The 72,089-nt window shown below is 45.6% G+C and overlaps 1 long non-coding RNA gene across 1 annotated transcript; it reads left to right on the top strand.

The window, feature by feature from the left end:
• The first annotated feature begins 3,361 nt into the window (after nt 1–3,361).
• Nucleotides 3,362–25,655, top strand: LOC144806340 (uncharacterized). The gene is made up of 3 exons (XR_013605771.1): nt 3,362–3,525; nt 10,462–10,579; nt 24,734–25,655. It is a non-coding gene; the product is annotated as an uncharacterized LOC144806340 (long non-coding RNA).
• Nucleotides 25,656–72,089: the final 46,434 nt, after the last annotated feature.

Here is a 72,089-nt window from a genome sequence, read left to right on the forward strand (position 1 = left end):
CTTGATGGATCCATGGTGATTGACGCACCTAAGGGACGCGGACTATACTTTCACCTCCTGCGTCCATTGTAAACGTTTACGCCTTGATCCTCCCAAACAGTACCTCTGATCATGATCTTCTGCAACTCGATCATAATCTTCGACTGTTGAAAACCCCTCAGGCCCGTTGGCGTATGTATACAGCATGGTATAAAGCCCCTAAAAACAAACACAGACGGTTCCAATATCTGAGCCAGTAATTGGAGGAGAACGCTGGGTCCATCTCCTCTGCACAGGTGCTATGAGAGGGCAGGAAGGCCGATGAACGATTTGGCTGCCTATAAGTGCCACTGTGAGGCACAACAGCGTTGGTTGACTGACCTTGAGTTTCACCTGGCTCAGACGTATAACGCATTGCTGACCCCTGCTCTTCTCAAGGAGCTGCTTGGGGGCAAGTATGATCTGAAATCCCATTACACAGTGGAGGGCCAGAGGGATACGCTCTGTTGAAGATATAGTAGGGGACGTTGAGTTGGCCCCCTTTGCTACTCTCATGCGTGATTATGGGCTGCCACAATCGCATCACTGACAGTATCGACAGCCTATGCATAGCCTGCGACACATGCTGGGTGCTCCCCCTTATGATCTTAACTCTGCCCCAATGTTGAGTTATACTCTGATGTGGAAAGGTTTAAAGGATAATATGGGCCCGATTCTGATACGGTGTGGAATGCTTCCCGACCAAATGGTTTTGGGAATGGTTTCCAGCTAAATCGGATCGGGAGAGTCCAACCAACCGATTATGATGCGTCGGGATGCTTCCAGATATGATTTGGTTGGACTCCCATTGACGTCAATGGGAGCCTATGTTGCTAACCTCATCTTAATCGGGCCCGAGGTGGGAATGCTTTCCTAATCGCATCGTAATAGGGCCCTCAATTGGTAACACACGTTCCCGATCCGATTTAGACATAGCAAATGCCGTTAGGAGGCCTTCCTAACCACATCAGAATCAGCCCCTAAGGAGGGATTGTATGTTACAGCTGCGGACAGCCTTTTTTAAAGCACTGCTGCCTACAATCTATGCTGTTTGCTGGAGCAGAGGCTGGGCCTCTCACTCTCTGAGCAGAACTCCCATGACCTTTGGAAAGATCATGGCAGTATACCTCAGGAGGTCAGGTTGAAATCAGTTATTTCAAGTTCCTACACCACTGGCACTGACACCGGAGTGGATCTATAAAGCACATATGGCAGACGATTCCAAGTGCTGGAGGTGCTGATGGTGTAGCGCACTCGCCTGTGACATTTTCCATTTCCTGTGGACTGTACAGTACTTTGTGCTACTGGGCTCCGTTTGGGATACCTTGACCAACCAAGGGGGGCACCGCAATTCATGGCCCCTCAGACCTTGCTTCACAAAATGGCAATATTCCATGATTTAACTCCCCATGGTAAGAGTAAGCTGGCTATGGCCTTTGTAGTGGGAGTTAGTTTTTTGGGGGGCGACCATGGGGCCTGGCACCCTGACTTTTCTCTCCTGTTTCCATGTCCCTTCCCCTCCTGTTTCCCCTGGTCCTCCTTCCTTTATCTTCTGTGGGATCTTCTAGGACACATCACCTCTATCTGGAGATGTTATTTTATTTATCGTTTTTCCTGTTATCAATGTCGTCTCACCAGTTCTAGTTTACACTGTATCTTGGACTCTGCTGAATTGATAAACTTCAATCCCTGTTAAATGCTCATTGTGTATGAAAAGTCAATAAAAAAATTAGATATTTAAAAAAGACACAGGGAGTGGTGTCACTTAACATTTGTCTTTTTGTAAATTCCAAAGGAAGAGACATTACTGAATTTATAGACATGATCAGAAGAAATGTAAAGTTATAAAATTAACAACCAAGTCTCACTAAAATTTACATTCAATTTAACATTCCACTGAACTGTGTGCAATACTCATGATGAAATATAAGTTTTGCCACTAAAATGTGGGACAGAGGGTCTGCTCTGTGCCGCCGAATAGTCACGTGTGAAGTTCTAGTTAATCCCCATGTTTTGGAAAAATGAACCAGGTTTGAGTGACACTTCAGACCGACCTCCAAATGTGTGAGTGTCACTCATGATGGGTGAGGTTTGAGAGCTCTGATGTATGCACGTCCGAACTAATGTTGCTGTCGAGACATTCAAGACTGCTTGCATGACAATGCTACAAAGAGTTGACGCACTCACTAATCAATGGTGTATTGATGACGAGCGTACGATGATATAGGGGCCTATGTGAAGGAGTAGAATATTTTCCAGTAGTCAAATGCCCCTCCCCAGTTCTTCAGACCTGTAACACCCACTCATTTTTATAATACAATGCAAACTGTGTGAGAAATTTCTGGTTCATACTTGATATCTCTATCTTAGGAATGAGTTGTTTCAAAGATATATTGCTTTAATTTTTTGTCAGTGAATCTTTGTTGAGAGAGGATGGTGGTTACTGTAAACAAAACAACAAAGCCTGGAAGAGGCCGGTGTCTTAATATTTTAGGTTGTGCTCTTAAACCAGAAACTCAAAACCTAATTAGAACCTACAATTCAATCTTGTTCGAGGATATAAAACCGTATTAAATATAAGGAAAAAGTCACAGACACAGGAAAATTAGAAATAAGCTCCTTCAATTGTCGCTTTGACACATGACCTATGCCTCATTGTCACTGATCTGGTGTCTTAAACTCCATGGTATTTATCTCTGTTTACTTTGCTATCCAGCACGTTGTGGATTTGAAAAACTGCAAATAAATTATTTAAAAGAATAAATAAGCTGTCCAGTTTAATTGCAAAACTGACCTAGATACTCATATATTCATTAAAATACCGATATATTCATTGAAATACAGATATATTCATTGAAGTACAGACTGCCACTTCCAGTTGTCACCTTTCTGTAAACACTCTCAAGTCCTTTACATCAGTGTTTGGAAGATGCTCTCCTGAAGTGAAGCTATAAATACTTTTCTACAGCAGCAGCCAAGTGTGAGGCCCTGTACTTGACCTATCTGACCCTTAAAACCATTCCCGTCTGTGACATCTGAAATCCCAGGTCTTTGCAGGTATATATGCTTGTTTGTGTGAAATGTATTCACTGCTGGAGCCTGGAGGCGGCGGTTCCGTCAGCGGCCACCAGAGGGCGCTCCTCGCCTGCTGATGAACTCCACTGAGCTGCACTTTGTATGAAAGGGAGAAGGGTTTCCTCTTCCGGGTCAGCGGCGGCAGAGACAGCACAAGCAGCGGTGGTGACATCACTTCCGGCCTCTCCTGGTGTGTCCAGCCTGCTGCAGAGGAGGAAGGAGCCCTGTCTGGTGGGCAGTTACCTCCATCTGCAGACCCTCACAGACCCCTCCCAGCCCCCCCAGGGGGAAGAGAGAACCTGGAAAGGTTTCTGATCAGGTAGGAGAGGCCTGTCCAGGGGTGCAGAGGAGAGGCCTGTCCAGGGGTGCAGAGGAGGTGACGCCTGTCCAGGGGTGCAGAGGAGGTGAGGCCTGTCCTGGGGTGCAGAGGAGGTGAGGCCTGTCCAGGGGTGCAGAGGAGGTGGGGCCTGTCCAGGGGTGCAGACATGGTGAGGCCTGTCCAGGGGTGCAGCGGAGAGGCCTGTCCAGGGGTGAAAGGGGTGAGGCCTGTCCAGGGACAGAGGAGGTGAGGCCTGTCCAGGGGGGCAGAGGAGGAGAGTCCTGGGAGGCCTGTCCAGGGGTGCTGAGGAGGTGAGGCCTGTCCAGGGGTACAGAGGAAGTGAGGTCTGTCCAGGGGTGCAGAGCAGGTGAGGCCTGTCCATGGTTGCAGAGGAGGTGAGGCCTGTCCAGGGGTGCAGAGTAGGTGAGGCCTGTCCAGGGATGCAGAGGAGGGGAGGCCTGTCCAGGGATGCAGAGGAGGTGAGGTCTGTCCTGGGGTGCAGAGGAGGTGAGGCCTGCCCTCGGGTGGAGAGGAGGTGAGGCCTGTCCAGGGGTACAGAGGAAGTGAGGTCTGTCCAGGGGTGCAGAGCAGGTGAGGCCTGTCCATGGTTGCAGAGGAGGTGAGGCCTTTCCAGGGGTGCAGAGGAGGTGAGACCTGTCCAGGGGGGCAGAGGAGGTGAGGCCTGTCCAGGGGTGCAGAGGAGGAGAGGCCTGTCCAGGGGGGCAGAAGAGGTGAGGCCTGTCCAGGGGTGCCGAGGAGGTGAGGCCTGCCCACGGGTGTAGAGGAGGTGAGGCCTGTCCAGGGGTGCAGAGGAGGTGAGACCTGTCCAGGGGGACAGAGGAGGTGAGGCCTGCCCACGGGTGCAGAGGAGGTGAGGCCTGTCCAGGGGTGCAGAGCAGGTGAGGCCTGCCCAGGGGTGAAGACGAGCTGAGGCCTGTCCAGGGTGCAGTAGGTGAGGCCTGTCCAGGGGTGCAGAGGAAGTGACGCTTGTATAGGGGTGCAGAGAAGGTGAGGCCTGTCCAGGGATGCAGAGGAGGTGAGGCCTGTCCAGGGGGGTAGAGGAGGAGAGGCCTGTCCAGGGGTGCAGAGGAGGTGAGGCCTGTCCAGGGGTGCAGAGGAGGTGAGGCCTGTCTAGGGGTGCAGAGGAGGCGAGGGGGAGCAGAGGAGATGAGGCCTGTCCAGAGGGTGTAGAGTAGGTGAGACCTCTCCAGGGGTGCCGAAGAGGTGAGGCCTGCCCAGGGGGGCAGAAGAGGTGAGGCCTGTCCAGGGGGGGCAGAAGAGGTGAGGCCTGTCAAGGGGTGCAGAGGAGGAGAGGTCTGTCCAGGGGTGCAGCAGAATGGAAGCCTGTCCAGGGGTGCAGAGGAGGTAAGACCTGTCCAGGGGTGCAGAGGAGGTGAGGCCTGTCCAGGGGTGCAGAGGAGGTGAGGTCTGTCCAGGAGTGCAGAGGAGGTGAGGCCTGTCCAGGGGTGCAGAGGAGGTGAGGCATTCCCAGGGGTGCAGACGAGCTGAGGCCTGTCCAGGGTGCAGTAGGTGAGGCCTGTCCAGGGGTGCAGAGGAGGTGACGCCTGTCCAGGGGTGCAGAGGAGGTGAGGCCTGTCCAGGGGTGCAAGGGGATGAGGCCTGTCCAGGGACAGAGGAGGTGAGGCCTGTCCAGGGGTGCAGAGGAGCTGAGGCCTGTCCAGGGGTGCAGAGGAGATGAGGCCTGTCCAGGGGTGCAGAGGAGGTGAGCTCTGTCCAGGGGTACAGAGGAGGAGAGGCCTGTCCAGGGGGAGCAGAGGAGATGAGGCCTGTCCAGGGGTGCAGAGGAGGTGAGCTCTGTCCAGGGGTGCAGAGGAGGAGAGGCCTGTCCAGGGGGAGCAGAGGAGGTGAGGCCTGTCCAGAGGGTGTAGAGGAGATTAGGCATGTCCAGGGGTGCAGAGGAGGTGAGGCCTGTCCAGGGGTGCAGATGAGGTGAGGTCTGTCCAGGGGTGCAGAGGAGGTGAGGCCTTTCTAGTAGTGCAGAGGAGGAGAGGCCTGTCTAGGGGTGCAGAGGAAGTGAGGCCTTTCTAGCGGTGCAGAGGAGGAGAGACCTGTCCAGGGGTGCAGAGGAAGAGAGGCCTGTCCAGGGGAGCAGAGGAGGTGAGGCCTGGGGTGCAGAGGAGATGAAGCCTGTCAAGGGGTGCAGAGGAGGTGAGGCATGTCCAGGGGTGCAGAGGAGGTGAGGCCTGTCCAGGGGTCAGAGGAGGTGAGGCCTGTCCAGGGGTGCAGAGGAGGTGAGGCCTGTGTCCAGGAGTGCAGGGGGGGAGAGGCCTGTCAAGGGGTGCAGATGAGGTGAGGCCTGTCCAGGAGTGCAGAGGAGGTAAGGCCTGTCCATGGGTGCAGAGGAGGTGAGGCCTGTCTAGCGGTGCAGAGGAAGAGAGGCCTGTCCAGGGGTGCAGAGGAGGAGAGACCTGTCCAGGGGTGCAGAGGAGGAGAGGCCTGTCAAGGGGTGAAGAGGAGGTGAGGCCTGTCCAGGGGTCAGAGGAGGTGAGGCCTTTCCAGGGGTGCAGAGGAGGTGAGGCCTGTCCATGGGTGCAGAGGAGGTGAGGCTTGTCCATGGGTGCAGAGGGGGAGAGGCCTGGCCAGGGGTGCAGATGAGGTGAGGCCTGTCCTGTGTTTGGGTGGTTCAAAGGAGGTGGGGCCTCTCCAGGAGGGATGCAGTGGAGATGAGGCCTGTTCGACCAATAGTGTCGGGTTGCGGCTCTCTTTTGGAACCACTGTGTAGGTACATTGATTTCTTTCTGAAGCCCTTAGCAGAAGCAACTACAACTTACCTGCGAGATACCACACAGGTCATTAATCTGATTGACGGACGTCCATATAACTCACATGAAGAAATCTTGGTAACCTGTGACATCGTGTCACTGTATACCAGCATACCCCAAGATGAGGCCCTGCAAGCTATGACTATTGCACTTGACAAACGGGAGGCACCAACCCGTGTGCCTACATCCTTTATCATCTTGCTATTAAAAATTGCAATGATGAGGAATTTCTTCATTTTTTGCAATTCTTTTTACCTTCAGACCAGGGGCGTGGCGATGGGGGCGGCATTTGCTCCTGATCTGGCCATTATCTTCATGTCCATGTATGAAGAGGTATTCATACTCAATGATGCCAATCCCTTCAGACCTAAAATAAACATGTGGATGAGATACATAGATGATATCATCTGTATTTGGACTGGGAATGAACAGGATATCGAAACGTTTTTCATTTGGTTAAATGGGCGTACTTCGGACATTCAGTTCACTATTCAATATGATAAGAAATCTATAGACTTTCTGGATTTAACCATCTTTGTGGAGAATGAGACCTTGCAAACCACCCTTTTTAGGAAACCTGCGGAGAGGAACTCCCTGCTTCTGTACTCGAGCCATCACCCACGGGGACTCCGTGACAATCTGCCCTTCGGGCAATTTTTACGGATTCGCCGTAACTGCAGCAAAAAGGATGACTATGATGAACAAGCAGCCATTCTGATGGAACGGCTGTTTGAACGTGGGTACCCGAGGCGTTTGGTCAAAAAAGCCAAAAAGAGAGCTTGGCATAACCCAAGGGAAATTCTACTGCAGCCGGGACCCCAACGGGACAACGATGATCAACGCATCGTATGTGTGACCACCTTCTCCACAAAAAGTAATGTGATAAAGAAAACTATAAATAAGTACTGGCATTTGATCGCCGAGGACCTCAACTGTAGCCACCCACCACTTCACGCTTTCAAAAAAGCGAAGAATATTCGAGATCACGTGGTGTGCTCTTTCTTGAATACCGCAAAGGAGCAATCCCTAACATCAATGTGGAGCCTACCTCCCATCGTGGGTCATTACCGCTGTGGCTCTTGTAAAGCCTGCCCAGGCACAATCCAGACCAAAGTTTTTGCCCATGGACAACATCAAGTGACATTAAAGTCACATACTAACTGTAACTCGTCCAATGTAGTTTACTGCATAGTGTGCCCCTGTAATTTAATATACATTGGCCAGACTCAGCAACGAGCAAAAGTACGTTTCTTGCAACACTGTAGCCGTGTAAGGTGTAAGGTTGAGGGAGCACCTTTGGTAGACCACTGCAAAAACCTTGCTCACCCCCCGGAAAGTCTTAAGTGGACCATTCTGGAACAAGTGAGACTGGGCCCCAGGGGTGGCAATCTTGAGCCAATTCTCAACATTAGAGAGATAAAATGGATCAGGTTTTTTGATTCAGTACGCATGGGCCTGAATGAATCAGAAAGCAGTTTTTCTCAGATGGCCACTCTTTAAATCAATCGTGCGTCTTAACCACCATGAGGTAGGTTCACGCACAGTACTGAGAATCATGTCTATATTGAACTGCGCCCCACTATGCGATATCTCTATTGATCATTGTGCCCTATTGAACATATCAATGTATTGAGTAACTGTGCCTTTGACCACCTTGCAAGGTAGGTCCGACAACAAAATGTCTTGAACCACTATGTATGTCTCTGCCTGTGGAATACGTGTGTAAATACCTGGTTTGGCAAAAGCTGTTTTGACGCGGGTCTAGTCCACTGTTTTGAGATGTGTTTACCAATTCTATGATCTGTGTGAATATTGTGATCACTACCCTTTTAGTGCTTCAATGTTGCGCCTTGACTACCGTGTTAATGGCAGGTCCGCGCATTATCCATGTAAAGCATTGTGTTGTCGTTATAAATAAAGAAAGGCTTCCCACCGTAATAGCTAAGTGCCCCATCAACAATATCAATAACATAATCCTTCGTTTAAGTCCTTTGTTCCTCGGTTACGTTCCTTCTAATTTAATGGACGCTCGTCTTGACGCTTGCTGGCGTCCTGGGTTACCCTGGTAACACCAGTCTCGCTCTTTGCGAGGTTACAAATTGGCCTCCGTTTCCAAGGCAGCACTTCCTGATTTTTCCAGGCATGGACTAGACGCTGCCTCGTACGCGCGCCTACAGAAAATACTTCGGGTGAGTCCAGCTTTGCGCGGCGTCTGTTTTAAATCGAGCTGCGTCTTATGACTGCTTCATCTCTCGCGGTAGTGTAACGCTTTCACTAAATCTGGTTTATATTAATCCACAGATCAAATGGTGGAGCATGGACCCATTTAACGTTTATATTAAAAAACCATCCGACCGCAATGACAGCGTGCTGAAGGATTCCTACCTAAGCAGAGGTACGATATCGGGCTTAATGTCCTTTGATGTACAAACGGTATGTCTAGCGCGCATATCCACTGATTGCCGCTTCCATTATTTGGTCCTTAGATACTGCACCTCTACACCTCTTTATCAGCACTTTGTGACTGTGCCTCGACCGTGACAGACGCCGGCACGCTGTTTATCATTAAATTTCATCCCGGGTGAGTTGATAATTAAGTGTCATTTGTGTTTAGACGCCTGTCGTACAAGCAACAGAATAGTAATAAGAACCCGTTTTTCCAGACTTGCTATGACGCTAATACTAACCTGGCTCCCCAAAAAACCCCACAGATTCACTGATGAACTTTGACGCGTATGGACCTAATTTACCAACCGCATTGACACCCTTTGCATGATCCTACACAGCACCGCTGTAGAGGTAGGAGTATTGGTTAAGTGTTTCCATATTTTTAATACAAACGTGTGTGGCGAGCACATTCATTGATTGGCCTTTTCACTAATTGACCCTTAGGTACAGCTAATTCTACTATTCCGCTCGGCTACAGCCAGAACTATGTGTTACCAGGCCTTTATCTGACTCCTGAGCAGGTAACATGGGTTACATACCTCCTTGTCAATCACTACTTCTATGAATTTTCTGTCTTTATACATTTTTTTCTGTTTTGACTTATCGTGTAGGGACTCCGTTCGGAGACCTTTTTAAAGTCTCTTCTCATTGTTTTACCTTTAGGAACAGCCCCACATTCCTTCCCTTCCCTCACGTCCTGACGAAGACCCGCGTAGTAAGGATATACTGTCCTACATTCTATGGGTCGAAACGTAGACTTTCTCTACTAATTTGAACTCCTACAGAACAGTTTAATGTATATAGCTAAATAGGAGATTCAGTACAAAAATATGATGTTGATTTTCACACACTGCTGTTGACCCCACGCCTGGGGATCTGTGTAATTTTCTCCTGTGATTCTCAAATATGGTCACACGCAATTGAAATGTTTGAATAGTGATGTTGAACTATCAAGAAATGCATATTTCTCTCCCCTGCACTTTCCCCTCCCCCCTTTGGGCTTATTGAAATTGTGTTTAATATGTGTATATTCATGTCTTGAGTAATGAGCTAATGAATGTTTAGCACAGGTGTGGTGAAAATTAAAACACTTTGCACCTTGATTCGATCTTTTGTGAAATAATCCAACGCATCAAACTTTGAATTGTGTAATTTGTTGTGTATTGTCTGGGACCCCTTCTTTCTATACTAAGTGTGCCATGAGGCTGGCAGTTCAGTACATCCCTGAGAAGTGAGCTTTGATTCAATGTAGTGTTCCTCTTATACCACGTGCAATTCACCCTCTCCAATGCCTCAAGAATTCCTGGGTGTGAAGGGCGACTGATTCTGATTGGGTGCTTGATAGTTTTCCAGAAACTCATGTTCTTGATTGTTCATGTTTGTCAGTAGTTAATTAAACACGCCCAGGGGTTTTATCTCTTCAGTGACACAAGCTGCAATAAAAGTTTATTAGTCGTTGAAAAAAAATATGAACGGCTGAAAAGCCTCTGTAGGTCAAAGAATTGAAGGGCTGGGGAACTGTCAGTAATCTACTGCTAAGCAGAGCCATGTCATGCTTTATCCTCCATCAGGCCTCTGATTTTGACCAACATTGCTTAGAACACTGGGACTTTAGAGCCCATCCTTTTAATGAGAAAAACAAAACTACAAGTCCCATAAGCAATAGTGGCGTAAGGTATCACGCATGACCTGGGGCAATATCCGATTCAGCACATCCAGTTCAATTTTTAAGTATTTGACACAATATTGAATGTATAACCTTTGTTTTTTATGGTCATGAGTCACCAGAATACTAAAAATGTGTTTTTTATTTTCAAGGTCAATTAAGTAATGGTCACCAGCTTGGAAGCTCTGTTAATTCTTCAGTATTTGTCATTGATCTCCACGTGTGGCTGGTTTGGGTCTGCCCCTGCATCGTTCCCGATAACTCGCACAGGTAAGGAGCTTGTGACAGCAACATGATAACCCCATACTCGTCTGTAAGAAGTGCGCTCCGAGGCAGGTATCCGATCATTTTTGTTAAACAAGCAAGCGCCAATATCTGCTATGTACATTTGTTAAAATAAAACAGTCAAATCACAGTATACTCTTCCGGAGGTTCAGTCCCAGAGACATCTGTAACTGAACGCAGACACCCTAGGAAGCAGGTGCTTTTAAGACAAGTTGCGTTCTCTCACCTGAAGGTGACATGCTTCATCATTGGGCAATACTCCTCACCAGGCCGGCGCTATAATGCCTGGCGGGCACCACCAGAGGGCACTTTGTCGGAGATCTTTTATTAAGTATGCCGGATGAGCATAGTAGGACAGAGGATGTTGTGTCATAATATGTGAGATTGGTGAAAGCATGAATATAAGATCAACTATCGACCAGTTGCCGCAATATAGTTAATGTGATCATCCTGATCCATGTTGAGATTAAAAACAGTGGCAGAGAAATTGAGGAACTAATGGCCCCTATCACTGTGTGAAAGTATTGATCACCTATGGACCTGCTGGTAAGCTGGGGTCTATACTTCAGGTCAACCTTTTTCATGCCTTGTGTAGTCATGGGGCAACCTGTTGGCATTTCATCAGGACCAAATATGGGAAAATGGGTAAATGTGACCTAATCTTCTCCACAGCGTGAGGAGCTCTGTAACTCAAAGCCCTGCACCGTGCATAGGTGATAAGGTGCCTATTAACATCTTACTGCCACAGGTGAGCACTGCCTAACAGGGTGCACTAGATACGGTAACCCTCCTAAAATTCAGGACATACTGACTTATCCAATAACGAGGACGGACGCCGCATCAGAGGGCAACTGGTTTGAAAAGCACATGCTTCCTAGGGTGCCTGCGTTCAGTTAGAGATAATGTCTGTAGGACTGAACCTCCAGAACTGTATACTGTGAGTTGATTTAAATGAAGAATGTGTATACTCGACTGTCATTTTCCTCGTCATTTTTTATGATATGTAAAATAAAATACAACACACCTGGAGGCCAACAAATCTATCGTATATTTAATGCAAAAATAGCAAAAGGCCAAGCAAAATAACAAGTGACAATTGTCTTTGCAATGGACGAAAGCATCCACCCTAAAGCAAGTTGGAGTATATAATGCTAATGCTACACAATGTATTTTTATACACTTTGCTCCTAATACAAGTCAATGACACATGAACATGTGATAGAAACAGTTACTGAAACGACACTAATGAGTAGGAGGCAGGATCTTCTCTCGAGAGGAATGTGAGGAGTCCGTGAGGTGCAGAGTCCGTGAAGTGCAGATAAAAGATACACAGACAAGCTGCAGAATTCACTGTTTCTGGAAATAACACTTCCGTTTGTCAATATTCAATTTACTACAAGATACAGGAAAGTGTGCAGATGGACTTCACTAAATAAAATGGTTCTGGGCCCCAATAGAATCATGTAACTTTGCAGGCATATTAAGGCGAACATACACAATCAAATTAATATAAGAATATTGTAAATTGGTAATGTAATATATCAATGCAGGTTGTGGCATTGATGTGTAAACAATTATCGGTATTAAGGAAACCAGTATATCCAGTTATGCTTTCTCAATTCCTTCTTCCCAGAGGCCACCACTGCTGCTATCCAGCTGTATTCAGCAGTGCCTCCTATGACCTATAATCCTGCATTTAATCAATACCAAAGGTTGTCAATGCTTCTAGCCAACTACGGTCACTGGTGCCACTCGCACCCCACCACCCTAGGGCCTGTTATTCTTTTAGCCAGCTCCAGTCAATAGTGGCGCCTTGGGCCTGTATGTAAGCCTACTAGCCAGCTCCTGTTAGTACTGGCCCCTGGGACTTGTTATCATTCTAGCCAACTTGAGTCATTAGTAGCACCTTGGGACTAGTGATCATACTAACCAGCTTCAGTCAGTATTGGCTCCCTGAGACCTATTATCCTGCTAAGTAACTCCAGTCAGTAGTGACCCTTGTACCTTAAATCCTGCAAATATTCAAAGCCAGAGGTCAACTCTACTGCCAACCAGTTCCAGTCAATATTGACATGTATTTTTACCCTGCCTGTAATGAATACCAGAGGCTAGCGTTGTTGCTAGCCAGCTCCAGTCACCAGTGGCCCGTCACATATTATCCTCAATAGGATCAATGCCCAAGGCCTGTGCAGCTGCTAACCTGCCCTAGTCAGTAGTGACCTCCCAGACTTGTTATTCTGCATATAATCAGCAAGGCTTCGGCCCTAATAACACTCACCCCACATCCTTATGGTATATTATCAATGTAATTTATTTACATCATACGATAGTTACCGCACTATATCACACGATCCCAAAAACAAAGAAAATCAAAATTTGTCTATCCATTCAGCACTCCACCTTGTCAAAAATGACCAAATCACACCAAGCACTATAGCCTGCCACATCACATGGCACACTCAGCCACAACATGACAAGATACCACGGCAGGGATTTGAGGCCATTAATCCTCTGTTCGAGGCATGTGTGCTGTAGATGCACATGCTTTGCATACTCCTGCCATCTTGTGTTGGGTCTGGATGTTTGCAAGTTGTTTTTCTATGAAGAAGTATTTCCAATCACGAGGAAAGGTGACTCTACCTTTCGGTGATAGTGCGCATGGACATCGACTCCATTGTTAGATTGTTTTTACCCCAAATGGGTTCGGATGTGTATTGCTGCGCTCCGAAACCGCTCTTTGGGTTTCCCGCAGTCCACTCTACCCTCAACGGTATTGTTTCAGTACCCGTTTCCCTGTTCGCAGTGTTTCAAATAGATCAACAAACTCTCCATGTTCGATAGAAAACCTCATGGGCAACCGTCGGGCCTTGCTGCGTAGGGCCAGTCAACTGCAAATGGAACGGACTCCATTCCATTTCTGTCCTGGGTGCCACGCCAAGTACCCTCGCAAAACATACATCAAGTTTGTAACTTGTGCCTCTCTCCAGCGCACATGGAGAAAGACTGCGACGCTTGTAATTCGTTTCGGTCCAAGAGGACTCTACCCGATGATCAGGCTCGACGGCGAGAGAGTCAGCATCAGAGCATTCAACACACTCTGGATATCTTCTGGGAAGAATCTGACCAAGACGAGATAGAAGCGTCTGCCGTAGAAGAAGATGCCCATCTCTATGCCAGTATGGTACAAAAGGGGGTGGTGATGGACGGAGCATCGGAATCAATCAAACACTCACCCCCAGTCAACAGATCTGCGTTTAATCCACCACCGTTCTTTAGCCCACTCTGCCACCCCAGTTCAGACATGGCCATATGCAAATTAGTCTGACCCTGTGCCTCATGGGAGCAGTCCAGCCCGAACTGCCAAGCCATGCCTTCCCTGGACCGGAAACAAGCTTCCGAGGACCAGTTTCTGGCATTACAGCCGTCGTCAGCCCGGCTTGCTTGAATCCAGTGGCAAAGTGAGCAAGGGACTCACGTCTGAGCATACCCTGCCACACTTATGGCGAACAAAATGGTACAAAAGGGGGTGGTGATGGACGGAGCATCTGAACCAATCAAACACTCACACCCAGTTAACAGATCTGGGTTTAATCCATCACCGTTCTTTAGCCCACTCTGCCACCCCAGTTCAGACATGGCCATATGCAAATCAGTCTGACCCTGTGCCTCATGGGAGCAGTCCAGCCCGAACTGCCAAGCCATGCCTTCCCTGGACCGGAAACAAGCTTCCGAGGACCGGTTTCTGGCATTACAGCCGTCTTCAGCCCGGCTTGCTTGAATCCAGTGGCAAAGTGAGCAATGGACTCACGTCTGAGCATACCCTGCCACACTTATGGCAAACGAAATGGTACAAAAGGGGGTGGTGATGGACGGAGCATCTGAACCAATCCACTCATACCCAGTCAACAGATCTGTGTTTAATCCATCACCGTTCTTTAGCCCACTGTGCCACCCCAGTTCAGACATGGCCATATGCAAATCAGTCTGACCCTGTGCTCAGTACCTCTACCTTTTCCCTTCAGAAACTCTTCAGAATATCTTCACTGCTTTGTCTACTAGAAAGAGGTCACTCATCAGACACTGTGAGTCTTGTGGGAAATTCTGGCTTCATTCCGAAGACCCCCACAAAAAGTGTATCTACTGCCTCCACCCTGAACATCAGGTGAGAGATTGTAAAATCTGCAGGACTTTTCCTCAAAAGACTTTAAGAGACAGAGAGGAAGGTCAACTTCTGTGGTTACAGAAACTCAAGACTAAGGATATCGGATGTTGAGAGTGATTCCTCTCTCAGGACTGTCATCTCTAAGAAGAGGGCTTGTGAGGCGGAGATGGTATCTGCTAAGGCTAAGGTGCTCAAGAAAGACCACACCTCTACTCATGAAGGCCAGACTTCTTCCTCAAAAAGGGCTCCTGTTCCTTCTAAGTGACTACTTATGCCCTCTACTCCTCTGAGATCTGCCTCTAAGTCTCAGACGTCTAAGTCTCTTCCGGAGACAAATTTGCCTAAAAAATGGGTTCCTCGTCGACGATGATTTCCGTCGCCACTGCTACAACGACGACTTTCACCTTCTCTTCTCCTCAACCTACAATGATTATGTTGTCAGCGTCCTCTCCGTCGACGTTTGTCATGGTGTCGGTGAAGCCTCGCTCGTCTGCCACTCCCTCACTTCGTCGTGGACAAAAAAGAGGTCTGTCTCCGGTCAGTCGTCGACGGATGCCTTCTCGCCGACGAGACGGTCGATGGCTCTCAAGGCTCCACCTGCTTCGTCGACGGTTGCCTCATCGACGGTTGCCTCGTCGACAGCACAGAAGCTTTTCCTTACGGAACTTCAACCCCTCTCTTCGTCGTCGACCGCTGAGTCGGTGGCGGCATCCTTGGTGCCACCTTCAGCTTTGATGTCTCTAGTCCCCTTGAAATCTTCAGCAACACTTTTGCCGCCTTCAGGAACGTCGGATGTTTCCTTACTTCAACGTAGGAACTCTTCTTTGGATCTATTGCCGATTCAACCATCTCCAAATCTTTCTGTGGAGCTTTTTGACTATGGGGCTAATGAGGAGGTTTCGGAAGAGGATGGCCGGTTCCGTGCTGCTTGTACTCCTTCTGAGCTTCTCATCAAATGACAAGATATTGATGATGCTTTTATATAATTCTATGGGAAGCTCATTAGGCCCCGTCGCTTGCCCTGTTTGCAAGGTTCTTATTGTCTTATTTATTTAGTCTACTGTCAGGTCTTGGTCTAGTGCGTCTCGGTCCTCATTCGTTAGCATTGGCAGGGTCAGGTCTTTCAGGCAGACTCTCCCAGTATTTCCGTCCCCTTGTTGTCCGTGTCCTCAAGGATCACTGACTTGAATTCATCCTATAGCACGCAAGCTGATTCAACAGGCCGCTCGTTCTCCTTAATATAGAAGTCTGCTCCATCTCTCATACGAGCTTTGACCGTCTTGTCTTTTAAATATCACGGATCAACCCTTGGGGGTAGCATGAAGTCCATAACCGGATCATCGAGTTGCACCTCCATCAGCGAATGGTCTGAGATTCCCCCTTCTATGTGCGTAGCGGCCCTAAAATCATCTTTATGGACAGTCTGGCTGAAAAGATAGTGCAGGCATGCCAGACTACCATGTGCTGCAGACAGGTGCGTCCGGTTCTGATACCCTCTTCCCCTCTAGGGGCATTTAGGAGTATCATGAATATAGTATAGGGTCAGTTCTGTCACTCCAGTCACCCCAATGCGTGTATGCTCAGTCGTAAGTGTCTTACCCTTTCACAGGATGAGTCAGTCTTGTCTGGGTCTCTTTCCTGTTTCCCAACACTTGAATGGCACGCCCAAACACTCGAGAGAGCAGTCACCCACCAGCAGGCTTTTGTGGAGCGCTTTTGTCCTGGATGTAGGGCTGCATTCAGTAGGGCACCCACTCTGTCTTTTCATTGCAGTTGCCTGAAGATCAGCAGTCCCAAGGTAGCAGTCACACCTGGCCTGTCTGTAAGTGCAGCCCCTCTGGAGGCCAAACCATCAGCAATTGAGCCCACACTGTGGCCGGTTGGACCACAGGCGTAAGCTCAGACAGGGTGTTCGACACTGGAGTAGTTGTAGTCCCTCATGGGCCTCTGACACACAGTAGTAAGAAATTCAGCAGCTAAAAGCCCAACACAGGCTCTCCAGGAAGTCAGTAGATTCAGACCCTGTTGTGTTAGGAATTTGGCAAATGCAACCTTGAATGGGCCTATTGGCAGCAGACAATCGTCCTACTGGACCTCAACAATCATGTTGTCGTTAAGTTTTATTTTCTGCCTTGAACTGTTGGGAGAGTCTTGGCATCCCTCAGACTAGCTGGTCCTGCTGGATGGCTTTGCGGCCCGCCCTACAGAGAACGAGGATGTGTCGGACCTTGCTTCTTCCAGGACAGACTTGTCTTCCTGCTGGATAGTCAAACTCCCTTCCCTTTCTTACCAGACAGGCAGGCTTCTAGGCAGACTTCTAGGCTCTTCAGGACAGGTACACAGCGTCTCCATTAAGTAATACAACCTTCAGGTGATGTCCCTTCAACTTAGATAAACTGTCAGGCTGACACCATCCCTGGTGTCACAGCAGGCACCTGAGTACTTTGTAGAGCACATTATTCCTTGGTAACAGAGGACTTTGAACTGGAGTATAAAAGAGGGATAGATGGTCCCACTTGTATACACAACAGGCAGGAGATGCAGTTTACTCTGTCGCACTCTCACATTGCATTTATGCTACGCACACCAACACCCTAAACATGCACTTGATGTTAGCGCAAAGTCTGGGCACAGGAATAGAAATGGAGCATAACATGGGTGTGTCAGTAGGAAGCCCCTCCACTGACCATGATGCAAAGATCTCATCAGGCTATTGATCCTTACAACAGGGTGCATTGCCACCACCGCTCTAGCTGGTAAACCCATGACAGTCCTCTGCCTTAAATAAGGGCACACTTGGTGTGACCCTCCAGGTCACAGGACCGGTCCAAGACCTCTCATAGTCCCTTGTTAGAAGTTGCACAGTACTGGGGTGGCAGAAAAATCTCACGTAATTGTTTTGTGGTAGATTTACCCCAGTAACGTACAGTTACTAGTTTGGCGCTATGGACTGGGGAGTTGCCACGAGGAACAGATTCTCCTGCCTGTCAAACAACATGCCATTCACTATTTCATAGTGTTTTTCTTCTTTTATTTACCACTTTTTTTAAGCAGGTGGTATATATATATATATATAAATATATATGCATGTGGTTGGTTGGGGGATATGGGTGAAGAAGCAGGGAAGGGAAGAGGAAAGCATTTTCTAACAGAGGGAAGAATTGTGGGTTTCCCCCAGTTAGTAAAAAAACAGGATAAGTCTTGGCTGCTTCTGCTGCACCCAGAGTCTTGTGCGTCTTTTCAGTCTAATTTTTCTGTCTGGAAAAAAATTGTGTCCTGTTTTTCTGCACCCGATTACATCCAGGTGCAGAAAAACCTAACAACTGATTTTTTCTTTTTTGTAAAACCTTTTTATTGATTTTTGGAAATAATGTTCACAGTAAATAATAATGCGACGAAGGTGATACAATAGTACAGACATTCCCGTTAGATGTATATAATATTCCACAGGCGCGTGGAGTAGGGGCATGGACCGCTTAGAACTGATGTAGCTTGAGCGCAAGGAGAATTTGGTGGAAAGAAACAGGGCGACTACGTGTGGGGTGAGGGAACTTGGTAAAGAAAGCAGTGTCCCTGCGAAGGGAGGGAGAGAGAAAAGAGAAAAGAGAAAGCCCCGGAGGGGAATGAACTAACTGGGGAGGAGGGGGTGGGAGAGGGATGTGGACTGAGCCAAAGGAGCTGGGCAGGCAAATTGCACTGAGCGCATCTACGGAGTAAAACAATTGTGGGAGGGAAGAGTGGAGTAGAACAGAGCGGAGGCCGGAGGGGTGGATTCGGAAATGGGTGGGGTGGGGGCAGGGGGCATGTCGATTATTCCCTATGAGGGCATCGATGCCGTCCGGGGCGCGGGGCGTGTTGGGAGGGGCTTGGGGTATCACGCTGGTGATCTGACAGAGATTCGTGGGATAGGGTGGCCCATTCTAGGGAGATAGGACGCTTGCGCGGACCTGTAGCTTCCTCCTCCCGAAGGGCATCCTCTTCCGCTGCAGTCCGTTTTCTCACTGCGCCCGCCCACGTCTCTAGTGAGGGTCCAGCTGGCGCGCGCCTTTGCATGGCTATGTTCCTTTTGGCTAGAAGCAAGGATAGCGCAGCATATCTGAACTGCACCTTGTGTGTTTTTGGCCTGTGGAATGTCCCCAGGGGGACTGCCTCCCAGGAATGCAGGTCGGTGAGGCCTGCGAGGGTGCTAATGAAGTCAAGTATGGCTGAACAGTAAGGCTGAAGGGTTGGGCAGTCCTAGAACATGTCGTGGAAGTGTGCGTACGGGGAGTGACATCTGGGGCATAAGAACTGAGTGTCAGGATAGAAACGCTGGAAGCGTGCCGGGGTCTGGTAAGCCCTATGTAAAATGTAGTATTGTATGTTTTTGAACTGCGTGTTTCTCTACACCTTCTTTGGGAATTCCAGCGCTCTGTCCCACTCCCGGTCATGTAATTGTCTCCCAATCTCGTCCTCCCACACCGTACTAAGAGTGAGTAGCGGCTTGTGTGTAAGTTCCCGGATGGACTTGTACAACCAAGTGACTAGGTGTCTTCCGCTCCCCATGTAGAGGATAGTGTGTATTACGGGGTGTGTCGCAGGGCTCACTGACCGTTAGATCACCATGTGGGCGATAGCCGTCGATGAGTTGGGGATGTGTCAGGAACTGCCCTGGGGGGAGGCCAAGGTCCTCCATAAGTTGTGCGAACGGGCGAAGCTGGCCCTCCTCAAATAGTGCCTCCGCCTCCGTGACCTCAGAGTCCGTCCATGCTCCTACCATGGCGCTCGTAAAGTAGGAGACGCCGCGTGGCCACCCTGCTAGTGGCAGCCGTGGGGAGTAGCAAGTGGTCCTCGTTGCCATGCGGTGAATTTCCAACATACATTGGCGGGCCACGGACACCTGCAAGGGGTAGGTCCGGCAGGGATTGATGCCAGGGAGCAGCAGCCGACAGAGTTCCGGGATGGGGCAGTGCGTTGTATGAGTCTCCCCGGAATGTCTTCCCGCCGTCCAATACGAGAGCCACTGAAGTTGCGCTGCTAGGAAGTACGATTCGAAGTCGGGGGCACCCAGGCCCCCCTGTGTGGCGGATAGTCTAAGTTTGGCGAGGGCTATTCTATGCCGACCATTTCCCCATATAAGGGTGCGGAGCAGCGAGTCCAGTTCGTGGAAAAAACTTCTGGGAGGCACCACCGGGAGGTTGGTGAAATAATACAGTAAGCGAGGGACAATGATCATTTTTGCCAGGGCTACTCGCCCGATGGGAGCTAGTGGGAGGTATTTCCAGAAGCCCACCGAGGCGCGGTTGCCAGCGAGAACCTTGCCATGATTCATCAGGTGGAATAAAATGAACACATGAAAGTACGCCTTAATTTCATTGCCCTTGATTCATACTCTGGACCATAGTTGAGGGATAGGTCTAGGCATAGTCCTTGCAAAACACAATAGATTTGTGTGCGGCAGAGGCCAGAACTCAAAAGTCAGGATACCAGATACAAGTAGGTGGTAACTCAGGGCAGGGGAAAACACCTGTTGTCCATGGAGGGGAAATTCCCATCTCAAAAATCTACATTAAAAATTAATTAATAGTATTCTTTTTAGGTTTTGCCTGCAAGTGCACACGTAGTGCGCATGCGCTAAAAAACCTATTGAGTTGTATATGTGATCGATGACCCGCCTCTGTCTCTCATTGGCTAGCTCCATAAATGGAGGCTAGCCATTGGGAGACAGAGGCTGTCAATCGCGCTTTCTCGGGGAAAACGCGATTCGGGGGCGTTTCTCTGGCTTTTTTTAAGCCCCGCCCCTTGTTGCCGTGTGTCCCGGGCCGCGCTGTGATTGGCTGCAGGCCCGGGACACCCCCGTGACGTCATTTCCCGGGCCGCGCTGTGATTGGCTGCTGGCCCGGGACACCCCCGTGAGGTCAGCCAATCACAGCACGGCCCGGGCCTGACTTGTTTATGTGGGTTTAGATGTGCGGGCACGCTGCTCTGTACCTGGGCCTGTTTTATTGCCAGGTCGGAGTATAAGGATGAGTGACCCCCCACGAGGGCCACCACGTCAATGGGATTACACGAGGCACCGGCGGAATCCTCCCAGTTCTACAGTTAGATGCAGTGGCATCTACAGACCTCCAGACTTGCTTCTGACAGGGTGGAAAAATAAACTGAACTGGGTTAACTCTCGCCACGAGCTATGTAGATACCATATCTGAATACATAACACCTTCCAACAAAGCTCCAATGCCAGCGAACAACTGACAGGAGGTACATCAGCCAATCCTACGCCAAGACTTCTGCCAACCAATGCCAGGGCATCATACTCCGTCCGACACTCCAGGAATGTCTCCCCCTCCCTGAAAGGTTGAAGTCTCCTGTGTGTGTTACATATCGTCCCTGCGCCCCGTAAAGCTCGTAATTGCGGGCATAATGCGCCCGTAGAAGAAGAAATTGTAGACAGTAAGATAGCGGTCAAGGCCGGGGTATTTTGGACAGGAGTCACCCCTCTCTGCAATGGGGAGATAGGGGCGGGAGAGCGGACTTCGCTTCCCGGCCACCATGCACGACTAAGGGGAGCGGTGGGACCTGCCACACTCTCCCCACCATGGAGCTGGGGGTCTCCTCGGAGATGCTGCAGGTGGCGGAGGAGGCGGCACGTGCCGGGGACTACGGGCTGGCAGCCGAGATCTACGCCTCGGAGCTGTCCGAGCTCCCGAGGCCCGAGCGGAGCCTGTGGCTGCGGCGGGGGGAGGCGCTGGCCCGAACTGGGCGCGTGTCCGAGGCTCTGGACTCTTACAGCGCCGCGGCGGCGCTGGGGAGGCTGCGGCCGGAGGAGCTGGGGCCTTTGGTGGCGAGCGTGGCGAGCAGCTTGCGTGGGAAGGACTTACCGGCTACACCAGTGGAGTGTGACTCTGGACCGGCAGGCCTCACCCCGATGCTGTGCTGTCCGTGCTGCAGACGCCTGCTGCTGGAACCGGTCACCATGGCCTGCGGCCACAGCTTGTGCCGGGGCTGCCTGCGGCCTGTGTCCGGAGACGAGGCTCCCCTCCAGCAGTGTCCGCTGTGCGGTCCCCAGAGCTCGCCCCTGCCCGCTGGCTGCCCTCGAGTGAACGTGATACTGGGCAGCCTGCTGCAGAGGATCTTACCTGGAGAGAGCCTGGCGCGTACCTTGTGCGAGGAGGCGCAGAGCCTACAGCAGCTGAAGCCGGCCCTGGACAAGTACATTCAGGCTGTAGATCTGGGTGAGTAGAGATGGTCGAACCAACAAATTAACCGGGAGAGCCGAGCCAAGGCCTGCCCTGAACAGTAATAATACATTTATTGTATGAATAATTAAAACCTTAACAATATAGAACATTGAGCAGGCATTAAACAGTAAAATCAGTGCGGATTTTTTTAGTACTTGTTTGAGTACTTGTTGTAGAGCGACTTTGATGTTATGGGTCTTATGGCATGGTTTTGTCATTTTGCGAATTTAATGTGCGCTGATCAAGATAGATTGGGTATTGTTGGAGGTTCTTTCCAGAGGGCACCCATGTCCTAGAGGATTGGCTAATGATTTCTGAATGCCCCTGATTATTGGTTCCCAGTGGCGTAGTAGATGTTTGCCGCATTGGGCCTGAAGAGACTTGCCTATAGTAGATTTCCATAGTTTTATTTTGTGCACGCAGATTGGGCCTCACTTTATTGATCGAATTAGCAATGTAGCTTCATCGTTGAGAGAGTGGCCTGGGTCGTGTGTTGGCTTTTTTAATAGCTTCATCAATTATTTTATCGCTATACCCACTAGCTTTTAACCTTTCCAGCATCTTATTCTGGCACCTGTTGAAATCGACCTCATTGCTGCAGATACGCTTGAGCCTATGGATTTCTCCGTATGGTATACACGCAAATAGTTGTCTGGGATGTGACTGTTGGCATGCAACGTGATGTTACCAAACGTAGGTTTTCTGTAGAGAGCACTTTCGAGTCTACCTTCATCGCTATACCCACTAGCTTTTAACCTTTCCAGCATCTCATTCTGGCACCTGTTGAAATCGACCTCATTGCTGCAGATACGCTTGAGCCTAAAGATTTCTCCGTAAGGTATACACGCAAATAGTTATCTGGGATGTGAACTGTTGGCATGCAACGTGATGTTACCAAACGTAGGTTTTCTGTAGAGAGCTCGACCAGCAAGAAAGGAGCTGTTGACCTGGTGGTGTTAACAGGACGAGGAAGGTCATGTCCTTGACATTCTGAATCTGTGAGACGGCTGCAGGAAGCGGCTTCATTGTAATGTTGCACGCAGTGGCAAGGGCAGCCTGGGCCGTAGTGTAAACAAGGAAAACGGACATTCATATGCGGGTTTCATAGAAACAAATCGCTGCATTTGTAGTGCAGTGGGTTTCTCGAGCCTTTGATCCCTGGTCAGTGCCGATTAAACCCTGTGGAGGCCCCTAGGCAGTCGAAATTTCGTCCCCTCTCCCCCTATTATCTCCTAATACATTTTTAATTTTATCAGTCAACAATTTTAAAAAACAGTTTTATTACACAAAACGAAACATTAACAAATATTAATGTTATTGAACAAAAAAAAGAAATGTTAACATTTTTAATAAACCAACAAAGCTTTAAATATTCAATGGGTACATTACATTAACGCTTCATTTTATCTATCGAGTCTTTAATGTAAAGTTGTCGTTTCTTTGAGTTGATTATTTTTTTTCTATATTTGGGAAACAATTCAGGACACCTTGATTGTAATTTTCTTTCAAGATCAAACCAATATTACTTTGATTAATCGTCGCGTGCCCCTCAAAGGGGTGGGGCCCATAGGCCAGTGCCCACTTTGCCTATTTGGTAATCTGGAACTTGCCCTGGAGCCACTGCACCTGCTGCACCCCTGGACTCAAGGTTACAGTTGGAGTAGTTGCGGTACTTGGAATTCTGGCAGAGCAGGGCAGGATTCCTAGGTGCTATGGTATGTTATGTTTGTGCAATTTGCAAAGCGCATGCCTACCATTTGTAGGGCACAGTAACGCTGTTTGGGGTCTGCACATCCATTGCATTCAGTCCCACGGTTTTCACTGACTGACCAGGTGTGTTTGGTTGGGTTTGCTCACTAAAGACTGCTTTGTCCAGAGTCTTACATAATGATGGCTCAATTTGGTACAAATGTGCCCGTTAGGGATGTTCATTGAGTGCTAAGTGAATACATGTGTGTCCTGAAGGATTTTGTCATTTATTTAGTTCTACTCGGGAAAACAGATATCTATTAACTGTCTTGAACAGCTGTTCTGTATGTTTGCTTCCCTGCCCCCTCGCTGTGGTTGCTTCCCTGCCCCCTCGCAATGCTTGCTTCCCTGCCCCCTCGCTGTGCTTGCTTCCCTGCCCCCTGGCTGTGCTTGCTTCCCTGCCCCCTGGCTGTGCTTGCTTCCCTGCCCCCTGTCTGTGCTTGCTTCCCTGCCCCCTGGCTGTGCTTGCTTCCCTGCCCCTTCGCTGTGCTTGCTTCCCTGCCCCCTCGCTGTGCTTGCTTCCCTGCCCCCTGGCTGTGCTTGCTTCCCTGCCTGTGCTTACTTCCCTGCCCCCTGGCTGTGCTTGCTACCCTGTCCCCTGGCTGTGCTTGCTTTGTCTGCCCCCCTGGCTGTGCTTGCTATTGGCAATGTAAATGACAATGCCATTTATTTATCTGTTTTCAAAACCAAGACATAAACAAAAAAATTGTCATTTACAATGCCAATAGCTCTAACTTTTGAAAAGGCGAAACCGTTGCATTGTAAATGCTTGTTTAAATATCTGTTTGGTGCCAGTCCATATGACTTTAATTTCTGCTTTGGGATTCTATGTTACAAGTCCATAGGTTACATGTATCCTTTGTGAGCGTAATAAAATGTTGGAAATTCTACAAATCCTCACTCCTACATCCAAGTACTCTCAGGCTACCATTCTATACTCTGCTTGTAAATTATTTATGGGGAAATTTACATGTATTATGTATTAACTATTTAATTTTAATACTATAGGTGATTGAAATTACGGACGAAGAAAGCAAGATTTAGCACCAGGCAACTGAATGTTAGTGCCATAAGAAGGATTATTTTGAAAAACTGAAGGACATCCAGCATTCTAAGTTTAAACAATTTCCAAAAATCTAAGTGTGGCAAGGAAAGTACTATACCTGTAAGTGAAGTCTCTAATTTTGCATTTCATTAACCCAGAGCAAAGTCATATCTGTGCACACAGCATCAGAAATAATGTAGAAAGACCGCTTCAGCATCCTCATCTGAAATATTATCAGAAAGACAAATTGCCTCAGCATGACAGAATAACGTTCATCTAAAGCATCACTGCACACACTGCATAAAAGAAAGTTACAACTAAAGGTTTCTTCTGGATACCATCAAAGAAAAGACGCTGAAAGAAGACTCCGAAGCTGACACGTTAACAACCAAAAGATTGGAAAATCACCTTTGTTCAACAACCGTTTTTAACCAGTTTCGCAAGTTTGAGACTATCTGCCTCGGGATATAACACCTTGACCCACTCTGCTCACTCTTGCGAAAACCTTAAAAATTCACCACTTTATTGTGTTCATGACCATCTCAGATTGTTTCCTTTTTATTGTGTACTGTTCTGTAATTCTATGTAAATCGCCTCAACATTATCTGTTGTGCAGGAGTGATATGTAAAACTGTTAAATATAAAAATGGATTAAAGGAGCACCGTTGCGCTATATCTAATGTAAATAAATCCTCATCCTCAGAACTACAAACCTTAACCTTACACCAAACATAGAAAGGGTAGAAGGAACTGATGTTCTGCGACTAATGAGCCACAATAGTACTCTGCACGTTCAAACGCCCTCAGTTACTGCCATTACATCAGTGCAAAAAGGTACTTAATCATTAAATATCAGACTTACACCTTATTACTGCATTGCTAAGAACCTATACAAATAGATTTGAGAAAAATTTCAGTCACAAATTAAGTTGCTGCCGGAGAGGCTATTACCTAAAGACTATTATCTGCTAGAAAAATTTCAACAGGTGTTACAGGGCTGGTTCACGACATTTTTTGCTCAATTCAAGTGTTGAGAAGATTACACACAATTTCTTTTAGCGATAAGTGCTGAACATTATCTAAACAAGCACGACTCTAAAATCGAGGCAAAATAACCGAAGTTGGGGAAAAAAGTTACCTGTGTCCAAAAAGATACAGCTATAAATCTTATCTCACAGAATTTGACAGAATGCACACAGGGGGAAACCACTTTCAGTGCAAAGTATGCCAAAAAAGTTTCAGGCGTAAATCTTATCTCACTGAGCATATAAGAATCCACACTGGGGAAAAACCTTTTCAGTGCTCTGAATGTCAGAAAAGGTTTGGTATCAAACTGAGTCTATACCGACATGCATTAACCCACTCTGTGGAAAAACCTTACCAGTGCGCTGAATGCCAAAAAAGATTCAACCAAAAATCTCATCTCACTGAACATATGAGAATCCACTCTGGGGAAAAACCTTACCAGTGCTCTGAATGCCCAAAAGATTTCAAACTTAAATCACTTCTAACTGCACATGTGAGATTCCACACTGGGGAAAAACCTTATCAGTGCTCTGAATGCCAGAGATGTTTCAGTGACAAAATGAGACTCACTAAACATACAAGGACCCACTCTTGGGTAAAACGTTATCGGTGCACTGAATGTGACAAATGTTTCAGTGAAAAAAGCAGTCTCGCTCAGCATATAAGAACCCACACTGGGGAAAAACCTTATCAGTGCTCTGAATGCCAGAAATGTTTCAGCCAAAAATGCAATCTCACTGAGCATATAAGAATCCACACTGGGGAAAAACCTTATCAGTGCTCCGAATGCCAAAAATGTTTCATCCAAAAATCTCATCTCACTGAACATATGAAAATCCACTCTGGGGAAAACCCTTATCAGTGCTCTGAATGCCAGAAAAGTTTTTGTAAAAAACGGAGTCTATCTCGACATGCAATAACCCACTCTGTGGACAAACCTTATCAGTGCCCGGATTGTCAGAAATGTTTCAAAGACAAAAGCAGTCTCACTCAGCATACAAGCTACCACTCTAAGACTAAGGAAAAACTTTATCAGTGCTCTGAATGCCAGAAATGTTTCGGTAATCAAAGCACTCTGACTCAGCATACAAGAACCCACACTGGGGAAAAACCTCATCAGTGCACAGAATGCCAGAAATGTTTCATTGACAAAAACAGTCTCACTCGGCATATAATAACCCACACTGGAGAGAAACCATATCAGTGCTCTGAATGCCAGAAATGTTTCAATGAAAAACGCTATCTCACAGTGCATATAAGATCCCACACTGGGGAAAAACCTTATCAGTGCTCTGAATGCCAGAAAAGGTTTTGTAACAAACAAAGTCTTTCTCATCATGCAATGACCCATTCTGTGGAGCAACCTTATCAGTGCATTGAATGCCACAAATGTTTCAGTGTAAAAAGCAGTCTCACTCTGCATATAAGAACCCACACTGGGGAAAAACCTTATCAGTGCTCTGAATGCCAGAAATGTTTCAGTTTAAAAAGTAGTCTCACAAAGCACATAAGTACCCACACTGGGGAAAAACCTTATCAGTGCTCTGAATGCCCAAAACATTTCAACCGTAAATCACTTCTAACTGTACATGTGAGAATCCACACTGGGGAAAAACCTTATCAGTGCTCTGAATGCCGGAGATGTTTCAGTGACAAAATGAGACTCACTAAACATACAAGGACCCACACATGTGTAAAACGTTATCGGTGCACTCAATGCGACAAATGTTTCAGTGAAAAAAGCAATCTTACTCGGCACATAAGAACCCACACTGGGGAAAAACCTTATCAGTGCTCTGAATGCCAGAAATGTTTCAGTGAAAAAAGACCTCTCACGCTGCATATAAAAACCCACACTGGGGAAAAACCTTATCAGTGCTCCGAATGCCAGAAATGTTTCAATGAAAAAAGACATCTCACGTTGCATATAAAAACCCACACTGGGGAAAAACCTTATCAGTGCTCTGAATGCCAGAAATGTTTCAGTATAAAAAGTAGTCTCACACGGCACATAAGAACCCACACTGGGGAAAAACCTTATCAGTGCTCTGAATGCCACAAATGTTTCAGTGAAAAATCCAAGCTCACTCACCATATAAGAACCCACACTGGGGAAAAACCTTATCAGTGCTCCGAATGCCAAAAATGTTTCAGCCAAAAATCTCATCTCACTGAACATGTGAGAATCCACACTGGTGAATAAAATTATCAGTGCTCTAAATGTCAGAAAAGATTCAGAGGTAGAGATGGTTACAAGCGCCATAAGAAATTACACTGTAGGAAGGTGGATATCTGACTATGGTTACCCCCAACTTTGTGCCTAGTGTTTAGCTGGTTTTCGACTTAGTTGGCCTGGGATCCTGCTATTCAGGGCCCCAGGCTATTGGCTCTCTCCTTAAAATCGACTCCATGTACCTTAGATACATACACAATTGGATATTGGTTCACCTTATGAGTCCCTGTATAGTGTACCCTAGGTACTCAGGGCATAGGTACAACCAAGGCCTACCAGGGGCTGCAGCATGTATTATGCCACCCCTGGCTGGCCACCGAAATAGACACAACTGGCTGATCACTCAGCTGGGGCAAGGTCGTGTAATTACCCCTTGCTTAGGTGTAGTATTCCTATACCTACATACATATAGATACATAGTAACCTATAAGTCACTCCTATGGCAGGCCTTAACAATCCTGAAGGCAGAGTGCTTGGTTATATGTGAGATGGTGCTCTAGCATGAGCTGAGCCTGTCTGCAGCGTTCGGAACTACTTCCTTATAGCTGTTAATAATAACTTTGGGTTGGCTTTATCGAAACATGTCGTGTAAGGTGTCATACACTTTAGAATACTACCCCCTCGCCAATTCTGGCGACGGGGGTAGCATTCCACCCTTCTAGACGGGGAAGACATGTTAGTTCTGACGATCACGGTTAAAGTTAACCAGAGCCCCAGCGTTACAAAATGGACGCTGCTGCCCCAGACACAAGTCTGACCTTCTGCTGCTGGGAGTCCTTCCAGCTAGGGAGGCCTGGACAATAGGTTTCCTAGTTTGTGTATTAGGACAGGGAGGGTTGAAAAGAAACAGACACTGCCTGGAGCACTCTAGGTGCTCCATGCATACCCCAGTTCAAACCGGTTGCTGGGGCACCCCTGCCCCAGCTCTGGCGCGAAACTGGAGAAAGGAAAGGGGGTGTAACCAACCTCCTTCCTTGTCCCACCCATAGGAGGGACCTAGTAGGTAAACCAGCCCACTTTAGTTGTATAAAGATAGGAGCTGACCCAGGAGACTTTAGATTAATCCTGGAATCGAACTGAAGACGAAACTCTGGACCCTTCGACATTCACCTGAGCTGAAGACTGAAGAATCTCCCTTGTGGCCAAGGAGTGACCACCCTGGGCAACCAGGCACCATCCAGCAACTTGAAGGCTTGCTTTTCCCCCGTTCCCGCCGGAACCCGAGCGCAGTGCCTCACAAGATCCTGACTCCCTGAGCCCTCTGACCCCACTGCACGACTCCAGCACAGCTGAGCACCGTGGACGGCGTTGGACCTCGTGGACCGGACATCTTGAAAAGTCCTTCTTCTTCCTACCAGCGCAGCTCCTGAGGCATCCTCGTAGCTGTGCACTGGGGACTGAGACAGCCCGACACGGAGCACCACCTGCACCGAAGATCAGCCCTCCACATTCCACGTGTTCTGCGTGGGGCCCTTCTGCTTGTGTTCTACTTGACGCGTTGTCCCGGTTGCTGGCCAGTTGGCTAGTAGCCCTGTGACGACTATCCTTTAAGAAATCCATTGCTGGTCTGGTTGCTCCAGACTGGCACTTGCTTCCCTGAAAAGGTGAAGTACCTCAGACCCTCCTGGTCTGCACCAGAAGCCTTTTGTGTATCCTGGGTGGGTTGCCTTTGCTTAGGCTTGTTGGCTCCGATCTTGAAGTCGACCCCTCCTTCTGCGAGAACCTTCGTGGGACAGCTCCTCGCTAGCGCCTGGTCGTCCCCCCTCCTGGTCCGCGTGGCTGCAGAGACCAGCTTCACGACAGCACCTGATTGCTCCTCGACGACGTCTGGTTTCTTCCTGGTTCCACCCGGTCACTGGCTAGTGACCTAGACTCTGTCCCCTCTGCTTTTAGGTCCTTCTTCAACTTCGATCCACCCTTGGATCCACCCGGACATCTTCCTCCTGGTCGCCTGCAGCATCTTTCTTCACGGCTCCATTGGAATCAACGGCGAAACCCGACACACTTTGACACCTATGCACCCGCAGCCCGTGGGTGAGGTAAAGCGAGTACTTCAGTGCTCCTGTATGGATTGACTATCCTAGTGTTCAGATTTGCTTGTAGTTTCCTCCTATCTAAACCGGAAGTGTCCTAAAACTATAATTACTTACCTTTTAAGTCCCCTTAGACTTTCTATTGACTCCCGCGTGAGTGTTCCGACTCTGCACGCGCCGCCTGTGGGCCTCCTACTCCTAACCTAAGGGTCAGATAGTGTAGCCCCAGCGATGCCCTAGGCCTTCTCCTTTCACAAGTCGTGGTTCTTATACCACTTAAATTAGTATATGGTTTTACACACCCCTAGGGCCTAACTGTAAATTGTGCTATTTAAAGTATTTCTAAGTGTAACTTGTTATGTGCTTTTGCCTCTGTCCTCATAAAGAGTAAGCATGGGCGTAAAATCCGTTCCGCTTGTGGATTTTCGGTAAATTCGCAATCCGCAAACTCTCGCGAACTTGCCGAAAATTCGTAAAATCCGTGCGAAGCGGATTTTTTGCTTGGTCGCACTTGCCAACTAGAATACTATACAATTTCGCGGGAGTAAATACTTGCGAACACGTAGATGCGGCGGGCAGCGACAATCTCGCAATCGCGAGATTGCAAATTTTGCAATTTCGCACAAGAAATCCACCAGCAGGCAGCATAAACCTTGAAAATTATGATTTTTATCAGAATAACTCCTCAGGTTGACATTTGCCTGCACTTTTTCTTTGCAAGGAGTCCATTTTGGGGGGTGGGGGTGGGAGGAAGGAAGTGCCCCACAGTCTCCAACTTCCTGTTCCTGTCCACCAGGCTCCTCCCAGTGCTTTCTTCATGTGCTGGTCACTTTGATTTGGATCTTGACCTGGAAGGATTACTTTTGTGGATGCTGCTGGATATTTGGATTTTTGCAAAACTGAAAGCACTCAGCAGGTGCAAAGGTTCAATCTTATCATTAGTAACCATTCCCTGTAGTGCTTCCTGAGGGGCCCCTTCAGAGTTCATTTGCCTACTTGCAACAATTCTCTGACCCTGCTCTGACCCTCACAGCAGGCTCAGAGAATAGCTACAAGTATACAACAAAGGTCCTGTTAAAAACATTACACTGCAACAGAAAGCAATTGCAGACAAAACTGAAAGCACTCAGCAGGTGCAAAAGTTCAATCTTATCATTAGTAACCATTCCCTGTAGTGCTTCCTGAGGGGCCCCTTCAGAGTTCAGCAAATTACAGATAAGGAAGCAGGTGCCAGCCAGACTGGAAGTTTAAATTCAGTGACACATTAATTAACCCCAAATTAATTCATGTCAGTTGAAGCAGGGCAGGTGTGCTTGCTTTTTTTCACCCCCATAATCTACAGTGATAAACCAACCAGAGGGTGGCAGTGATGTACCAGAGGGTGGCATGGGTGTACCAGAGGGTGGCAGTGGTGAAACAGAGGGTGCTGTGAACCTGTGATGATGAACCAGATGTAGAAACAACATAGTCGCGGCCGTTGCGAGCCGACAAGTAAGTTCGCAATTGCGAACTGGTACAGAACCCTTGCGTACTGGCAGAAATCCTTGCGAACACAAAAAAAAAAAAAATTCGCGAGAGTTCGCGGATTTTGCGGATTGCGAATCCGTAAATATGCAAGTTCGCGGATTGCCAATTCGTAAAATCCGCCCATGCTTAATAAAGAATTCAGAGGAGTGTGTTAGTGAATAAGTACATATATTATTTTATATATATCCTGTGTGGTGTCCTTTCATTTGGTATTCAAGGGGTTACAAATGGTAAAACAGCTGGCTTTACACGCCCTCTAGAGTTATAGCCTAAGACTGCTCTGTCCATGCTACCCCTAGGATAGCTGGTCTATAAAGTGTCACGTGTTTGTAATTATACCTTCACACTGTGTTAAGTTAGCATGAGCGTTTTACAAGTTTAAACGCCATTTTCCTTTTCTGCTGCCTCTGCACACTGCACATTATGTTATTACAGCTTTTCGCCTAGTTGCATATTTTGTTTGACGCGAGAATAACAAGGTTTGCTTGATAATCTATGTCTGTACAGTGAGTGCCGAGGCCTTCAAGGTTTTTCAACACAGTGCTTTTTGTTTGAGTTGATCAGCGCACGGTCTAGACATAACACATATGCAGCTGTGGCCAACTTTGGGTTTGAGCGGGTTTAATAATGCACTGCACAGAGAAGTAAAACACACTTGATGGAGATTCGTATGCTGAGTGTTGGTGCAGGAGATGATGTGATCTGTTTCTGCTAAGCACAAGAGGTATGGGTCTGCCCTTCTAAACCCAAAAGAGACCTTCTTTAGATATAATATAATATACTGGCTAGGGAGGGTAAACTTACGTTTAATGTAACCTTTTACTATTAGCATTTTGACATGCTTTCTCCTTTTGTATTTTATGGAATAGTAACAATGCTGATAACCTTGTTCTTGATAATGTTTCCTTGTATTATCTAAGACACTGCGCTTAAGAACACGGCATTAGAAATAAACATTTCAAAATTGCACGTGTCTTCATTTACTCTTCGTTCTGGACTGATATGTTGGTATGACGAAAGAGTGTTCATGTATTCCACTTTACCTGAGGTGTTCTGAGTTCATGTTCTGGGTTGTCTAATCATTGGGGATGAGAAAGAACCAATGAGATACTGATTGCTAGTCTGGTAGGGGATTTTGGATACTGAGGTGAGTTTTTGGCACACCCTCATTCACTGAGGTTCTGGGTCTCTATGCACAGTTCTGTATAGGTACAGAATCCCTGCTACAAAGGTTGACTTTACAACCATCACCATAAGGGTTGTTTGGACTTGCGCAAGGTGCTCACTAGAAGAGTGAACATCATTTATGTGTGTTCTGAATGTCAGATAAGGTTTAGTCTTGAATAAAATGTCATTTCACATGAGAATTCACACTGGGCTAAAGCATTATACAGGAGGGGAAAGCCAGAAACGTTTTATTCAGAAAGGAGATCTCACTAAACATGAGAAATGCATCCACACCAGGTGAAAAGTAAGGCATATCTTGAGTTGCAGAAAAGCTTCTAACAACCTGACTTTACATGAGAGAGCACATATTGTAGTTGCAATAGAATTCATCAAGAAACTCTTGCATGATAACTTAGGCTGTCCGCTTGCAACCTCCAAAGAAATTTCAGACCTGGAAATATTTTTTATTGCAACAGAATCCACAATTTGAGTATCTGAAAGTTACAAAACTCTCAAGGTCTTTACTTTAGACAGAGAAGTTTTAGTGCTTGCAAAAATCAACTATTTGCCCCAAAAATCACAATAATAATGTCTTAAATTTTACTCCACCCAAAATGTTTCTACTCACCCTTGTTTCTTAACATATGACTGATATCTATTTTTTCATGATAAGATCAAGCCTATGTGACAAAAAAACTCTGGCGGTCTACGTGGAGTTCCGCAAGCAGCGGAGTGCGAAAGGGTCATGCCGGTTGTGGTAATTTCATCCCATGTCGGAGGATCATTTGGCCCTTCTCTTCCAGGAAGTTATGGATCTCTTTGGCAAGGGAGCTATCAAACGCGTCCCTGTGCCAGAAGTAGGTCGGGGTTGCTTCTCCCACTACTTCTTGGTACCCAAGAAGGACAAAGGCCTGCATCCTATCTTAGTCCTCAGGGACATCAACCGCTTCCTCCTAAAGGAGAAATTAAAGATGTTAACCATGGCTCAGGTCTTGTCTGCCTTCGAGCCTGGAGATTTGATGGTAGCATTGGACTTGCAGGACACTTACTTTCACATCCCCGTCTTGCCTGCCCACCGTCATTACCTCGGTTCACGGTAGGCCACACGCATTTTCAGTTTACCATGCTCCCCTTTGACCGTACCAGCCCCCCCCTCCCCCGGGTGTTCACGAAAGTGATGGTGGTGGTCGCAGCTCATCTGCGCAGATCAGGGGTTCCAGTCTTCCCCTATCTCGATGACTGGCTGTTGAAGAGTCCCACCTCCAGACTACGACGGACTTCCTGCATTTGCTGGGGTTCTCAGTTAACGTGCTGAAGTCGCACCTGATTCCATCAGATAAGCTCCTTTTCATCGTAGAGCGGTTCTAGGCACTGCACAGTTTTGGGTCTATCCTCCCTAGCAGCAAGTCCAGTATATTCGGGCAATGATACCGATGTTTCAGCCTCCATCCCGGTGTTCGGTGAGAATGACCCTGAGGCTACTGGGCCTCATGGCCTCCTGCATCCTGCTGGTGCATCATGCCAGATGGCATATACGGGCTCTGCAGTGGGACCTGAAGTTCCAGCGGGAGCAGCAACAGGGGAATCTTTCCGATGATGTTCAGATTTCGGAGGGGACTGCAAGTCAGTTGCAGTGGTGGTTCACGAACCAGGATTGGGTCAACAGCAGATCCCTCTACCTTCCCCAACCTGAGTTCACAGTAGTGACGGATGCGTCACTCCTGGGTTAGGGCAGCCATATGGGAATGGTGGAGATCAAAGACCTCTGGTCTCTGGCGGAGTCCAGGCACCACATCAACCCTCTGGAGCTCCGGGCGATTCGTCTTGCACTGAAGGCATTCCTTCTTTCTGTCAAAGGAAGAGTGGTGCAGGTGTTCACGGACAACACCACCGCCATGTGGTACTGCAACAAACAGGGCAGTGTGGGGTCGTGGACCCTATGTCAAGAGGCTCTTCGCCTTTGGACATGGCTGGAACATCAGGCCATATCTCTGGTGGTTCAACACTTAACAGGTTCACTGAACGCAAGGACGGACAAACTCAGCCGCCAGTGCATGATGGATCACAAATGGTATCTTCACTCGAAGGTCGTGCTAGGTCTCTTTCAGTAGTGGGGAGAGCCTTCGTGCTGCATAAATGGAAAAAACTGGACTTTAAGAAACCATACTAACTGTCTAACAAAAAATGTCATATACTGCATCAAATGTCCTTGCTCGCTATATTACATAGGCAAAACCACACAAGAAGTAAGGAAAAGAATTACACAACATCAGTCTAGAATTAGATGCAAGATAGAAACAGCCCTTTTAGTGGAACACTATCTATAAAAACAACATTCACCTTGTGATATGCAATGGTTTGTTCTGGAGACTATAAAACAGTCAAAAAGGAGATGTGACATTGACCGTCTACTCACACAGAAAGAAAACAGGTGGATTTGGTCAGCCAACACTGTGTCCAAGGGATTGAATTCCTATGTTGAATGGCAGGTTTTGGCAACTTTGCGCTGATATCATTTATGTAAATTCTCGAGTTCCATGTCTTTACAATGATGTATCTTTCAACTTGTGAGTTAGACTTCTCTCTATGCAACCCTCGCTATAACTGAAACTGATACTAATCTTCTGAATGATTTATGACTAGTGGGTTGCATTTGTTTTGCTATACTTTCGCACTATCAAGGATCGATTTAATGTATGATTGATGGCTTGCCTGACCCCTAGTAGTGGTTATAGGCAGAGTCAGGCGTGATATTTATCCCATAATGGCCGCCATGAGTTGTCACGCTACATCATGTGAACGCGGGCTCTCCCGTGAAATGCCAGGACCGTTTCTTTGATGGCTTGCCTGACCCCTAATATTGTCTTTAGGTAGAGTCAGGCAGAATTATTATCCCAAAATGGCCGCCATGACGTGTCACGCTTCACCATGTGACCGCGAGCTTTCCCTTGATACTCTGGGTAAACGCCAGGATCGGCTCGTGTATTTACCGACCATGACTGTTTTGGAAGCTGTTTTACTCGCTGTCCAGTAAGTATATTCTGATTTATTATGATGGATTCTCTTTCGTTTTTAATAAAACGAAACCGTGCACAATACCATTTTGCTGACTGTTGCGCTTGGTTTCATCACAGATAAAGCAGAGCAGAGCTAGGTGCCCCCACAAGTTAGTGATTAATAAGACACTACTAAAGGTAGGACCTTTCTGTTTATCTCCTGGTGATAATGTATGATATGGTCTTGTTCATTTTTATTCATTTTGGCCAGTTTGGACATTGTTCGCTATCTGTTATGTTTCCAATAGGATTAGAATCCTCTCCATTGGTTTTTCAGTGAATACTTATTTATTTATTAATTCACTGTCTCTCACAGTGGTATTATGGTGTGGGTGCATGTCGTTTTGGGGCATGACCACTTTGTACATATGTATACTTGTAAAAAGGATATTTTAATCTTTGGACACAGGTGTTGACACTTTCTTATTTAGTATTCTTCCACCACTTGGTTCGGTGTGGGTAGACCTATGAATCTGTTGTTTTTTCAAGATTATGTACAGACTTAGCTGTGATTGATATTTATATTGTTTCACTATAGGTCCATTGCGCAACCTATGTCCTGATGATGGTCTCGTTATCTTGTTTTGTATGAGACCGAAACGTCGACTCAACGGCACTTCTTTGTAAATAGCATCAACATTGAGTGATTTATAATTTTGTATATAACCTTTACAAAATATATGTATATATGGAAGATATGCCAATACTGTCCATATTTTTTACAAAAGTGTCTTTTGGTACTGTATATATTTTGTTACAAACTGAAAACACAGTATACCTCTTTGTGTTGCCGAAAGTGGATTGAGATATAGTGTGTTCATATATTCTCCGGATTAAATAAATGCAAATGATTTAAGATTTGTACTCTCTTGAAAAACTCAATTTATGCTCACTGTAGTGACAATTGCATAACTGTGAAATTAAGGTGAAATTATTTGCCTAAGGAACATTTATTTTGTTGTTATTGGTGTTCACGGACAACACCACCGCCATGTGGTACTGCAACAAACAGGGCAGGGTGGGGTCGTGGACCGTATGTCAAGAGGCTCTTCGCCTTTGGACATGGCTGGAACATCAGGGCATATCTCTCGTAGTTCAACACTTAACTGGTTCACTGAACGCAAGGACGGACAAACTTAGCCGCCAGTGCATGATGGATCACAAATGGCATCTTCACTCGAAGGTCGTGCCAGGTCTCTTTCAGTAGTGGGGAGAGCCTTGGCTAGATCTATTCGCCACCGAAGAGAACGCTCAATGTCAGCAGTTCTGCGTGTTAGAGTTTCCAAAGCGGCTCTCGCTCGGCAAACCTTTTAGTTGCGAGTGGAGTTGCGGCCTCCTGTACCACTTCTGCCAAGATTGCTGAAGAAGATCAAACGCGATCAGTCCCAAGTCTGGTACCCCGAGCTCTTGAGCATGGCCTTCGATCCTATTGTTAACAGATTTCTGAAGTGCATTACTCATCTCTTTCCTCCTTCTCCTTTCGTAATACCCTAGTGGGAGTTGACCTCACTTATCTTATGTGTGCTCCCTTTGAGCGCCTACATAATTGTCCTCTTCGCCTCCTTAGAAGACTAGTTTTTTGCTAGCCATCACCTCTGCTTGCAGGATGAGTGAGCTTCAGGCTTATCTTCCAGACCTCCCTTTCTTGCTGTCCATCCAAACAAAGTGTAAGCCCTCTTTTCTGCCCAAAGTGATAGCCTCTTTCCACATAGGTCTGACCATCAGATTACCTACCTTCTTCCCACCTCTGCTGTGTTTTTCTCTGCCAGGTGCACAACATATAGACTGTTCACACACTTTCTGTAGTATGCTTTGTTCTGGGCAGATAAACTCTAATCCGCACTCTACTTCTATCCTCGTGTTAGTGCAGCCCGATGTAAACAGTAATTGTAATGTATTTAGATTTACATAACACTTACAACCCCATACGAACTTTGAAGAGCTTTTTCGACGAGTAGCACACTACTCTAGGATCCAAAAATGATTAGTGGTGAATTAGTATAGGGAAATATAAAATGTATAGGAGAGCTGGACATGTTGGTCTGTTAGCTGGGTTAAAAAAGATTGTGGGGGGATAGAAGAGGGAAGGTTTTGCATTTATATAGCGCTTGCTACCCCTGATGAAGGGTTGAAGTGCTTTTCGGCGAGTAGCATGCTACTCCAGATCCCAACAAGATGAATAGACAGATCAATTATGGTGGGGAGGCTGTTTTATTGTATACACACAACTGTACACAAATTAATAAAATTCCGTTGTAAAGTTGTATCCAAGAGGCAAGTATAGTCTCTGATAATAATGTATACAATACTGATAAGTTTTAAGTTGGCTTGCCATCAAGACTGATGCCCCGTAATGTTGATGCAAAGTCATCTGTGCTGGAGTATCTTAGACTCTTTTTGAATTGTACCAGCCACCTTGTAGGTACTGCTATTTGTATCATGTCCACGTTGTAGGCAGACATAGTCGCCTAAATTGTGCACTATTTATATTAAGCATAATAAGTATAATGTAAGTGAGCAGATGACAGTAAGCACTGTACAAGCTGTATTAGGTGCTTAGAAGTAGAGTGACATAGAGGGCAATAAACACTCACTAAATCTTTTTTATTATTATTAACAGTCCTCATAAGAACATACAATTCAATACGATATACAAATAGCCCATTGGGGAACAGTTCAGGCATCATCTGGGGAATACACATCCGAGAAACACAAGTGTCTTTCATGAATACAATTAACTACTCCTCCAAGGACTCCACTGTATTATTGACACCGGCAAAAAGGCAAACAAGCAGTCAGGAGGCGCACTGATTGTATACCCCCACCTGACAGGATGGTGACAGACCCCAACCACCTGCAGGGGAAACGTGCCACCTCACTTAATAGCTGCCAGAAGCTTTACTATGTAAGCAGACTGGTGGTTTACAACTGCGCCTACGTTGGGGCACCACATGTTTTTTCCAGCATAATCTGGTGTGCTCCCCCCTGTGCTCCCCCCTGTGTGGGATGATAGCACCCACTGAAAACTGCACCATTGTGTAGTCTGGGACAGTGCCCTTTCCATGTAATTCTGAACTGGGCCTTTAAATACGGTACTATTTTGTGTGCCTATTTAATTCAAGTATACAAAGAATGTGGTACTACTTGTATACTAGGGTAGGACAAGGAAGATTGAATTTCTATGGTGGCAGAAATGTATTTGTCAAAGTGCTTTATGCCCTAAATACCCTGAACATAATGAGATTATGTAGAATACACCTCTGCGTGCCTAATGCTGCCATTTGTATTTCAAGACCAGTGATTAATGTGGCTTTATCAAGTTTAAAGCCATTAGGCGTTTCCGACCTGTCTGATACTTGCATATGGAAAAGATGGATCATTTGAACCTAAAGATAGATAAACATATTCATAGGTCGCGATTTATGTCTGCATCTAATATAAAACTGTAAATTAGGAGAGGTGATAAGTGAGAAGTTAAAGGCAGCCGCTAATCGAGCTGCATTTGTACATAGGCCTTCCTATATTATGATATCTATTCCTGCTTAAGTCTTTAATTGTAATGAATACTTTAATACCCAGGCATGAAGTCATCGTCGAGCTGTTTAGATAATCCACCTGTCTCGCCACTTCTTCCCCACTGCATCCTTAACCAGTGGCCTAGCCAGTGTGCCTTGGGCCCCAAGGCAAGAAAGGAAATGTGACCTCTGCCGTTTATTTGGACTGTGGAAAACAGCAATAATCATTGTTCTGTGTAGGCCCCTCAGACCTCTGTTTGAACTGTGACAAACAGCAGTTATCAGGGTTCAGTGGGCCTTTAAGGCATCTGGGACCTGGTGCCACTGCACCTGCTGCACCAATGGGAAGCTAAGCCCCTGCTGTGGAAAAGTAAATTTTGTCATGTTCTGTGTCCCTACGTGTCATCCATCATATGTTATGTGTGCATGACCAATATGCATATGTAATTCCCCATGTCCGATTAATGACGCAATTACAGTTGTGTCCACCTCTAGTATGCCAGTTTCCAGGCCTCGTGAATACTACGAATATCAGGCCTATGTAAAGTAATGTTGCCACGTTTCTCAGTGTGCACGTTATTCCATTATAAAGTCCCCGTTTCTAGGCCTCAAAAGGGCCTGGACATCAGATTCAGCTCCTGTCTCCTGAAGTCCTCGCTGAGGAGCGATACAGCCCCCACCTGTATCCTCGACCTTTCACTTACTTCCTGCCTCGCAGTGCCCGGTGCAGCTTGGCTCTGCCTCTGAGTCTGCCAAAAGTATGTTATAGTTCCAGTTATCAGTTCAGTCCTCCTTCTCTGCATTCCTAAGCTACTGAACTGCATCAATAGTTTCCGTCACTGTCTAGCCTATGCGGCTCCATGTTAAGAGAAATACTGTATTTAATGGTCATTTAATATTCTTCATCACGCACTACATGTAGAATAATGCATGCTCCAGTCTTAGAGTCCGTTAGCTTTCCCCTCATGACTTCTAGTTTATATCAACATGTTCCCTAAACATCAGATACTAGATAGAGTTTAGGTACATGTCGCTCCGACCCTCCAGACTTTAGTCTCTGCTCCTAGCACAGAGTTCATAGCCCCCAGCTTCTCCTAGTAACACGTCATTGCCAGTTTGCGCGCACCACCAGGTTAGAGGTCCCGGCTCCTTAGGTAGCCCCCTCCTATGTTTCCGCCCCATTCATGACATATTCTGTTACGTCTGCACCACATGTCTATGTATACGCCCAGTTACACCTACTTTTACTCTTATCTTTCGCGACTGCTACGCGTCACGCCTTCTGCTCCACCCACTGCTACGCCTACTGCAATGTAATGCTATGTGTTTGCGTTTTGTATATAAGCTCATGTATTGTTATTAAAAGTTAGCGCGCTCATCCCAGCCCCAGCAGCTGCTGGGCCCCTGTTCCTATGCAGGTTGTCCTGTTCCTGTCCTTATGCTGTATTAAACCTGCAAAACTCCTACTACCTCGAATCTTGACTCTTATTTATTGAGCTATCTGTTATGACATATGTCTAGTCAAAAATAGGGTATTATTTATTTATTTACCACATAATGGCGCCCGAACAGGGACTTGCCCTTTCCCCACGCGTCGGTGAAGCCACGCCGACCCCCTGACCCTCTGCAGTCGTGACGGAACTCTTCTGCGCAGTGGCAGATATTTCTGCTCAAGTATCCCTCAGGCCCACGGAGGAGACGGAGGAGGCGGTCCAGCATCCAAACGAGACGGTGGAGGAACGCGGCGAGTCCCGACCAGAGCCCAAGCCAAGAGTCCAAGGTCCGAGGTATCCGGAGGCCCACCCGTAACTGAAGTCCGAAGTTCGTCGTCCGTCGTCGTAGCAGTCCAGTCCAGTCCAAGGCCTTCCGTTCTTGCTGCCCGGTGAGTACCATTGCTGGGGTAGTATCTAGACAGGGTCAATCTAAATTGACTCTGGTCCGTGGGTAGGTGGTACCCAGGCCCACAAACGAAGTGTTCACCTAGGTGGATACGGGTCTTGATGCGTCCCTTTATGGGACCGGTATGTTCCGTACTGTTTCAGCAGTGCATCCAGTAACTCTAGTCTGTTCCGTTCTCGAGAAATTCTTGTGTTTCTGTTCTCAGTATTCCAGGTAATATTTCTGTCCGAACTGTAATGTTATGATGTTGTCCAATGTATTTCCAATGTCGTAGGTATGCCTGAATTGTTCTCCCAATTGTTATTGTTTCTCGTTTATTGTATTGTGTTCCGATTCAAGTTTACAATGTCTCTCTTTTCGAGACTACGTCAGTTAAAAACTAGAAAGGGTTTGTTAGAAGAAGCAGTTCCTGTCCCGCCCAGGGACAGTCCAGGTCATTTTATGTATCAGAAGCATGGCATAAGCGCCATATTGTATCTAGATTTATGGGTAGATTATACCAAACAGTTAGAAGAAAAGTATAGATGGCCCGTATCGGGTACATGGGATGCTGAATGCATCATGCGAGTAGAAGAAGCATTATGGAAAAAGAAAGCCAGACAGTCACAGAAAGACGCCATCGAGTTATGGCGCAAAGAAGCTCATAAAAGAACCGAAAAAGAAATCAGAAAGTCAGAACTAAGTAGAGAATCCCAAGAACGAGTCCAAGAAAGAGAATTAATCGAGATAGGTGAACGAGTTAGAACTGAACAGTCAGACAGACAGAGGCATGCCCTTATTAAGGGTATGTATCCTCTTCTTGCTGAGGGCTTGCCAAAAGCGACCCCAGAGGCATCCAGTAATTTCCCGCCACCATTAGTTCCGACCAAGCTACGTCACAAACCGACCGCAGCTGATATTTTTATTTCGTCCTATTTGGACGACACAGTCCCCGAATATGCAGATCCTGTTCACGTTCCGCCAGTCCCTGTAAATCAGGTAATTCCTGCTCCTCCAGACACCGGGGTGCCTTTAACAGCCCCCCCGGGTCAGCCCGCCATACAAGTCCAGCCCACGTTACAATTACCGACCCTGCCAGGACGAAAAGCATCAGTTGATGATTCCAGTATAGGGGCCGCAGGAGGAGGTCTTCCTCAAACCCCGCCGCCATACAAGCGTTTATCAGCACTCGAATTACATGCTCAAGCATCACAGCGTACTCCTAAAAGTAATAAGTCTGTTGCAGAAATCAGGCAAACCCTTGGCGAATGTGTCTATGACCCAGTTCCAGGCGAATTTATTTATGGTTTTATATTCAGTACGCGTAAGGAGGGTGACCGAGTATCTAGTCACCTTGCCGAATATGAAAGAAGATCTAGACAGAATATATCGTTTCATCCGTACAGGGGATGATCCAGAAAGTATTAGTGATGCCATGTCTCAAAGGAAAGCCGAGATTCAGCGTATGATATTAAAGTTCTTAATTAACTGTCTAATAAGAGAACAAGATTACCCGTCTAAAGACCCGGAAGAAATGAAAACTCTGACAAAGTGGAGTGATAATATAGCCGAAGGAAAGCACAATACCATTAGTGCCATGGAAAGTATGTACAAGAAAATCCGTAGGGAAATAATAAAGATACACGAACAGCGTAAAGCAGCACAAGTAAGCGAGAAAGAAAGTACCTCTGATCCTGAAGAGGAAGACGACGAGAATACTGCCAGAATAGCGTATGTAGGAAAATCTAGATTTCCAGATCGCCATTTGCGTCTAGAACACAAGTCTATTTTCCATCATCCAGCACCAGAACAAGGTTCCCTAGAACAAGTATTTCAAGCTACCGATCACATTCTGAAATCACGAATCGGTTATAGTGAGTTAAGTACCATGCATGAACAGGAACTAGTCCGATCAGCAGTCCGATGGATTACTGATTCTACCACTTTTCCAGACGAAATAGTGGCACAAATGTTCCTGAAAATGCCCCCAGCCGAGCAGCGACTGGTGGGTATGTATATGATTCAGTACCTCATTACTCTGTATGAGGGTCAACACTCTGATCCAGGTCCGTTACATGATATCCTGAACGAGTTACTCCAGTACAGATGGAGAGGTCTAGGTACCGATTTAATTAGTGTCATTCTAGAACAGCGCCACAAATATAGAACATTCTTGAACCCGCATTTTGTTCATGTCTCACCCCCAGAAAGTAAATCATTCTACATAGACAGACAGAATCCGTTACGAGAAGTCCACCCAGTCAAAGGAACGGGTGGCGAAATGCAACGAGTGTTTGTATACACTCCAATCACAAAGATGGAACTTCTCGAAATGAAGAAATTAATTCCCTGTCATGACAAAGATCCAGCAGGGTTCCATAGAGAATTAAAAGACATGCTCCGTATGGGAGAATACACTTACCCAGATATCATTAAAATGTTAAAGGTCCTGTTGCCCGCAGGGGTGTATGAAAAGCTAAAGGAAAAAGAATGGGAGGTGGGAGAGAAAAAGATCGATTGGACAGCTCTAGAAGCTGAAGACAAGGCACGAGTACCAGGTACCGGTCTTGGAGATAAATGTAAAGAATTACCAGAATTATTGATTCAAGTTTTACCCAGATTATTGACAACCAGAAAAGAAGACTGGGATGCAATCTCAGCCTGTAAACAGAAGCAAGATGAAGATATTAGTGATTTTTATTCTAGATTTGAAAAATGTTTCAGTATCAACAGTGGTCTCAAGACAAGTAGTGAGTCATACCCTCACCTTTTTGTTACTAAATTAGTCGAGAATTCAAGTCCATCAATTAAAAATCGAGTTTTGAAAGTCGAAAGCACCTGGCAAGCTAATACTCCGTCCCAGATGCTCCAGATGCTCCAGTACCACCAGAATAGAATCAGGGAAGAGCAAGAACACGAAAGAAAACGTATGAAAGACACGAAAATGAAAGTACTAGTTGCACAATCTGTTCCTCAAGACAGTCAGAAGAGGGGTCCAAATCAAGCCAGTCATCCTGCAGCTCCCGTTAAAGGGAACTGCAATTATTGTAAACAGCCAGGTCATTTTATAAATGAGTGTGCAGTTCTGAAACACAACATAGCTACTGGTAAGACTAAAGAAAGACCACGTCCGCCTAGACAGGAACAAGTTTCACAGATTCCTCAGTCACAGAATACACCACAGACAGTTACAGCACCGCAGCCTATTGCTGCAACACAGCATGTTACATCGCAGATGTACCAGTATGCACAGTCTGAGTATCCAGAGTACCAGCCATATTCATGAAACAGCCTAGAGAGGGAGGTAGGCTTGCCTCTCATCGAGATACCTGTAGATCAAGAAGGTCCCTATGTTCACAGTCAAGTATTAGGGAAAGACAGAAAGTTTTTGATTGATACAGGGGCAAGTAGGACCACAATTAGTCACGCCGAAGTTCCAGGGGCTCCGCTCTCAGGCTCAAGAAATGTTTCCCTTGGATTTTCAGGAAAGCCTATCGTTAATGAGATCTCAAAGCCAGTTACTCTAGAAGTAGGTCCATTGTCCCGTACTACTGATCTGTTACTTACTAAGTCATGTCCAGAAAACCTATTAGGCATTAAGACACTGAAAGAATTAGGTGCAGTTATATGCTGTTCCCCAGAGGGAATACGTCTGTTCCTACGTGACTTTAAGGGTCACTATGTATTACGAGATTTTGATTCAAGACTGTCTAAAGTTCCGCAGCATCTATGGGCACAAGGTCCAACTGATGTAGGTTACATGCAAATCACACCCTATCGTGTGACTCTCAAGCCAGGTGTAGTGTTACCACGAATCAGACAGTACAGATTGCCACCTGAGGCTGTAGCAGCCTTATCCAAAATTATTGACGAGCTCATGGCTCAAGGAGTAGTTGTAGAAACTGACTCCAACGTATGTAATTCTCCGATCATTCCAGTCATAAAACGTACTGATCCAAATGCACCCCCAGTATATCGATTAGTGATCGATCTACGAGAGCTTAATAAATGTATTATTCCGCAGTACCCAGTTGTCCCAGACATCTCTTCCCTATTGACAGCCATTGATTCCGAAGCCACGTTCTTTACTGTCATAGACCTCAAGAACGCATTTTTTAGTGTTCCTATTCATCCAGACAGCCAGTTTCTTTTCGGATTTTGTTTAAATGGAAGGAGCTATATGTTCACACGCGCTCCTCAAGGTTTCACAGAAAGCCCTAGTATTTACAGTCAAGCACTTAAGAGACAACTAGATAACATTCACATGCCAACTGACACTGCCCTGCTCCAGTATGTCGATGATCTACTGATCACAGCCCGTTCTGAACGTGATTGCGAGCGAGCGTCACTGACGGTTCTGTATTTCCTAGCCGAGATGGGGCACAAGGTGTCCCCTTCGAAGCTTCAATTCTGTGTCCAGCAAGTGGTATACTTAGGACACTTGCTGTCCAAGAGGGGTAGGCAGTTGACACCAGACCGTATCCAGTTAATAGCGAGTCTTCCCCAGCCCAGGACCCAGAAGGAGGTACGTGCCTTTATCGGCCTTACTTCTTATTGTAGACAATGGATTCCCCAGTATGCATTTCTAGCCAAGCCATTGATACAGTTAACGACACAGGAGGCAGCCGTATCGACTGTCCTCCCTTGGACATCTGAACATACACTTAGTTTCAACGAGTTAAAGAAAGCCCTATGCCAAGCCCCAGTTCTAGCTACACCGAACTACAATAAGCCTTTTACACTTTTCGTTACTGAACGCGAAGGTACAGCATTATCTGTTCTCACACAAGATCAAGCAGGACAATACAAGCCTTGTGCTTATTTTTCTAGCACACTAGATCCAGTCGCCCAGGCGTTGCCTGCGTGCCTCAAGTCAGTTGCAGCCACAGCACTAGCTATCAGACAAAGTGATTCCATAGTCTTAGGACACTCCCTGACAGTACAAGTCCCACACTCCGTGGAAGTCCTTTTAAACCGAACACAAACTCAGCACTTGACAATTGCACGTTTAACAGGTTATGAATTGACATTGTTCCAGCCACACATAGAAATTAGACGCTGCAACGTCCTGAATCCTGCTATACTGTTACCATCAGTTAATTCAAATCCTGACCCACATGACTGTGTGGAAGTAGTTAACATTACGACAAAGCCAAGACAAGATTTGACAGATATTCTGTTGCCAGATCCTGACCTGACACTTTATGTGGATGGTTCATGTATGAGAACTAGTACAGGAGAACTAGTCGCCGCGTATGCAGTGACTACTGACACCGAAGTTATTGAAACACACCGTATTGATACCCTGTCCGCTCAAGCAGCAGAGCTAGTTGCTCTGACACAAGCTTGTATACACGCCAAGAACCTGAAAGTTAATGTTTACACAGATTCACGTTACGCATTTGGAGTTGTACACGACTTCGGAGTGCTCTGGCAGGAGAGAGGTTTCATGACTTCTCATGGAACCAAGATTCAGCATGGTCTCCTTATTCAAGCTCTGTTAGATGCCATACATTTACCGACATCCATTGCTATCATGAAGTGCAAAGCACATACGAAAGTTACTGACATTATTTCCCAGGGTAATGATCTAGCAGACCGCACAGCCAAGCTTACAGCACAGACTCCAGACATTCCAGTTAATCCGACACAGACACACACTCCAGATCCGATTACATGTATGACAGTTAAGGACCCTACTCAAGATGTCATAGATATCCAGTTACATGCTACTCCTGATGAAATCAAGAAATGGTCCGAACAAGGAGGGGTCCAGACAGATCAAGGATGGTTAACGAAGGGTAGAGCCACATGGTATCTCCCCGACTCTATGGTTCAAGTCATCATTAATACCGCACATAGTCCAGCACATTTAGGAGAAAAAGCTATGTTAGACAGTATCCAGAACATTTGGTTCAACAAGCATTTACGAGCTGCAGCCAAGCAGAAAGTCCGTATCTGTATGATATGTTGTCAGTTTAATCCAGGTAAAAGTGTCCCGGTGGAACAAGGTGGTTTCCAGCCCCCTGACCACCCTTTTGAAGTCCTCCAGATGGATTATATTCAGATGGAGCGATGTCGAGGTTTCAAGTATGTCCTTGTAGTTGTATGCGCTTTGTCCAGATGGACAGAAGCATATCCAGTCCCAGATTACACAGCCGCGACCACTGCCAAGCAGTTGGTTCGTGAGTTTTTCCCTCGATATGGACTCCCTAGAGTCGTATATTCTGATAACGGTCAGCCATTCTCATCTGAGTTGATGAAGCACGTTTCCCTGTTGTTAGGGTACCAGTGGAAGTTTCATTGTGTACGCCATCCTGAAGCAGCCGGTCTAGTCGAGAGACATAATCAGACTCTGAAAATCCGCATCGCCAAAGTATGTAAAGATAAGGGTGTGGACTGGCTAGTAGCTCTGCCAGTCGCTTTGTTTTATATGCGCATGGTCGCACATTCCAGATCAGGTCTGTCCCCGTATGAGGTCGTATTCGGCCGCCCCCCTAACATGTGGGGTACTCCTAGACCCCGAAGTATTACTGATGTTTCATGTAATATGCTGACAGATTACCTAGCTTCCTTGATGTCTGCCCTCAACTCATGTCGTTCACAGGTTGCCGCCGCATTTCCAGACAATACCGAGGTGGCACCGCACGAAATCGTTCCAGGTTCGATGGTGATGGTCCGAAACTTTGACAGATCAAGTCCGCTGGAGCCTCGATGGAAAGAGCCCCGTCAGGTCCTCCTCACCACCCGTACAGCCGTGAAGTTGGAAGGCCGAAAAGGATGGATACACCTTTCTCACGTTAAACTTTTTAAAGGACTGAAACCGGTCTCTAAAAACATTTCCCAGGATATCAAGACTTGCCAGAACATTGTTCCTAAGGACTGTCCCGCAAATGACATTGATATAACCCCTCCCTTGGTAGAGAAAACTCCGCAGCAGGAGTATAAGCATAAACTACGGTCTAGTAAAATTAAGTCAGTCAGTTTGATTGTATAAGTCCTCCCCTAGGTGAAACGGTTAGACTGTTTCTGACATGTATAAAATAGACCCCCATAGTGAGAGAGTTAGTAAAAACTCAATCAGATGTATCGTTTTTCTAAGTTTCATATTATTCATCAGCATTATGATTTCCTGCACCAGTTATGCCTTTTTCCTATATTTCCCAGTTCTTCATGTAAATAAGCCTCCTAATGTTACAGTAGAGCACACGTTTAGTGATCTGCCTCCTCACGAATATTCATACCGCCTCGCTATGCGTAATAACTCATTTATCCGTATGTTACATTATTCACACCAGACCAGCAATGCCACTAATTGTTGGGTGTGTGGTCGACTCCCCCCTTTCCAGACACCGAAGGGAGTTCTGCCACTCTTTCCTTATCCGTTTTCCCATAATGGTTCGTGTGGAGCATGGTCCACGTTAACGTCATCCTCAACAGATATGTCTTTTCTTAACAGCACATGTTTCCCAGACAAGCAAGGTTTCCCCCACAGAACCGGGTTAGATCTAGAAAATGAAGTGTATAATTTAGGTAATTATTCGTCGAATTTTATGGTCCTGAATGTTCAGTCTGATACTACTTCAGACTCACCCGCTATTTCAGTACTACCAGTCAAAGGCGAATTATGTGTCCGAAATAAGGGTTCCGTACATGTAGGACATAGTGAATGTACTACTATTGTCAAGTATAGTGACAGTGGGAAATCTATTTTTAAAGCTTCACGTCATTCTTATTTTGTTTGTGGTCAGACCGCATATGTTCGTCTGCCCCTCGATTGGGAGGGAACCTGTTATATTGCTTTCCTACTGCCACCTGTTTTTCTAGCCCCACCTGATTATCATAGAAATACACATCTAGTACATACTAGACACAAGAGAAACCTCCCGATTGTCGATTATACTGAAACTGCTGCAGAACAATTCATTGATATTGATAAAGGTGTTTTCCCTTATTTAGGCACAATTGTAAATAGTAAGCTAATTTGTAGATTAACAAGAACCCTTGAAGCTGTAGTAGATGAGACTGCCTCTGCTCTAGGTAACTTAACCGAAGAGCAATCCTTTATGAGAATTGTTGTGCTCCAGAATCGTCTCGTCCTTGACGTCATACTGGCCGATAGGGGCGGGGCCTGTAGAGTCATCGGATCTAGTTGCTGCATTTTCATTCCAAATAACGCGCCGTCTGTTTATTCAGCTATAACCAGACTCCATAAAATTGCCCATCTGTTACACCAAGATCCAGGCACCTGGACATGGTCCGGTTGGTTCTGGAATATAATTTCCGCATGGGGATGGAAAGTCCTGTCCTTTCTAGGTATTGCAGTAGCGATCATATTTAGCTGCTGTCTCTGTATACAATGTGGCCCTGCGATTTGCGGCATTTGTGCTACCTCTTGTATTCCTAGTCCTAAGCCCCGTTCTAAATCCCGTTCCAAGATAATTCGAGACGAGCAAATGATACTGTATGAAATGATAGATGGTATCATGAATATTGATGTTTCCTGATGGAAACGTAGTGACAAGGAGGGAATGTGGAAAAGTAAATTTTGTCATGTTCTGTGTCCCTACGTGTCATCCATCATATGTTATGTGTGCATGACCAATATGCATATGTAATTCCCCATGTCCGATTAATGACGCAATTACAGTTGTGTCCACCTCTAGTATGCCAGTTTCCAGGCCTCGTGAATACTACGAATATCAGGCCTATGTAAAGTAATGTTGCCACGTTTCTCAGTGTGCACGTTATTCCATTATAAAGTCCCCGTTTCTAGGCCTCAAAAGGGCCTGGACATCAGATTCAGCTCCTGTCTCCTGAAGTCCTCGCTGAGGAGCGATACAGCCCCCACCTGTATCCTCGACCTTTCACTTACTTCCTGCCCCGCAGTGCCCGGTGCAGCTTGGCTCTGCCTCTGAGTCTGCCAAAAGTATGTTATAGTTCCAGTTATCAGTTCAGTCCTCCTTCTCTGCATTCCTAAGCTACTGAACTGCATCAATAGTTTCCGTCACTGTCTAGCCTATGCGGCTCCATGTTAAGAGAAATACTGTATATAATGGTCATTTAATATTCTTCATCACGCACTACATGTAGAATAATGCATGCTCCAGTCTTAGAGTCCGTTAGCTTTTCCCCTCATGACTTCTAGTTTATATCAACATGTTCCCTAAACATCAGATACTAGATAGAGTTTAGGTACATGTCGCTCCGACCCTCCAGACTTTAGTCTCTGCTCCTAGCACAGAGTTCATAGCCCCCAGCTTCTCCTAGTAACACGTCATTGCCAGTTTGCGCGCACCACCAGGTTAGAGGTCCCGGCTCCTTAGGTAGCCCCCTCCTATGTTTCCGCCCCATTCATGACATATTCTGTTACGTCTGCACCACATGTCTATGTATACGCCCAGTTACACCTACTTTTACTCTTATCTTTCGCGACTGCTACGCGTCACGCCTTCTGCTCCACCCACTGCTACGCCTACTGCAATGTAATGCTATGTGTTTGCGTTTTGTATATAAGCTCATGTATTGTTATTAAAAGTTAGCGCGCTCATCCCAGCCCCAGCAGCTGCTGGGCCCCTGTTCCTATGCAGGTTGTCCTGTTCCTGTCCTTATGCTGTATTAAACCTGCAAAACTCCTACTACCTCGAATCTTGACTCTTATTTATTGAGCTATCTGTTATGACATATGTCTAGTCAAAAATAGGGTATTATTTATTTATTTACCACACTGCCCTTAATAGCTTCTATTCTAGCCCCACTGGAGAACCGAAACAGCCAAGTACTGATCTGGCCATATATGCAGGCATGCAGCCGCCTCTTGCTCTGAAGGGATTTAAGTCGCATGAAAGCAGCATGCGGGAAACAACCATTTTCTGAGGTAAAGTCAACCAACACCTCTTCTGTTCCAACCTGAATCCATTTAAAACCAGGGACGAAAAAATGGTTCATCGTCATCCCTTGCTTATCAGAAGGGTAAAACAGATTCATCTAACATTACAGTGTACCACATAACAAATTGTGATTCTGTTTACAAATTAAAACTAGCATACATATAGAAAGGGCAGCCTTTGGCCAAAATAGCCATTTTCCCTACCCATACTTTTAACACATCTTATACAAAAATGCTAATTACATTGTCATCCGGAAATAGTCATTAGCGCCTACTCATAACCAAATGCCACTTAGAATTGTCTTTCTCTTCAAGCTTTCAAAGGTATATTAATATAAAGCAGTATTGAATTTTTTGACATTGTGTACTCTTATCAAAATTTAAAGCATCAACTCTATATGACACACCATAGAAAAAAGGAGTTGTTTATATATACTAAACCTCCAGAAACGTTTGATTTACCAGTTATAAAGTCACGTCTAGCTTAGTTACTTTATAGTCTTCTTTTTTTAATAGTAATTATTTCACATTGTTACTGAATATGCATGGCTAAACACTTATAAGGTCCCAAAGGCGAGACCTATTGGCTATGACAATGCTTGTTATTGATTGAGTACATTGAGCGGCAGAACTTTTGATTAAGTCCTGAAGAATGCCGCAAACACCTATTTGGAGGGTTAATAGGCTGAAACATGTTGACCTCTTATTGACTCTAACAGTGCATATATATTTCTCCCACAGTGTCCTATTTTTAATCCTGGCCCAGGGGTGTACAAATAATGGAAACCACATACCCTTTAGCAAGTTTTAACTTTCACTCTGCTGCCCCCACTACCCTGAGCTCATTATTGTGGTATTTAGTATACCTTTCTCTATAACAAAACATGCCTGAAATCCTCCCTCTCAGTGAGGGGGTTGTTTCATGGTGCAAGGAGATTCCCAATAAAGAAGCATGCCAACTATGGTGGGTGAGGGAAATCGTCCTTTTAAAGGGATATTTCATTTTAGCTAGCTCTTCATTTGCAACAGTAATCCTCAGAGACCCAAGGGTTCTTGATTGTGGTAGAAATGCATTTTTACCCCTTCATTGTACGTTTAAGCACAGACCATTGCATGAAATGTTGTGATCTATGTAGGGAAAATACTCTATGCACTGAGAAAATGTGTTAAAATAACAGAAAGTTGATAATCGCATTTAAAAACTTCTCATACCTGGATTTATCTAGAAGAGAAGTCTGTTAATTCTAGCATAATTTTGATACCAAAAGGTATAAGAAATTAGGGGATCTTTATCCGATATCTTTATCAGTAAATTATCTGAAATTATTGAACATAAACTTTTCCAAGTATTATTTCTAAAGATTAAGGAAGTTCTATTTTGGTCTTTTCTAAACTAACCCCAATGCGTATGACTACAATAACCACCTCTCTCAAATCAATATTGTGCTTGTTTTAGTGAGAAAGCTAAATGATCTAGGAGAAACCAGGAACTGGCGTCAGTATTTTTCTGAGGAAGCTTTAAGTTAGAGAGTGAAAACACTTTTTAGAATGCTCCAAAAATTGTGAGAAAGATATTTCAATATGTTTGACAAAAAGAATCGGTACATTTCATTACAATATTGAAATGGGAACTAACAGGAACAAATATTTACATGACATTACAAAAATATTAGAGACTAAATCTCAGCAATATAGGAAATACTGAGGCTCATGTACTAATAATCCATTTGGTAAAAAGTGGTTGCTTGTAGAGTCGGCACACTACTTTGTCTGTGATAGCTTTTAAATAAAGGCATTTTTAATGCACCCCATTTTACTTTCAGATTCACAAATGTCCCCATGGGTTACTACCTCCTGTTATGGTTTTTCAGCCGACATATGGTTTCAAAGCTCAATACATACCTTAACAACGTATTAAATATTCAGAAGGGAAACTATTAACATTCCCCTTCCAAATTCTGAATTGTTAAATGGGCTTAGTTCATTTCAAAAAGGGGTTTAGCATTTGCAAACTCTGTGAATTACTGAACTAGTGGATTTTTTTAACAATAAAACATGAGGCCATTTTTCTCAATTCCCTCCAAATTAAGTGTGCTAATAATGTTAGTTGAATGATAACCGGTACATGTACCTATTTAGTATTAGTGTTGCTTCACATCAAATAAAAACCATCACACATAACTCTTACACAATACTTAAAGACAGAATTTCTGACGTTCAGCGTTATTGTTTTGTTAAATATATTTGCAAATGTTGTCACTTAAACAGGAAAGCAGCTAAAGCAGCCTCTGGACATAAAATAGGATGTAATCATAATCTTTAGATACATTTTCTGAGTTTCAGGAACAATGTGTGTCTTCTGGGTTTACTCTAGACTACTATAATAAACATATTCAATGCTTTTAGATTTTATCTGTTTGTACTAGTTTTCTATTGCAGACAATAATCTAGATTTAGGCCAAGGATCAATTCCACCCATAGCTTTTAAAATCTATTTATCAATGATCTCTATTAGTGTTATTGCAACTAAAACTGTAATAGAACTGATCTGAGAAGTGGACCTTCAAGTTTTATGCTCAGTCAATTTATTGAACAAACTATGGAGTTAAAATCTGAATAGATTAGATCCACAAGTATTGCCTGACCACTGTATTTTACATCCATAGATTATTTATCAGCACATTTCAATTCAAGTCATCTTCTATTTTTCGCGGAGCTCGTGCTGGGTCTGTTAGAACTCTTTTAAAATATGACATTTAAATGTCCAAAAAATCAGGAATTCTAGTTTCAAGCCTGGTCAAACCTTAATGAATGCTACACCAAAAGATGCCCTTCTGTTCCTACATTTGATAGTGTACCATGATTCAGAAATGGCATGTTTTTGCTTTCGGAAGTAAAATTCGAAACATATTTATTGTTGTTGCCAGCCGAAACATTATCACTAATTGGGACGATAGCAACAAGTGGTCTTGTGATGCTTGCTGGAATGGGAAGTGTTTATTCAAAAAGTGGATGGAATTCTAGTTTAGGAAACAATTTTACAAAACTGTAAGGATTTTGTATATATTTCAAATTGTTTATCTCCAAAATGGCCTAAATCAATAAATTAAATTGAAATTTAAGTTTATCATTCGAATCCTATTGTTGGGAAAGATGTGATTCTGAACCCCATGAGGCGGTTCCTTTCCAGAAAGCAGTCAGGTTGTAATCATGAGTCAAATAATGCTGAGGAGGTTAAAACATTCAAATTAAATTCAAATTACACATGAAATGTTCATTGTTCAATATATTTCTCTTAGTATTTTAGTGCGCAGACTTTATTGCTTAAGGAAAATAATTAGTTTTGTTTTTCTATATGTAGGAAGCATTACATTAATGAAATCACTGTATCCTACCTTCTTTCTTTCCTTTCCTGTTCTTTATGAAGGTTTCTATTGTTGAACTTTAAAGACTGCCCGAAATTAAGAATTGTGCTCTACATAACATGCCTGTGTTACAGTTTGTTGATTTTTATGTACAACTTTCGTCTCTTATGTGTATGGCAACTGATGTTCTGTTTTGCTTTAATAATCAGCTTATGTTTATTAGGTTTTATTATTCAATAAAATGTTTGAAACACAACAAATGGAGTTGATATGTGTTTACAACTGCAGCATTTTTATTGTATGGGCATTTTCAAAGGGGCCAAAAATATGATCTGTGGGATGACGGAGTACCACATTGGCATCAGCAGGCAGAGTTTTGGGCAGGTGATTGGGGGTATATGTAAGGTTGGAAGTAGAGGGAACAACGCATGTACATTGTGTGGACTGTGACTCCTGGAGTTATTGTGAGGGATACCATGCTACCCTGTAAATGAAACCCCTAGTGATTATTATCAACAAACTTTATTCGGTTTTATAAAAGAAAACCATAAAAGTCATACATAAAATCCTTTTCAAAGTTACAGATTGACAAATATAATATGCCCAAGTTAAATCAAACTCAAGATAAAAATTCATGAAGTACAGTACAGAAGTTAATCGCAGCTTGACCTGAGTCTAACAGCGACCTGTAAAAAGTTAAGCATATGCAAAACAGTGTCATTAGAGCAGTTATTAAAAGATAAGAGCTGGTCTCACCCTCCTCAAACCCGCTTTTTTGAGAATGGGAATAATAAATACCTTTCTAGGGACAGCATAAAAACTACAAACATTATAAAGTGCATCATGTCCTGAGGAGACTCACTGTTGCAGCTACAGGCATGAGGCACTGGCCTCTGTGGAAGCCGCAAGGGTGTGCCATGAGGTAATGGAAGAGGTTGCGCTGAAACTGGGTCAATAGAAAACGATCATGGATGCTTTTAAGCCCTAGAAGATAAGGTTCGGTGGTTAGTACAGTTTTTACCACAATGTACTTACGCACACTAGCCTTACACAGCTCATAGTTCCCTCTCTATCACAGGAGCTCATTCTTAAAAAACACTCTTTCACCAGAGAAAAGTCCCTCTTACATGCGCTCAGGGTTAGCAAATAGTTCCCACCTACCCTGGAGAGGCCAACTCTTATATACTTGAGCCATCGGATGCTTGAGACATGGTCAAGTGAAAGGCATTCCCGTAGGACATCTTTGTTAAGTGTATTTTCTTAATTAGCCCAAATATTAAGCCACAAAGGCAGGGGACGGAAAGCCAGGACATCTGAGAGGAAAGGCATCCCCAACTCTTTGTGCACGACATAAAACGAGGTGCTTTGTGGGACAGAAAGGGCCCGTTGCAGGAAAGAGTTTTCAGGACTTTGCACTGCCCCTACCCCAATGTGACCCCATATCTCACTCCCATAACTAACCTTTGAGATATATTTGGCTTCATATATTTTCAAAAGAGCCACTATTGGCTTCCCTCCCACTCTGCTGGCAAAGTTAAAAACAGCTGCAAAAGCTTTCACTATATCCCCTTTCTTCCAAATAAACAAAGGGCACCAACTCAAGGAATCGTCAAACACAACTCCCAAATAGGAGAAAACATTGGTCTTCGGTATTAACGAAAGTCCGAATTTAAAAGTGAACTGCTTAGCTTCACGAGGTCCCACCTGCATAATGAACGACTTGGAATGATTAAACGAAAGGTTCAAGTCCTTCATAAAAAGGGCAAAAAAATTCAGAAGAAGTTGTAGGCCCCTAGCTGTCCTCGCCGAAGGACTGCGTCGTCTTCGTATAGGAGGACTGGCAGGCTACGCTTGCCTACCTGGGGACAATCCGCATTTGTGGCCAAAAGGGCCTTCTCTAAGGAATTAATATATAGGTTAAAAAGAAAGGGTGCTAAAATGCACACCTGACACACCCCTTTCTTGATGTAAAGCTGACTGGACACTTTCAGATCCTTTGAATAGCGGACAACCGCGGTTGAATCACGGTGAAGATCCCTCAGAAATAAAATGATGTTACTGTCAATGCCAATGGAGGACATCAGCTGCCACAGCTTGGACCTATTGACCCAGTGGAATGCTGAGGACAGGTCCATGAAGGCTAGGTATATGGGGCTGGAACAAGCCACAGTGTATTTGTTCAGAACCATGTACAGGTTTAAACACTGTTCCACAGTGGAACGACCTGGGCGAAAGCCGTATTGAATATCGGATAAAAAGTTGTTTTCATCAACCCAAGATACAAGTGTGTCAAGTACCATGCGGCCCGCACCTCCACCACAGAGTCCAGAAGAGAAATGGGCCTGTACTGATCTCCCTTTTTAAATACCGGGACTATAATCGATAGTCCCAAGAATCTGGGCGTCCAACCCGGACTGCAGCATTGATAACAGCTGTGAGGATTGGCACCCAGATTTCTACGTGGGCGATGTAGAGATATGGCGGGATCCCATCTGGCATGGTGGCCTTGTTTTTAGACAGACCCAGACTCTTGCGTGGTGAAAATAAGTTCCGACTTGCCTTCCACCCTTACCTGCCCCTCAGTTGGCGGGGTATCCGACTGGAAGATACCCTCAAAATGACGTACTGAATTGTCCTCAGTGATATGGACATCCAGTAAATTTGCATTATTTCCAGATAGAAATGGGCTATTAATAATGCCCCAGAACTTTGAGCTATTTCGCAGTGTACTAGCCTCCACTAAATCGATCCAGGCCTCCATCTTCAGGGCCAACTCGCGAGTTGCTAGAGCAGCCTTACATGCTCTTTGTAGGCCTCGGGGCTTAACACCCAAGGCCTGTCTCAGGTTCCTGGAAGCCTGGGCGCACGCGGAACTATCTTGGACCTGGTTGCTTACACCTCCACCCGAGGCCAGTAGTAACTTCCTTATGGCAGTAGGCATGGATCCAAATGCTCCCATTATGTCCTGAAGAATTTGTCTCATCATCGAGACAGGTTGCAAAGTTGCTGCGACACTGAGTTAAACGGGACTCGTGGAGTAGCTCTGGGACAATACACCCCCACTTTACGCTCCTTCCCGCTTCCACCACTTTAAGGGGGGACACCAGCCCACCTTGGCATGTCAAAGTGTTCGGGTCTAGCCTGTTAAGACACAAATGGGGTTGTGGTCACTACATTCACTCGCCTGCACAGAAAAATCTGTAACCAGAGAATAAGGGGGGTAGATACAAAGGTGAATTCAATAAAGGTCTCACACCCTATTCCAATAAAGGTGGGAGTAATGTCTGTTTTCCCGGAAGGCAACTTATTAATTACAGATGTTAGATCAAATTCAAGCATGATGGAGTTAAGCTCAATACCCTGGGTAGTATGTTCAATGTGTAAGCCTGCTTGTCGTGCACAGCCCATAGCTTCCGCTCCTCCTTGCCTGATGTTCCCACAGATATGAGTGTTAAAGTCCCCTGTTAAACAAATGTAGTGATAACTCTGACCTTTCAAGATGCTATCCTGATGTACAGACCCCAGCAGAGTTATATTTCCCTCATCCAGGTGTGTTACTCCCGCATTGTAAAAGTTTACCAGAAGTAGCTCGCTCTTTCCACTGGATAACAACATCACATGTAAATTGGGAGAGACGTTTAGTGAGGTAGCGCAGATGCAAAGGTGATAAGCCTCCCCTTGGCTATCCCTGTCCTGGATGGGGTAGCTGGAATGAAGAGGGTTTTATACCCATCAAGGTGATAATTATTGTCTACAGCCCACGTTTCCTGGAGGCATATCACATCAAAACTCTTAACAAGGGCCAACCATTCGGTGCTCTCAATCTTGCTCTCCAGTCCCACGATATTCCAAGAAAGAAATGTACACCTTCTGTGGTAAATAAATAATTAATTACCGGTACTATTTTTGAATACATTAATAATAACAGATAGCTCAATAAATAAGAGGCAGGATCCGGGGTATCTGAGTCTAACAGGCTTTAATCAGGCACAAGGGAAGGGACGGGATCTGAACAGCCTGAAATAGGATGGCATAGAAGGCAACTGCAACGTCTCATTAACAGTACAAGGTATATATAGTAAAACATCACAATTACATTACATACAGTAGGCGTAACAAGTGACAAGCATAAGATAAGAACACATGGGCGTGAAAAGAAGGCGTGCACAGGGCGTGCACGTAGACATGTGATGAGAACGTCACAGAAGTGTCATGAAGTGGGTGGATACATGGAGGGGGCTACCTGAGCGGCTGGAACCTTTAACCTAGTGGTGCGCGCAAACGGACAATGACGTGTTACCGGGGAGAACTGGGGGCTATGACTTCTGCACTAGGAGAGGAGACTAAAGTCTGCGGTGTCAGGACGACATGTACCTATAGCATATCTGGTATCTGGTGTTTGGAGTACATGTTGATAGAATCTAAAAGTTATCATGGCAAAGGCTACTTGACACTAAGGCTGGTGCATGCATATATTCTACATGTATTGCGTGTGCTATGAATCTTCCATGAATATTAATACAGTAATTCACTTGCATGGAGACAGAAAGACTAGACTATAGCTGAAGCTGTTTATGCGGTTCGCTAGCTTAGGAATGTGAAGACGGAGAGCTGAACTGATAACTAGAGGCATAACATATTCTTGGCAGACAGGCAGGCAGAGCCAGGCCGGGCACCGCGCTGTGCGGCAGGAAGTAAGTGAAGGGTCAGGGATGCAGGTGGGGCTGCATCGCTCCTCGGAGTGGGTTCAGGAGACTGGAGCTTGAATCTGGTGTCCGGGCCCTTTTGAGGCCTAGAAACGGGGACAATTCAATGAATTAACGTGCACAATGTAAAACGTGGCAACATAGGCCTAATACTCGTTGCTTTCACGAGAACTGGAAACTGGCATACTAGAGTTGGACACAACTATAATTGCGTCTTTAATCGATCATAGCGGGATATATGCATATCGATCATGCACATATAACATAGGATGGGGAACACGTAGGCACACATGACAAGGCAAAATTCAATTTTCCTCATTCCCTCCTTGTGCCCTACGTTTCCATCAGGAAACATCAATATTCATGATACCATCTATCTGTTCATATAGCATCATTTTCTCGTCTCGAATTGTCTTGGAACGGGACTTAGGACTAGGAATACAAGAGGTAGCACAAATGCCGCAAATCGCAGGGCCACATTGTATACAGAGGCAGCAACTGAATATGATCATTACTGCAATACCTAGGAATGACAATACTTTCCATCCCCAGGCAGATATGATACTCCAGAGCCAACCGGACCATGTCCAAGTGCCTGGATTCTGGTGTAACTGATGGGCAATTTTATGAAGTCTGGTTATAGCTGAATAAACAGACGGTGCGTTATTAGGAATGAAAATGCAGCAACTAGATCCGATGACTCTACAAGCTCCTCCCCTATCGGCCAGTATGACGTCAAGGACGAGACGATTTTGGAGCACCACAAATCTCATAGCAGATTGTTCTTCAGTTAAGTTACCTAGAGCGGAAGTAGTCTCATTCACTACTGCTTCAAGGGTTCTAGTTAGCCTACGTATTAACTTACTATTCTGGACAGGACCTATGAAGAAGAAGAAACCTTTATTGAAATCTTGATATTGTTCTAAGGCAGTTTCAGTTTGATCGACAATTGGGGACTCAGTCTCCCTTCTATGTCTAACGTGTACTAGATGTGTGTTTCTGTGATAATCGGATGGGGCTAGGAAAACTGGTGGCAGTAGGAAGGCAATGTAACATGTTCCATCCCAATCGAGGGGCAGACGAACATATGCGGTCTGGCCACACACAAAATAAGAATGACGTGAAGCTTTGAAAATAGATTTCCCACTGTCACTATACTCGACCACAGTGGTACAATCACTATGACCTACATGTGCGGAACCATTCTTTCTGACACATAATTCGCCTTTCACGGGTAAAACTGAAATAGCAGGCAAATCTGGAGTAGTCTCGGACTGAACATTCAAAACCATGAAATTCGAGGAATAATTACCTAGATCATATACTTCATTTTCTAGATCTAACCCTGTTCTATGGGAAATACCTTCCTTGTCTGGGAAACATGTTCTATTCAGAAGGGACATATCATTTGAGGATGACGTTAACGTGGACCATGCTCCACACGAACCATTATGTGAAAATGGATAGGGAAAGAGTGGCAGAACTCCCTTCGGTGTCTGGAAAGGGGGGAGTCGACCACACACCCAACAATTAGTGGCATTGCTGGTCTGATGTGAATAGTGTAATATTCGAATAAACGTATTATTGCGCATGGCAAGACGATAGGATAACTCGTGAGGAGGCAGGTCACTAAAGGTGTGCTCTACTGTAACATTAGAAAACATATGTACATGTAAATTAATAGGAAAACATAAATGTAAGGCATAACTTATGCAGGTAACCATAAGACTCAGAAATGTCATAAATAATAGAGTAATAATGCATCTACTTCGAAGATTCTTACAATAACGTATTCTCTTAGAGTTTTGACTAACTCTCTCACTGTGTGGGTCTATCTCATACATGTCAGGAACCTGTCTAACCGTTTCACCCGAGAGGGACTTAGACAATTAAACTGGCTGACTTACTAGACCTCAGTTTTTCTTTATACTCCTGCTGCGGAGTTTTCTCTAACAGGGGAAGTTTAGATTCAGTGTCTGGGCAGTCCTTGAAAACGGGGGAGTCTTTGAAAAAAGTTTTTGGCCGAAGTCCATGGAATCGCTTCACATGACTGGAGTGCAACCACCCCTTGCGCCCCTCGACCTTGATGGCCGTCCTTGTTGTTAGCAATACGAGTTTTGGTTCCTTCCAGCGGGGCTCCAGCGGACTTGAACGATCAAAATTCCTCACGAGGACTAGGTCGCCTGGTATGACCTCGTGCGGTTTCACTTGAGTGTTGTCTGGAAAAGCAGCGGCAACCTGTGAACGACAAGAGTGTAGTGCAGACATCAAGGAAGCCAGGTAATCTGTCAGCATATTACTGTCAACATCTGTAATTGTACGTGGTCTAGGTGTACCCCACATGTTTGGGGGACGACCGAACACTACCTCATAAGGGGACAGACCTGAACGGGAGTGGGCGACCATTCTCATATAGAAAAGGGCGACTGGCAGTGCTACTATCCAATCTACGCCTTTCTCTGCGCATACTTTGGCAATGCGGATTTTCAGAGTCTGATTATGTCTCTCTACAAGACCGGCTGCTTCGGGATGTCGTACACAATGGAACTTCCATTGGTACCCTAACAGAAGGGATACTTGTTTCATGAGCTCGGATGAGAATGGCTGGCCGTTATCTGAATACACGACCCTAGGCAATCCATAACGGGGGAAAAACTCACGAACCAACTGCCTGGCAGTGGTCGCGGCAGTGTAATCTGGAACTGGATATGCTTCTGTCCACCTGGACAAAGCGCATACAACTACGAGGACATACTTGAAACCCCGACATCGCTCCATCTGAATATAATCCATCTGGAGGACTTCAAAAGGGTGGTCAGGAGGATGGAATCCACCTTATAATACCAGGACACCTTTACCTGGATTGAACTGACAACAGATCATGCAGGTACGCACTTTCTGCTTGGCTGCTGCTCGTAAATGCTTGTTAAACCAAAGGTTCTGAATACTGTCTAACATGGCTTTTTCTCCTAAATGTGCTGGACTATGTGCGGTGTTAATAATGACTTGAACCATAGAGTCGGGGAGAAACCATGTGGCTTTTCCCTTCGTCAACCATCCTTGATCTGTCTGGACCCCTCCTTGTTCGGACCATTTCTTGATTTCATCGGGAGTAGCATGTGACTGTATATCTAGTACGTCTTGTATAGGGTCCTTAACTGTCATACAAGTCGTCTGATCTGGAATGTCTGTCTGTGTCGGGTTAACTGGAATCTCTGGAGTCTGAGCTGTGAGCTTGGCTGTTCGATCTGCTAGATCGTTACCCTGGGAAATGATGTCAGTGACTTTCGTATGTGCCTTGCACTTCATGATAGCGATAGCTGTCGGTAAATGTATTGCATCTAACAGAGCTTGAATGAGGGGGCCATGCTGAATCTTGGTTCCATGAGAAGTCATGAAACCTCTCTCTTGCCAGAGCACTCCAAAGTCGTGTACGACTCCGAATGCATAACGTGAATCTGTGTATATGTTTACTTTCAGGTTCTTAGCTCGTATGCAGGCTTGAGTCAGAGCGACGAGCTCTGCTGCTTGAGCAGACAGGGTGTCAATACGGTGTGTTTCTATAACTTCAGTGTCAGTAGTCACTGCATACGCGGCTACTAGTTCTCCTGTACTTGTTCTCATACATGAACCATCCACATAAAGTGTCAGGTCGGGATCAGGTAATGCAATGTCTGTCAAGTCTTGTCTTGGCTTTGTCATGGTGTTAACAACTTCCACACAGTCATGTGTGGCCGGATTTGAAGTAACTGAGGGTAACAATGTAGCGAGATTTAAAATGTTGCAGCGTCTGATTTCTATGTGTGGCTGAAACAGTGTCAGTTCATAACCTGTTAAACGTGCAATAGTCAATTGCTGTGTCTGTGTTCGGTTTAAAAGTACTTCCACGGAGTGTGGAACTTGTACTGTCAGGGAGTGTCCTAACACTATGGAATCACTTTGTCTGATAGCTAGAGCTGTGGCTGCAACTGACTTGAGGCACGCAGGCAGAGCCTGGGCCACTGGATCTAATGTGCTAGAGAAATAAGCACAGGGCTTGTATTGTCCTGCTTGATCTTGTGTGAGAACAGATAATGCAGCACCATCACGTTCAGTGACAAAAAGTGTAAAAGGCTTACTGTAGTTCGGCGTTGCTAGAACAGGTGCTTGGCATAAAGCTTTCTTTAACTCATTGAAAACAAGTGTGTGTTCTTGGGTCCAAGGGAGGACAGTCGATACGGCTGCCTCCTGTGTCGTTAACTGTATCAGTGGCTTGGCTAGATATGCATACTGAGGAATCCATTGTCTGCAGTAAGAAGTGAGGCCGATAAAAGCTCGTACCTCCTTCTGAGTCTTGGGCTGTGGAAGATGTGCTATTAACTGGATACGGTCAGGTGTCAACTGCCTACCCCTCTTGGACAGTAAGTGTCCAAGGTAGACCACTTGCTGGACACAGAATTGCAATTTAGAAGGGGACACCTTGTGCCCCATCTCGGCCAGGAAATACAAAACTGTAAGTGACGCACGTTCGCAGTCACGTTCAGAACGGGCTGTGATCAATAGATCATCGACATACTGGAGCAGAGCAATGTCAGTTGGCATGTGAATATTGTCTAGTTGTCTTTTAAGTGCTTGACTATAAATTCTAGGGCTTTCTGTGAAACCTTAAGGAGCTCGTGTGAATTTATAGCTCCTTCCATTGAAACAGAATCCGAAAAGAAACTGGCTGTCTGGATGAATGTGGCACTCAAAGAATGGGTTCTTGAGATCGATAACAGTAAAGAACGTAGCTTCAGAATCAATGGCTGTCAATAGGGAAGAAATATCTGGAACCACTGGGTACTGGGGTATGATACATTTATTAAGTTCTCGAAGGTCAATCACTAATCGATAAACTGGAGGTGCATTTGGATCAGTACGTTTTAGAATCGGAATGATAGGAGAATTACATACATTGGAGTCAGTTTCTACAACTACTCCTTGAGCAATGAGCTCGTCAATAATTTTCGATAAGGCTGCTACAGCCTCAGGTGGCAATTTGTACTGTCGGATTCGTGGTAATACAAAACCTTTCTTCAGAGTGACACGATGGGGTGTGATGTGCATACAACCTACATCAGTTGGACCTTGCGCCCATAAATGCTGTGGTACATTCAATAATCGTGGATCAAAATCACGTAATACATAATGACCTTTAAAGTCTCTTAAAAACAATCGCACCCCCTCTGGGGAACAGCATATAACTGCTCCTAATTCTTTCAGGGTCTTAATGCCTAGTAAGTTTTCTGGACATGATTTCGTTAGTAAAAAGTCTGTAGTTCGGGATAATGGACCAACTTCTAGAGTAACTGGTCTCGATATTTCATTAACAATAGGCTTTCCGGAAAATCCAAGGGAAACATTTCTAGAGCCTGAGAGTGGAGCCCCTGGAACCTCGTCATGACTGATGGTAGTCCTACTTGCCCCTGTATCAATCAGAAACTTTCTGTCTTTCCCTAATACTTGACTGTGTACATAGGGACCCTCTTGATCTACAGGAATCTCGATGAGAGGCAAGCCAACCTCCCTCTCTAGGCTGTTTCATGAATACGGCTGATAATCTGGATACTCTGACTGTGCGTACTGGTACATCTGCTGTGTAACGTGTTGTGTTGCAGCTATAGGCTGCGGTACTGTAACTGTCTGTGGTGCATTCTGCGGCTGGGAAGTCTGTGAAACTTGTTCTTGTCTAGGCGGACGTGGTCTCTCTTTCATTTTACCAGTAGCTATGTTGTGTTTCAGAACTGCACATTCATTTATATAATGACCTGGCTGTTTACAGTAATTGCATGTCCCCTTAACGGGAGCTGCAGGATGACTAGTTTGATTCGGATCCCTCTTCTGACTGTCTTGCGGAACAGATTGTGCAACTAGTACTTTCATTTTCGTGTCTTTCATACGTCTCCTTTCATGTTCCTGCTCCTCCCTAATTCTGTTCTGGTGGTACTGTAGCATCTGGAGCATTTGTGACGGAGTATTAGCTTGCCAGGTACTTTCGACTTTCAGTACTCGATTTTTAACTTGTGGACTTGAATTCTCAACTAGTTTGGTAACAAAAAGATGTGGATACGATTCACTACTTGTTTTCAGACCACTATTAATAATGAAACATTTCTCAAATCTAGAATAAAAATCACTAGTATCTTCGTCTTGTTTCTGTTTACAGGCTGAGATGGCATCCCAGTCTTCCTTTTTCGTGGCTAGTAATCTTGGCAAGACTTGTATTAACAATTCGGGCAATGCTTTAGCTTTATCCCCAAGACCGGTACCTGGAACTCGTGTGTTATCTTCAGTTTCTAATGCGGTCCAATCTATCTTTTTCTCTCCCACCTCCCATTCTTTTTCTTTGAGTTTTTCATATATGCCCGCAGGCAACAGGACCTTTAACATTTTAATGATATCGGGATACGTGTATTCTCCCATACGGAGCATGTCCTTTAATTCACGGTGGAACCCTGCTGGATCTTTATCGTGACAGGGTATTAACTTTTTCATTTCAAGAAGTTCTATTTTCGTGATAGGGGTGTAAACAAATACTCGTTCTAGATCACCCCCCTCTCCCTTAACTGGATGTACTTCTCGTAACGGATTCTGTCTGTCTATGTAGAATGATTTTCTTTCTGGGGGTGGAACGGGAACAAAATGTGGATCCAGGAACGTTCTGTATTTGTGGCGCTGTTCTAATATGACACTAATTAAATCGGTACCTAGACCTTTCCATCTGTTTAGGAGTAACTCGTTCAGAACATCATGCAAAGGACCTGGATCAGAATGCTGATCCTCATACAGTGTAATGAGGTGCTGGATCATATACGTACCCACCAGCCGCTGCTCGGCTGGGGGCAGTTTCAGAAACGTTTGGGCCACTATTTCATCTGGAAACGTGGTAGAATCACTAGTCCATCGGACTGCTGATCGGGCTAGTTCTTGTTCATGCATTGTACTAAGCTCGCTATAACCTATTCGTGATTTCAGAATTTGATCGGTGGCCTGGAATACTTGTTCAAGAGAACACTGTTCTGGTACTGGAGGAGGAAAAACTTTCTTGTAATCTAGGCGTGAATGTCTGTCGGAAAATCTAGTTCTACCTACATACGCTATTCTGGAGGGATTCTCGCTGTCTACCTCTTCACTAGAAGAGTCATTCTCTTTCTCGGTTCCTCTTTTTGCTTCCTCTTTCTGGTGTATACTTATAATTTCCTTACGAATTTTCTTGTACATACTTTCTACACTACCTTGTGTCTTGTGTTTTCCCTCGGCTATATTGTCACTCCACCTGGTCAGGCCTTTCATCTCGTCTTTGTCTTTATCAGGATAATCTTGCTCTCTTATTAAACAGTTAATCAAGAACTGTAAAATCATATGTTGAATCTCGGCTTTCCTGTGTGCCATAGCTTCGTGAATACTTCCTGGATTCTCCCCTGTACGGACAAAACAATATATTCTGTCTAGATGTTCCTTCATGTCGGGCAGGGTGACCAAAAAGTTGGCAACCCGTCTTAAACGTACTGAATATAATACCATGTGATCTTCGCCTGGAACTGGATCATATATACAGTCAGTAAGAAGTCGCTTGAGGTCTGTGTATGTAGCCACTTTTGGCGTACGCTGTAACGCTGCTTCTCACGGCGTCAGTCGTCTTACTTGAGGCGGGGTGATAGGAGCACCTCCCCCCGCTGCTCCTGAACTAGAATCGTCAGTTAATACTGTACGTGCTGGTAAAGTGACTGGCAAACCGGGTACATTTAATGTGGGCTGGTCCGGGGGTACTGGCACATTAACTTGGTCCCCGGGACCAGTGGCTGGAGGAACAGGAATTACATTATTTACAGGATGATGAGGGTGAGCGGGCGGAATACGATTTGCATATGCTGGGACTGTGTCGTCCAAGTAGGACGAAAGAAAAATTTCAGCTGCGGTCGGTTTATGACGTAACTTAATCGGGACCAATGGTGGCGGTGAATTACAGGGTGCTTCCGGGGTTGCCTTCGGCAAGCCCTCGGCAAGAAGAGGATACATACCTTTAATAAGGGCATTTCTCTGTCTGTCTGACTGTTCTGCTCTAACTCGTTCACCTTCTTCGATTAATTCCCTTTCTTGGGCTTTCTCTGAGGATTCCCTACTTAATTCTGTTTTTCTGAATTCTTTTTCGGTTCTTCTATGAGATTCTTTGCGCCATAACTCGATGGCATCTTTCTGGGATTGTCTGGCTTTCTTTTTCCATAATGCTTCTTCTACTCGCATGATGCGCTCGGCATCCCATGTACCTGATACAGGCCATCTATATTTCTCTTCAAGATCCTTCGTGTAATCCACCCATAAGTCTAGATATAATATGGCATCTAAGCCATGCTTGTTATACATGAAATGTCCAGGACTGTCCCTAGGAGGGACAGGAACTGCTTCTTCGAGTAACCCTTTTCTGGTTTTTATCTGACGTAACTTCGAAAACAGAGGCATGTCTAAGTTATACTTGCGAACAGAATACACAATAATCACAGTAATGGAATGGCAAACAAATCACTCATACCACGACATAGAAATACATTAATAACAGTTCGAACAGAATACTACCTGATACACTGAAAACATAACACTTGAATTTCTCGAGAACGGACTTACTAGAATTACTGGATGCACTGCTAAAACAGTACAGAACATACCGGTCTCGTAAAGAGACACGTCATCCGTATCCACCTAGGTGAATACTTCGGACTGGATCTGTGTACCCAAACCCATCGGACCAGGAACAGACTAATGAACCTGTCTAGATACTTCCCCCGCAACGGTACTCCCCGGGAAGCAGAAACTGAAGGCCTCGGACTGGACTGGACTGCTACGACGTCTGGTTACTACGCATGCGCTTCGAACTTCGGACTTCAGAAACAGGTGGGCCTCCGGATACCTCGGACCTTGCTCTCTCGGCTTGGGCTCTGGTCGGGACGAACCGCATTCCTCACCGCCTCGTCTGGATGCCGGACCGCAGTCTCCGTCTCCTCCGTGGGCCTGAGGGAGACTTGAAGCAGAAATATCTGCACGTGCACGGTAGAGTTCCGTCACGGCTGTAGAAGGGTCAGGGGGCCTGCGTTACATCGCCGGCGCGTGGGGAAGGGGCTCGTCCCTATTCGGGCGGCATTTATGTGGTAAATAAATAATTAATTACCGGTACTATTTTTGAATACATTAATAATAACAGATAGCTCAATAAATAAGAGGCAGGATCCGGGGTATCTGAGTCTAACAGGCTTTAATCAGGCACAAGGGAAGGGACGGGATCTGAACAGCCTGAAATAGGATGGCATAGAAGGCAACTGCAACGTCTCATTAACAGTACAAGGTATATATAGTAAAACATCACAATTACATTACATACAGTAGGCGTAACAAGTGACAAGCATAAGATAAGAACACATGGGCGTGAAAAGAAGGCGTGCACAGGGCGTGCACGTAGACATGTGATAAGAACGTCACAGAAGTGTCATGAAGTGGGTGGATACATGGAGGGGGCTACCTGAGCGGCTGGAACCTTTAACCTAGTGGTGCGCGCAAACGGACAATGACGTGTTACCGGGGAGAACTGGGGGCTATGACTTCTGCACTAGGAGAGGAGACTAAAGTCTGCGGTGTCAGGACGACATGTACCTATAGCATATCTGGTATCTGGTGTTTGGAGTACATGTTGATAGAATCTAAAAGTTATCAGGGCAAAGGCTACTTGACACTAAGGCTGGTGCATGCATATATTCTACATGTATTGCGTGTGCTATGAATCTTCCATGAATATTAATACAGTAATTCACTTGCATGGAGACAGAAAGACTAGACTATAGCTGAAGCTGTTTATGCGGTTCGCTAGCTTAGGAATGTGAAGACGGAGAGCTGAACTGATAACTAGAGGCATAACATATTCTTGGCAGACAGGCAGGCAGAGCCAGGCCGGGCACCGCGCTGTGCGGCAGGAAGTAAGTGAAGGGTCAGGGATGCAGGTGGGGCTGCATCGCTCCTCGGAGTGGGTTCAGGAGACTGGAGCTTGAATCTGGTGTCCGGGCCCTTTTGAGGCCTAGAAACGGGGACAATTCAATGAATTAACGTGCACAATGTAAAACGTGGCAACATAGGCCTAATACTCGTTGCTTTCACGAGAACTGGAAACTGGCATACTAGAGTTGGACACAACTATAATTGCGTCTTTAATCGATCATAGGGGGATATATGCATATCGATCATGCACATATAACATAGGATGGGGAACACGTAGGCACACATGACAAGGCAAAATTCAATTTTCCTCACTTCCATTCACACTCGATACCTGTTCTGGGGCGATACATTACACTGGGATGCGGGTGCCACAGGGTCCGAGAGACCCAGACATCGTCAATCGCAATCTTCCAATGAGTTCAGAGAAAAAAAAAAAAGTAAAATGATACTTGTATAGCGCACTACTCACCCGCAAGGGTCTCAAGGCGCTTGTACGAATACTGCTGTGGAACCCATCCTGGCTTTCCCTGTGAGGTGTCCACTCCTGGGCACCCCCAAGGTGGAGGCCAGGCATCCTTAGTGTTGTGGGGGCCGTTGTGGAGATTAAGCAAGCTATTGCCCCGAGTTACAGAGTGGGACTCCAAGATTGGAATAGGCACCGAGACGAGAATTATCAGGTCCGTGGAATTTCTGAGCTCAAGACCCGCCGAGGCGGGGAATTGAACCCTGGTTCCGGGCTAGACCTCTGCATCAGGGTCTGCCGCTCTAACCATTGCGCCACACTTTTCCAGGTAAATAGGTAAACCTAATTGCTGTGTTTACCCCTATCATCCCCTCTGCACAACCCCTATGGCCCACCTCTTGTAGCCGCTCGTTCTGGGACCGTAGTTGGTAATAATTGAGTCTGTAGAAGTATCTCAGCTGGAGTGTCGAGATTGCTGAGTTCCAACACCTGTAGTTAGACTGGGCAACCATGCTTAAGATTCGGTTTACCATGACTGGATTGTTAAAATTGATGATAAGGCAGTCCCCCAGCCAGGATTTCTTGGCGCTACCAACCCACTGTGTCCGGCACACCATGAGAATTTGGTTTTCCACCCTAAGCCCAGGGGCAATGTTGGAATTGAGCCAGTGCACCACCTTATTGTTCAGCTGGCAAAAGTCTTCCTTGCTCCCGGGGTTGAGGCATGGTACTCACACCACAACAAGCGGAGTGGACTCAGGTAGGAGATGAACAGAGCCCAAACTAGGACAATAGTTATTCTAGTCCCCGGGGGCATGGCTTCCAGCCCTTCCCACCTATCATCAGAACTGTACAATCCGCCCCCTTTGACACCCTGAGATTGCAGAGACTGAAAAGATACTGAGTTCAGGGTGACCCCCTCCCCCCTTCGGTTGGCTGGACGGTCTTTAGGGTCAGTCCTGGGCATAATAGGTGGCATTGTATCTCCTACCATGTGACTAGGCTGCTTCGTGATAGACACTGCTCTGTCTCCTGCCCCGTGCCACTACCACTGGGACTGGAAATGGTGGTTGAGATCATAGGCCTTGTAGGAGGGATCCTTGTGGAGAGAAGGGCATGGTACCCTTGCAAGGAGGCGATCAGTGCAGACAGGTTGCTTTCCAGTGCAGAAAGTTGTAGTAGGATGGGGTCCTATTTAGTTCCAAGTGCTGACAGCAAGGCCGCTTTGAGCATGTCTAATGAAATATCATCCAGGTTAGGCACTACCGGGTGGACTGCTGAAGATGACTGTGATCCAATTTTCTTTCTGCGTTTACAAGGGCCCTCAACTGAGGGGCGCTTCCTTTTAGCGCCTCCTGGGCCCAACCCATTGCCAGGGGTCATGTCAGGGGCTGACCTAAAAATTGGCGACTGGGCACCGACCCGCGTGACAACAACTGGTGTAAGGAGGGTTAATACCCACAGCCTGGTTTTGAGGCATATCTTGAGGTATGTTCACCAAGCCTACTTGAGGGGACTGAGGCTGAGAATGGGAACCGGCATATGGAGCAACAGAAGAAACCACTAGGGAAGGGTGGGAAGGTGAGCGAGATAATCGTCTAATAGCCAATTCCATCTCCTTGTCCAGAACCCCAGCAGCCAGCTGCAAAAAAACATCATATGTATGACTTTTATGGTTTTTTTGTTTTATAAAACCGGATACATTTTTTTGAATCCCCTAATGTTTAGAAGAAACATAGATTAGACATTAATGGATCTTAAAGTAAGCCTTTTCTGTCTGCTATTGCTGCATTTGGTGAGCCAAGTTTACACAGGCTGTAACTTGATTGGTATGAAATATATTCTTAGGCATCACTATCGCCTTTGAGTGTTTGGAAACGGGCTCTGTTAAAGTACAGAGTGCTTTAAAAAATCCTTGTGAACCCCGCAACAAGGTGTTTAGTTCACAGAGTTGGGCAGCCACAAACCTCACCCATTTATTCCTGGCTTGACCTCTTTGCCAAAATATTGTGGTTCAGAACTCTCTATTAAAGGTCTCGGCAGCTTGCACTCAGTGGCATTTCCTTGATAAGAGCAGTCCCGGTCTCACCATCTCAGACAGTGACATCCACTAAAAAACAAGATGGCATCTAATAAAACCAGGAGATTTGTTTCTCAGCCTCCCCTTGTGACAAATTGTGTTCTCAAGATCTATTGCTTTGTTTTTAACAGTTACAGGAATAACTTAAATCAAACTAAACATTTGAAGTAAGTTTGTGATTGAAAAACAGGACTATAACATTGGGTAGTCTGAGATGCATACTTCGTATCATCCCACTTGTACCATACAGGAAGCAGCAGCTAAACCGCCACCCAACTGATTAGCCATCTTACACGAGGCCTTTGAACACTGTACAAACGTGCATGTACACGCTGCAGCTGCATCCCGCTTATGTTGTCGGTCTTCTCTGCCGTTTTCGTTA

The sequence above is a fragment of the Lissotriton helveticus genome, assembly GCF_964261635.1.
Source record: "Lissotriton helveticus chromosome 1_1 unlocalized genomic scaffold, aLisHel1.1 SUPER_1_unloc_64, whole genome shotgun sequence".
NCBI lineage: Eukaryota > Metazoa > Chordata > Amphibia > Caudata > Salamandridae > Lissotriton > Lissotriton helveticus.